Source organism: Halichoerus grypus, chromosome 6 (genome assembly GCF_964656455.1).
Source record: "Halichoerus grypus chromosome 6, mHalGry1.hap1.1, whole genome shotgun sequence".
NCBI lineage: Eukaryota > Metazoa > Chordata > Mammalia > Carnivora > Phocidae > Halichoerus > Halichoerus grypus.
Genome location: NC_135717.1, coordinates 4328195 through 4398241, shown reverse-complemented (window position 1 = coordinate 4398241; position 70047 = coordinate 4328195). Strand labels below are relative to the sequence as shown.

The 70047-nt window shown below is 47.0% G+C and overlaps 4 protein-coding genes across 7 annotated transcripts in view; 2 read left to right on the top strand and 2 right to left on the bottom strand.

Annotated features, from left to right (window-relative positions):
* ZNF12 (zinc finger protein 12) overlaps positions 1–4976 on the bottom strand; it is a 15346-nt gene extending 10370 nt beyond the window's left edge. The window contains exons 1-2 of one of the 2 annotated variants that reach the window (XM_036103019.2): positions 4502–4976; positions 3628–3692 (exon numbers count right to left, since the gene is read on the bottom strand). In XM_036103019.2, the coding sequence (XP_035958912.1) occupies positions 3628–3642 (15 nt within the window). In that variant the 5' untranslated portion in view covers positions 3643–3692; positions 4502–4976. The remainder of the gene's footprint in view (positions 1–3627; positions 3693–4501) is intronic. The other variant, XM_078074296.1, reaches the window with a different exon arrangement.
* A 2860-nt stretch (positions 4977–7836) lies between these two features.
* LOC118542637 (speedy protein E4-like) lies at positions 7837–14535 on the bottom strand. Its single transcript, XM_036103034.2, has 7 exons — positions 14427–14535; positions 13733–13930; positions 13024–13082; positions 12425–12510; positions 10472–10640; positions 10195–10299; positions 7837–8647 (listed from the first exon to the last, which is right to left on the bottom strand). The coding sequence occupies exons 1-6, from the start codon at positions 14533–14535 to the stop codon at positions 10240–10242; spliced, it is 681 nt and encodes a 226-aa protein (XP_035958927.1). The 3' UTR covers positions 7837–8647; positions 10195–10239.
* Positions 14536–22808: 8273 nt separating this feature from the next.
* On the top strand, positions 22809–48465 carry RBAK (RB associated KRAB zinc finger). Of its 3 annotated transcripts, none has more exons than XM_036103016.2 (5): positions 22809–23241; positions 24189–24247; positions 36930–37056; positions 37351–37446; positions 42899–48465. In XM_036103016.2, exons 1-5 carry the CDS (start codon positions 22851–22853, stop codon positions 44815–44817), a joined length of 2592 nt encoding a protein of 863 aa, XP_035958909.2. In that variant the 5' UTR covers positions 22809–22850; the 3' UTR covers positions 44818–48465. The 3 variants fall into 3 exon arrangements, with proteins under 3 accessions (XP_035958909.2, XP_035958911.1, XP_077930421.1); XM_036103018.2 differs by having other exon boundaries at positions 23103–23365; XM_078074295.1 differs by lacking the exons at positions 22809–23241; positions 24189–24247 and adding an exon at positions 25665–25824.
* A 20081-nt stretch (positions 48466–68546) lies between these two features.
* LOC118542617 (olfactory receptor 10AC1-like) lies at positions 68547–69526 on the top strand. The gene has a single exon (XM_036102993.2). The coding sequence runs from the start codon at positions 68549–68551 to the stop codon at positions 69524–69526; it is 978 nt and encodes a 325-aa protein (XP_035958886.2). The 5' UTR covers positions 68547–68548.
* The last annotated feature ends 521 nt before the right edge of the window (positions 69527–70047 follow it).

Below are 70047 nucleotides of genomic sequence, written 5' to 3'. Positions count from 1 at the left end.
AAATGTTCCAAACTGATTTTCTCTTTCCTGATGGGTCTGAGTAGTTTGCCCGAGTTCACGTTCACATGCAAAGGGAGAAGGAGAAAACCATATTGTTCCTTCTCTGGCTTTAAACAAGCAGCTTTACAAGCATTTGAAACTCGAAGAAAATAGGTTTCAGAAAACCTGGTTAACAAATTAAGAAATCAGCCAAAACTGCAGCTATTTAGGGATCTCAGGTGAGTTTCAAAAGGGAACAACCCTCAATGTCTTAAAAGAACACTCTACAATTAATATTCCAGAGACAGCTTCGTTGTCAGGAGCTCCGAGCTGGCTACACATTTCCACACAAGCCAGACCTTCGGACGTGCGAGCGAGAAGACTCTGTGAGCACCGTATCTGCCCCACCGTCAGAAGGCTTCCGAGGCAGACAGCGCTGCTCTCTCCCCTGCCGTGGCATCATCAGTAAAAGCTGAGAGAGGAAGCGAGGCCCTCGGAGGACTGCAGACAAAGACCCACGTGCAAAGGGACAAGCCACCTCCGTGTGTCCCAGACACACACCGCCGGGACCCGAAGCCCACAGTCCACGGGCCCCCCCGAGCCAGAGTCCTCCCGAACATCCAGGAAAAAGGACATGCTCAGACACCCGGGGCCTCCAGAGCCGGGAAGTCAGCACACCACGACGTGGCCCACCCAGGGAGAGCGGCCGCGGCCGTCCTCCAGAGCCAGCAGGGGAAAGCAGAGCCACAGAGACGAGAGGGAAGCCCGAGAGCGCGAACTCTGCCCCACTCGCCACCACCGATGGTCCGTGGGCCGGGCTGCGGCTCCAGCGCTGGCTGAGGACTCCTACCCACACAGTCGTGCTCGTGCGGACAGTATTCGACTCGTCAAAATGAAAACATTAAAGAATGAAACAGCAGGGACATCTGTGTGGCCCAGTCGTTAAGCGTCTGCCTTCGGGTCCTGGGATCGAGCCCCGCGTCGGGCTCCCTGCTCGGCGGGAAGCCTGCTTCTCCCTCTCCCGCTCCCCCTGCTTGTGTTCCCTCTCTTTCTCTGTCAAATAAATAAATAAAATCTTTAAAAAAAAAAAAAAAAAAGAAATGGTAATGCTGGAAAATAAAGTAAAAATATAAAGAAGCTTGGAAGAAATGTTTACTGGGGTGATCCAAACAGGAAAAATGTTAAGACTATTTAGTAAGTCAATAAGAAAAGCAAAACAAAACAGTATCGTGACAGAAAAAGCCTGGCAGTGGGCATGAGTGGGCATTTCACACAAAAACCGAAACAGGCCCGTGTGAAAAAGCTACAGGCCGTATGGATTTCCTTGAACAACGCGGGGGTTAGGGAAACTGACCCCCATAGTTTAAAGTCCGCTACAACTTTGGACTCCCCCCCCCACCAAATCAATGACTAACAGTGTCCTGTTGACCAGAAGCCTTACCAATAACATAAAGAGTCGATTGATACATATTCTGTATGTTACGTCTAGCATAAATCGTATTCTTACAATACAATAAGCTGGAGAAAAAAAACATTAAGAATATACCTTTACGGTGCCAGGCTGTATTTATTGAAAAAAATTCACGTATAAGTGAACCCAAAGAGTTCAGGCCCATGTTGTTCATGGACCTTCCGGAAAGGGCAAAACTATACACACAGTGCAAAGACGGGCAGTTGTCAGGGACGGGGGGAGGGAGGAAGAGGGGGTGCCCAGGGAACTTTTAGGGCACCAACCGTGTTCCGTATGATACTGTCATGGTGGACACATGCCGCTCTACGGATGCCAGGGCCTGAGCCACACAGTGTGTGACCTCTAACATCAACCACGGGCTTCAGATAATAAGCTGTCACTACCCACCCATACACCGAAACAATGTGCCACACTAACGTAAGACGTTCACAACAGGGCAACACCGGGAACTGAGACCCGGGGGGGGGGGGGGTTTGACGGCAGCTCTGTACTGACTCCTCAGTTTTCCTATAAACTTACACTGCTCTCAAAAATAAGTCTACGCGTTAAAAAAAAAAACAAAAAACAAGAAACAGCTTTCAAACATGTGAAAATACACTTAACCTCACTTGTGATTAAGAACAAATCCAAGCCCACCAACGCAGTATGGGGCCTAGGATCAGCTGGAACACCCCAGGCCATATTCCTTCCTGTGTCTCACTAACAAGCTGGGGTCCCTTGACTCCCCCCACACCCCAGGATTTCCTGTCACTCAAAGACCCTCTGAAGCGCTTTCCACATGGCGGCAAAATGATGTGATTCACATTACCAAAAGCAAGAGAGCAAGGGATGGAAAAAGGAAGCATTTTTGGAGAAATGCTCAATGTGGAAAATACGCTTGAGCCCGTGGAGGAAAGATGGAGCACAGAAAGGAAGTTTCTGTAATGGTCCACGGATGAAAGAATGAGCTAATTTAATGGGAGCAGGAAGGGGACGAAGAGGAAGGGATAGAAGCCACTTAGAACACAACAACAGGAACACGCAAATGTGGTAACACAGGAGAAAGAGAGGAGAATGAATCCCATTGTTTGGGACAGAGTGACAGGCTGGACAGCGGAACAGAGAGATGACGGGGACGAGAGCAGAAGGCATAGGAGCGGGGCTGCAAATAATTACTTTCGGATCTACTGGGCCTATTAAGCTGAGGTGTCCTTTGGACATCCTCCCCAGAAGCGCATGCAGGTGGCCGGCCAGCGGCATCTGGTCCGCGTGGGAGAACCGACAGAGCGGGTGGTTCAGAACACGGGAGGGGGAGATCCGCCGGGTGTAAAAGTCCCGAGCCGGGGTGGAAGAAACAACACATGAACAGGGCAGAGGAAGCAGTCAGGAAGAGACAGGAGAGACTCGTCACTGACACCAACAGAGCCGATTCTGCAGATGGGAATGGTGGCAAGCGGCCCAAGGCAAGGAGGGGCTCCCAGGTTAACCTTTACCGGGTCAGGTTCCAGGAAGGGGCAGGGGACCACAGGCCGTGGGATACAACGTGAGTGGGAAATCAGCAGTCTCTGCCAGAGGCGTCACTGCCCAGTCTGAGATGCAACCCAGACAATGAGAGAGAACTATCTATCCAGACTTAGTAGAGGCTGGGAAGGCCATTCCTCCAGAGCTTCCTCGTCCCCCCCCCCCCCCCCGCTCGATCAGTAAAAACAATGCATTTATGGGACGACGTTCTAATTACCAGAGGAATTCTAGGCATGGGTGCTCCCTGGACAGTGTACCCTGCTCACAGGAGGCACAAGTTAAGGCACCAACGGCCACGGTTTAGGGACGGCCACTCAGGAAGCCTGTTCACCGTTACAGCGATAGGGCCAAAGAAATCGCAAGATGCGCGAGAAAACAAAACTGTTTCGGCAGGTCAGTGTAAGTCAAGTACTGAACGGTATTTGTCATTTGTTTGCAACGAACGTCAAGCCCCTGAGCAGCGCCTGTCCTGTGGTTTTACGGGCTCTGAAGGGTCGTGCTGTCGACACAAATGAACGTGACGGGGTGCCCGCTGCCACGCTGGTGCTCCACGCTTTGTCCACCCACTTCTCTCTCCTGTTTCCACCTCCCCATCCCCACTTTAAAGTGTGAATTACTCATCTCCTAAGGTATACTATAAAAGCAAGTGGGGAATAAACACATACAGAAACACTCACCACAGATTTACTCATTTTCTGCCGCTCTTGGAAAAACAGGGAGGACAGTGAAAGTGGAGGCTGACCTGGGGAAGAAAAGAGAAGCAATGAAACTATGTGCGATCTGGACTGCCGAGGAAGTACTCTCCTGGAAAGTTCCATGAAAGAAACTGACACTGTCCCTTTAAATCTTCAGAATTAACTAGAAGGAGGAGGGAGCACCCACCTGTCTGTCTTTAACTCCCACCTGACTGATGTTGCTCGGTAGTTAACGAACCTGAATCCTATTGAAATAATCCTCTATCATTAAATATAAAACAAAGTGTTACACTCCTCTATTTTCTTACTACCCCTTTTAACTACTTAAGATCAGAACAGGATGCTCTGAGTAAACGTATGTGCTCAGACATGCTCTCTTCAAATTACTTGTTCAAACTTAAATGTGCCGCTCAAAACGAGCTTTTGTTAAGAAACTCACTTTGACTTAAACGTAACAGAGCGGACAGAACACCGGCCCAGGAGCTGAGTCCTGTGAGCAAGCTCACCCACAGACCCCGTCACCTGGACAAGCCACCTCCCTTCTCAGGCCCAATGTCCTGTCAACCCAGGCAGCAGCACCTGGCCCTGGCACACTGGTCCGGCGCTACACCGTGGGATGCCCCAGGGCACAACCCAGCGGGGTCAGCAGACACTCCGCGCTTACAGACGCGGCGGGAAGCTGGACAGGGAACCCGGGGGAGGAAGGCGTGTCGGGTGTGGGGGGCGGCGCGGGCCCCCTGCGCCCCCGGGAATCCTGGGTCCCACGAGTCCCGGGGAGCGCCCATCCCTCCCCGTCCAGCCGCTCGCGCCCTCTCGCCGCCGAGCCGCCCGGAAGATCCACAAGCGCACGACCTACCCCGTCGGGACCCGCCGAGCTGCCCCAAGGCTACCGAACGCTCCGGGACGGGGGCTGCTCCTCCTCCGCCTCCCGGGGCCGCCGTTCCCGGGGAGCCGGTTCTGGGCCTACGCGACAAACTCACTTCGGGCCGACGACCCTCTCGGGGCCCGAACTGGCCGCCCGGGGCCTCGCCGTCCCGCAGGCGCAGACGGGCCGTGCCCGGGCCTCGCCGCCCTGAGCCGCCGCCGTCCGCCCGGCCCCTCCGGCCCAGCCCGCGGGCTCCGGGGCTCGCGCTCGGGGGTCCCCGCTCGAGCCCCCGCCCGGCCCGCGCGGACTCGCGCTCGCACAGCCCCGCGCCCGCTGGGTGCCGGCCCGGCCGGACGGCTTGTAACCCCGCAGGTCCCGGGACCCTCGCCCGCCGGAGGCCGAAGCCTGGGAACCACGGCGAGCGGTGACCTGAGCTCGGACAGGAAGCGAGAGCGGCGCGGCGGCACTGAGCGTGCGCGAACACGCACACAGGCCGAGCTGCACATGCGCAGGACGGCGGCGGCGGTGCGCCTGCTGGAGCCCACCCGGGGAGCCCGACAAATACTGGGACTCTGTTTCCCGTGAGTCCAAGCGCCCACATGTTAGGGGACGTCTCGAAAAATCCATACTTCAAAAAGAAAAAGAAAAAGACAATCCCACCTTATGTAGGATGGGAGTAGCTGTAGAGGGTGTGTGGCTGCCTGTTGAGGGAGAAGCTGAGGGAATGGGAGTAGCTGTGGAGACAGGTGCCCTTGAATTGCCTGCGGGACTCTTCCTGTGTCACTCCTACAATTTCTTTTTAGTTTTCTCACTGTTTCCTCTTCACAAAGCAGCTCCCCCTTGTTTGTCACTCGGTCTTAAGTCACCCCAGACCCCCGCGGCAGTTCCGTCTGCCAGTCACCATAGTCCAGACATCCCACTTGTCTTCTGAAGTCCTGTAGAATCAGCTTTTCCTCCTCACACGAAATTCTGGATGCCCAGTGCGGTGCCATTGTTTCATCTCCCCCATCGGATCCACTCTATGTAAGTTGTTATCACATCACACCCTTGATCCCTGTCACTCCCCTACTTTTCCAACTCCAGGCATTGGAGTTCTTCCGTCACTTGTTTCTCCAGGAAAGTCCGCTGCTCCTCCGTTGTGTGCCTAAACTTCTGCTGCTGCTGCCTCCTGACCTCCACTCAGCGGCCACATGTAGCCCTGTTGCTCTTTGCTTCCAGAAGCTTGGCTGCTCTGACTCTTCTATATTCTTCTTTTGTTCCTGACATTCCCTCCTCAGGGAGTCACACATCCTTCTGCCATCAGCTCACATTTCCAAAGCAGCTCCCTAGATTCCTTCTCAGCCTCCAGTGGCCTCCAGCCGCTCCCACTTTCTCAGCTGGTCCATCTCTTTGTCCTCCAAGTCTCTTAAGCTTCACCCCCTTCTCAGCAGCCTTGGCTTCCCCTTCTCTTCAACTGGATCAGTCTTGATCTCAGTTTCTCTAGGTATCTGGGCTGATACCACAATGTTCTGCTCCAATGGTCCCAAACACTCCCAGTTCTCACCCTGTCATCAGTCACCTGACCATCTGCTTTCTTGCCTGTTTGTTATTGCTTTATTGTTTGCATCCATCATCCTGTGTCTTGTGTCTTTTCATTCAGGTCTTTCCTCATTTGAGCTGTTTCTTAATCTGCCTTTACCTGCCATCCTGCAGAGACCTAGAGCTTCTTAAATATACATTTTAATTCCTAGGTGTCTCATAAGTTATATCTGTTTCCAAGCCATCAGACTGTTTCTCCTCTTTGTTTCCATGTCTGCAGAATCTGGTCTCTCTGCTGCTCTCAGTCCATCAACCATGTCCCACTTCTGAATGCCATCCCTCTCCTAGAGCTGCTGTAGTTAGATGCTGATGTTCCTGTGGCTCTTCTGACCTTGGTGGTTTCACTTTCTGAAATTGCTCCATGTTTATCAGTTCATCTCATTTATCAGAACTGCACCCCCATCCCAACACACACACACACACACACACACACACACACACACACATGCACACACACTTTTCCTTTGGCTTCTCTTTACTCAGTTGCTCATTGTCATTAGCTGCTCCTATATAGAGAGCTGTGGTCATCTCCTAAATGTCTCACATCTCCTAAGCTAGTCCAAATCCCCATGAGCACCCCGTTATTTCAATCCTTATTTGTTCAACTTCTCCAATATCTCCTGTGATAGATCTGTCCCAAAACGTTTACCTTCCTGACCACCTGAGTTATGCAAGACTCCCGACCATAGCCAATGTGTTGTATAAATAATTTGTCAGGTCCTTCTCCCTGGTTCCCGGGAGAGAGTCTCTAAATCTTTGGAATTTCCTGAGTGATAGGAGTGTTTGTTACTCATGGTGGGCCCCTTGGACCAAACCTGAGTTTGTGCTGATGAGGTGAGTCAGAATAGGGGCCAGCCATACCAGGAATACCAACAGGGTTGGGGCTATCAACCACTTGATATCAGCCCAATCTCTGGGGGAAGGAAGGGAGCTGGAGTTTGAGTTCAATATATGGCCAATGATTGAATTGATCACACTTGCATTATGAAAGCCCAATAAAAACTCTGGTCACCAAGCTCAGGTGAGCTTCCTGACTGGTGATATGCATCTATGTGCCAGGAGGTTGATGCATCCTGAGGACACTGAAGCTTGGTATTTGGGACAGTCCCAGTATTCTCTGGTGCTACCATCTCCCAAGATGGTTTCCTCCAATATTCAGGATTCATGTAATTAGCTCTTTCTTCTCCACGCCTATCTTATTTGACAGCTTTAGCTCCTCCTATATTACTGTGTTTCTCAGAAAGTTCTCCAAAACCTTCATTTCTTTTCAGTTGTTCTATTTCATCCCACACTCTAGATTTTCCTTCTACCACAGAAAACTGGAATTGGAGATTGTGAAAAGGACTCCTACTATAATTAAAATAATGAACACTGTGTGCTCCCTTGCACCTGTGGGTCTGCTTGCCATGGACCATCGCCTGGAATGCATAATCTTGCTGAGTCACCTTGCCTTCATTGTGAATTTCAGATTATTATCTAGGTCCCCAGAGCACTATCTTCCTTCTTCCCCCTTTTCTCCCTCAATATCTTCTCCCTGTTTCCTGCTTTGAGACACAAGCTCAGGATCCACCTTGTCTTCTATTTTTTTTTCTACATGAAAAATAACTCAGAATTATTTTTCAAAGTTAAGAAGTGTAGCTGAATGATCACAACCCCATTAAGCAACAGTATCACTTGACAGTGAATAGGTAACACAGATTGGGATGACCACAAACAGCATGAAGATAAGAAGACTTTTATCTTTATTATGTTTCCCCAAGAGACACATTGCAGTGTCCTCTTTAATAACCTAAAATAACATAAAATAACATACAAACATGTCATCAAGGCAAGTTAAAAAATTACAACTGATTCTCATAATTTAATAACGAAGACTAAATGTCAAATGAACATTTACAGTTATAAGAACTTGAGGGAACCACCCATCTGGTTGTAAGTGTAATTGATATATTATCGTAAATATAATAAAAACACAAAAACTTACCCTGAATATGTAAACAAAATTTTATCTACAGCTGTAATCTCATCGCAAAACTTTGTAGGAACAGCATGTTTTGAAAACTATGACTATTTCAGAACTATTTAAAATAAATACATAAATATAAAATATAAAAATAAATATAATAATTCTAAGGGCAACTTTTTCAAAATATACCAATGAAAATTCATGGCATATATTAGACTATTACAATCCTTTGTCTCTAATTTTATATTTTTGAAGTAATTTCCTCCTCATCTGTATCCCAATGCGTAAAAAATGGGACCTCCAACTTCTACCTCAGGGGAGATTCGAATTAAACAATCTGAAATATTTGGTGGTGCCCCAGGAAGGGATGGAACCTGAAAAAAAAACCTGGTTTCTTATTGTTCCTCTGTGGACTCCTACACGTACTCCCAGCTCCTAGGAATACATGCTAATTCCATTCAGCTCATTCTAGAAGGTCCTGGGTTCTTCTAGATCATCTGCACAAGAGACTCCTCTCTTCCTTCCTCATGTCTGTCGTTAGTGTCTGGATTGACTTCCTCCTGAAAACCTGCGTCTCCCCTGGGCTCAGGGATCTACAATTGAGAGGAAGAGAGGAAGTCAGATCGCAAAGGAGGCAGCTCTCCAGATATAAAGATTATTCACATTCTTGGTCAATTCTGATCAGAGTTTAGACTAATTGATAAATCCAGTTTTATCTCTAATCCTTCATTCTAAACCCCAATTCATTTTCAGTTATGACTTTTGGACTTTGGTGACCCTGACTCCAAAAATTTCTTAATGTGCCTAAGGTCAGGCCCAGTTATCTGCTCGATAGCCAGGACTCTAGGGGATTCTGCTCAGGGAGTAAAACAAACTTGAGAGAATGTTGCTTTAGACTTGACACTCACCTTGGTCCTTTTGTGCTACTTAAAGTCTGAACTAATAACCATATATGGCAAACATCACTAACACATCAGCACCACGAACCGTAAGACCAGATAATCCCCCTACATCCTAGATCTAACCCTAGATCCTAATGTTTAACCGTAACACCTAGTCCTAAACTTAGTCGGTGCTACATAGTCTGAATGTTTGTTATCTCCCCCCTCAAATTCGTACATTGAGATCCTAACCCACAAGGTGATGGTGCTAGGAGATGGGGCCTTTCGGATGATTGGGTCAGGGGTGGGGCCCTCATGAATGGGAGTAGTGCTCTGATAAAAGAGACCCCGGTGACCTAGCTCAGAACCCACCCAGTCTGCAACCCAGAAAAGGGTCTGGCACCCTGCTCTCCGACTTCCAGCCTCTAAACCGTGAGAAATCAATGTCTGTTGTTCATAAGCCACGTAGTCTGTGGTGCTTTGTTGTAGGAGCCGAATGGACTGAGAGACCTAGTTCACACTATTTAAACCAAATCTTTACTTAATCCTCTGCCCAAATCTGTAACTCCATGTGTCGATCACAATAAGCCATGCGGAAACTAGTACTTCTTAAGCTTCACTCATTCTGACAAAGTTCCTTGACCATGAAGCTGAGGGGAAAGGTGTAATGGAACAAGATGGGAGACTGGTCCAGAAGCAGGCAGGGGACGTGAAGGACGCACAGGTGGTCTGGCCATAAGCAATGTGCTTGCAAGCAAATCTGGATGAATACATAGTCATAATTTATCTTTTATTATTGGATAGGTAGACTGGCCCATCAAATATCCTACTGTTAGACATTTACGTTGTTGTAAATAAATCCCTATAGTTAATATCTCCGAGGGATGAAAGAGAAAGTCAAAACACAATCTAGGGAAAAAATTGGAAACCTAGCCACTTTTCACAGAAAATCAACATTTCATCAAAGCTATCATTTGGGCCCAATTGCTTTCGATGGAATTGTTTCAGCCAAGCCCGTGCCTCCGTCACGAACTGGATTTCCTGAGGTCTGGCCCCCACACGTCTCCCCTCTGTGTGGTTGTCAGCTCGTGGCTGGGACCTGAGTCAGCGTCTGGCTGTTCAGCCGCTCTGTTTCCCGGTGTGTGGAAAGCTGATGTGTGGGGCGGGGGATATGAGCGTGGGTCCAGCAACTGGATTCCACAGAGTCCCTCAGTACACAAGAAATCCTTGTGCCTGGACCCGTGAGGACACAGACCTACCTTCCCTCAGGCCGATGACCTCAGGCCTCCCTGGTCCCGGGAGCTCTAGGGCACAAGGGTGCAATCTCGCCCCCATACCCACAGCTCTGGATCAAAAGCCTGGATCTGGAAGACAAGCGGCCCCATGAGAAGACAACCTCCAGATGCCCGCCCCCCCCCTCCGGCTCCCTCCCACTGTCCAGGCTCTAATTCTTTCTTGTCCCGAATCCCATGTCCCTCCATGTTCCCCTCTCTCTCCCATTGGGCCCCCCGCCCCAAATCCCCCCAGCGCACCCACCTCTTCACACTCTTCCTGGGACACCCTGGCCTTCCAGCCCATGGATCGGATGAATTGGAATCGCAATTTGTGGAACAAGGGATGCTGGGAGCGGTTCTTCCCATAGAGGAATGAAAAGATGGCCTGTTTGGGGGCCTGGTTATCCTCTTCCATGTCATTGGCCAGGTAGCTGGAGAGAGACATCAGGTTGCTGGTCAGGAGCAGGACAGGAAGGATGACCCCTCCCCGCAACCTGAGCTCAGCTTCCCAGAAAAGACACAGGCTGCTCATTACCCTGTGTCACAGAGTGCCAGCCAGTCATCAAGAAGGCACGGCGGGGCGGAGACTTCTCCCATCTTGAGGATGAAGATAGAACTCACCAGGAAGCCTGCGGACATATCCTGCCCTGTTTTCCCATCCCCACACCTGCCCCCTTCACTTCAGCTTGTCTGTGCACACACCTGTCTCCCCAGGGAGCAGGACAAGTACAGCTCCTGTGGGCGGGAGCTGACTGCTCTATTTCTGTAATCACAGCTTTCCTACCAAATGACTAATATAGGACTGGGCTCACGTGGGTGCATTAATTCAACACGCACTTCTTGAATCTCTCTTCCAATCGCCTCATGGTCTCTGGCACATAAGGTGCACTTTATACGTTTTTGTTGAATGAATAAATGAATGCTTTTTCTCATGGTCAAGTGCAATACTGATTACCTCCTAGACCCAACATAACTTAAATTTGCAAAATGGAAGGAATTATGCTGAGTGTCTTTGAGAGCGTGGTCATATTTTGACAAGACCTGCCTTCAATAGGCATCCAGCCTAATGGGATTGGGGAAGGGGGCAGAGGGGTGGAGAGGTGGGTGGATTAAGAAATAACTATAGTGCAAAATATCCATGAGACTAGGATTTTAACGGAAGTGCTACTAGGGTGCAGAGAAGTCAGGGAGGTTGGTGGAGGGGGGCATCTGAAGATTTGGGAGTTGGAATCAACCTTGAGGACAGGTCATTTTCTTCAGGTATATCTGCAAAATCACCTAGACAGAAAAAGCAGTATAGGAATGGAGGGAAGGGTGCTTGGAAGGATGAAATACCAAGAGGGTGAACAAGTTGGACGGAGATGAGAGGTTTGGAGCCAAGCTGGGAACCCTGGCTTGAATGAGAGTGCCACTAGCCGGCGAGATTGTTACAGAGGGTGAAACAGGAGACTGGAGCTTTGGACAGACTTCAGGCATCTCGCGCCCACTGGCTTGGGGACGGACTTGTCAGAAACGCCAGTGGAAGCATTCACAACAGATCTGTGCTATGTCTTGAGGGCCTGAATTGAGGCATTTGTGCTGGGAATGCAGAGGAGGGAGACAATCACGCTTGGTCTGGCCATGGGAAGGAGACAGGCGGAGGACAAGAACTGGTTGCTTGTCGAGCCTATTTGCTTGGGGCAGGGCGGTGTCCGTTATTTCCTTCCCTCTTCTTAGGAGGGTTTTATGTTTTCTTCGGTCAGCCTCTTAGCTGATGTTAGGGTTGTTTGTATTTACAAAGAACAGTATATTAAAAAAACACACACACAACACTATAATCCTATTGTTTTTATACACAGGGTAAACAATTTCTTAAAAAACAGGTTTAAGGGGCGCCTGGGTGGCTCAGACGGTTAAGCGTCTGCCTTCGGCTCAGGTCATGATCCCAGGGTCCTGGGATCGAGCCCCGAATCGGGCTCCCTGCTCCGTGGGAGGCCTGCTTCTCCCTCTCCCACTCCCCCTCCTTGTGTCCCTTCTCTCGCTGTGTCTCTGTCAAATAAATAAATAAAATCTTTTTAAAAAAATAAATAAAAATTAAAAATTTAAAAAAAGGTTTAAAAAAGAGTTACAGACAGGTTGGAAAAAAAAAAAAGTAGATGAAAGGTCAGAGTCCCACTTCTCCCCTCTGTCCTCCCAGGGTATTGGAAACTGCTGATGGATGAAGCAAAATACTCACAGTGCTATGAAGAAATGAATTCGCTGGTGCTGCCAGGAGAATAGACCAGCACGGCTAAAGTAAGCTATGACCATAGACAGGAGATACTGGCGGAAAGAGGAGAAAAGGTGTCAGAGAGAGGTCACATGCTGGGAGAGGAAGACCAGTGGGGTAAGGGCACGGGAGGCTGGAGCAGGTGCTGCTGCTTGGACGTGCTGGGTGAACTTGCTTACTTGGTGGCAGAAGGTTGGTTGCAAACCAAAGAAGTCAAGGGAAAGAGCTTTTGGTGCCCGCTGTCCCCCCACCCCCAAGGATAGCAAGTTGTGCTGGTTTGAGGGCTTGTCTTTAGGACAGCTGGCTTCTGGAGGGTCCTTGATAAGCTGGAGCCAAGGGGAGCCCCCCCCAACCCCGGCCAAGAGCTGAGAGGAGAAGGGACTCAAGGTGGCAATAGCCAGAGGGGCACACCTGGGACTCAGGTCCCAGAGGATCTGCAAGAAACCACGAGGTCCCCGAGGGGAAGTGTTGGCAGGCATGAGGTTGGCGACAGGGTTTAGGAGGCATCCCCCTGCCCCAGGACAGGTGTTGGAGCAAGAATACATCTTAGTGGAGAACCACGGTACCTTGTCAGATACTCTCAGATTTTTGTCCCAGGCCAGAAATCTTTTAATGACAGGATCCTCTGTGAAAAGAGAGCATGTGTCTCGTTGGCAAGTGGAATGGGGTTACTGTGGGAGCATTCCAGAGCAAAGAGGAGCACGATGCCTCCCCTGGGGAAGTTTCAGGATGAGGCCAAGGGTGAGGCTGATGGGCAGAGGGGAGTGAAGACCATTCACTGGCCAAGAAAAGTTGGCGGCTCCCCTTGTGGGGTGGCTGAGAGAGAGGTAGGTGTCAGCCGCGCCCCTGCAGGATTAGATGTAAACAGTGATGCTGTCTCATCATGCATGGATGTGCCACTGCAGAGACCATAAAGTCGTTCACTGTCATTTTCTTATCCCACAGTGACATCAGGGTACAAAGATGGCCTGTCATCCCCCCGACACACACACACAGCCAAAGGCATTTAGATTCAAAAAGCCAGTAAAAGCTAAGACGTCTCAGGAGTGCAACTAAAACCAAGCTTTCTTATCCCAAGTACACACCTTTCTCCAAGTCTTGCCTAATCCTCTGTCATTTTTAAGTGTCCCCAATGAGGGATCAATATGGAGCCCTCCAAGGATGGAGACCTCACCAACCTGCAGAGAATTCTTTTCCACTGGAAAAGCATAAACATTGGAAGTTTTTTTGTGTTTTAAGAGAAAAAAGAACAGGGTTGGAGGGTGCTCTTCCTACCGAGCAGCCTGTTGAAGACCTCGTGGTGCTCAGGGAGCACTGAAGACACCTGCTGTCTCTTCAACTTCATCTTGAGTCCACACAGTGTCTCCACGACCCAGATGTCCTCAGCCCCGGAGGCTGTCTCCTCATCTGACTCGTCCCTTCTCCTTTTCCTTCCGGGGGACTGAGGCAGGGGGTAGGGGTCTACCCAGGGGGCTGAGTGAAGAAACCAGGCTACGGTATAAAGCTTCTTTGGAATTCAGCCACGCCTCCTCCCCTAAAAAAAACCCAAACCTCCCCTTCATTCTCTCCAGCCTCACTGATGATTGGCATCTCCCAAACCATCTTTCCATCTTTCTCCTTTGTTGATATGCATCTGACCCCATTCATCTTTGCCACTGTTTCACCACCCCCATCCTCAAAACTTCTTCATTGTAGATAACTTCTCCCATGGGAATAATGGGATAATTTCCTCTCTTCCTTTATCTCATCTTTGGATCTCATCTCCTAACCCTCCTTCCTTGCTTCCTGGGTTTTCCTTCCATGGGGATAGTCTTGTCCCCAGCTCCTGTACTCTCCTTCTCCAATCCCTGGCTTTCTCAATCTCTCCTGTCACACACACACCCTACTCAGACACTTCTTCCTGACTTCTGTACACATTCCTCCTTACTAGTCAAGCCTCTCAAGTCCCTTCCCCCTCCTGCTTCCTCACCTGATGGTCCCGGGCTTTCTTCATCCACCACCGCCTCCAAGGGGTACCCTGAGGAGCTAGGCTGGGGGCTCTGGTCCTCAGACTGGGAACACAGTTGACAACTGGCCATGATTTCTCCCAAGCTCTTTCTGTCCTTCCAGAAAACTTAGACCCTGTTCTGCTCAAACTTCTCTTCTGGATTCTGGCTGAACACAAGCCCGTTATCCCTTCTCCAGGCTGGGGCAAATCCAGGAGTGGAGAAAAGCTCTGTGAAGATGCTGTTGTCCACCTTCACTGCCAAGCACCACGAAGTCTGGTCCTTCCAATCAGGAAGGTCAGAAGCCTCTGATGTCATGGGTCATTCTAGCCTGGCAACCAGTTTGAAGGGAAACACACATAACTGCCAGACCATGTCTGCTTCTGGAGCTCAGGGTAAAGGCTGTCTCCTGCCACCGACCCAGCCTTGGACCATTCTCCAAAACCATCCTCGAGGGGTCTGGATCACTCTACTCCTCTCCAGCAGATGCCCGGCTCTCTCCATCCTTCTATTCCTATTTCAGGGCACAGTCTGGCGGGAGAGGGAGGAAAGAGACAAGGAAATTTGGGATGAGCAGAAAGGTAAGGCCTTACAAGAGCGAAATAAGTATGTAAAGAAGGTCCCAGGTACATGGACTTGTTGGGTTTAAAAGTTAGTTTAAATTGCTTGATTTGGCAGAGTTCTTCCACTTGATGTTTTATTGACGCTGTGTTGGGATTCCGTGCTAGGGGAGCACTCATGCTCTACTCTCAGGCATCTCTGAGCCCGAGAGACATTTTGGGAACCTAAACTCATAGAAAACTGTACATGTGCTCCCACACACTTCAGACAGTGTCTACAATTTCAGAAGTCCCCAGATCACCCAAAACCTGCCTCTTGATTGCAATTAATCAGCTCTAGTCTGCATATAAACTTTGAGTGTGGGGCGCCTGGGTGGCTCAGTTGGTTAAGCAACTGCCTTCGGCTCAGGTCATGATCCCGGAGTCCTGGGATCGAGTCCCACATCGGGCTCCCGGCTCAGCGGGGAGCCTGCTTCTCCCTCTGACCCTATCCCCTCTCATGCTGTTTCTCTCTGTCAAATAAATAAATAAACAAACAAAATCTTTAAAAAAAAAAAAAAACTTTGAGTGTGTAACACTCTTGACCCAGAAATTTTACCACTTGTGTATCCTATGAGTAAAATGTCACATACACAAAAAGGCGAAATGGAAAAATCTCCAATTCAAGGCAGAATCTGTTTTTTTGAGAAGGTAGGAAGCATGTGGGACCACAGATGCCGTAACAAAATAGCTAGCTGACTTCCGAACCTCCTACCTCCTACCTCTGCTTTTCACCTGGGCATCTGAATCTTGTTCACTCTTTCTTTCTTTTTGTGTTAAAATATCATAACATAAAATTTACCATTTTAACCATTTTTAAGGGTATAATTCGGTGGCATTAAGCACATTTGGGTTGTTGTACCACCATCAGCACCATCCTTCTCCAGAACCTTTTCATCTTCCCTAAAACTGAAACTCTGCACCCATTGAAGAATAACTCCCTGTTCTCCACTTCCCCAGCCCCTGTCAACCACCATTCTATTTTCTGTCTCTATGGATTTAGCTACTCCAGGTACCTCCTATCAGTGGAATCATGCAGTACTTGTCCATATGTTTCCGATTTATTTCATTCAACAAAATGTCTTCAAGGCTCATCCATGTTATAGTGTGTGTCAGAATTCCTTCCCTTTTAAGGATGAATAATATCCATTGTGTGTGTGTGTGTGTATTTTTGCATGTTCCTCTCATAATAATATAACAACAATATAATATATAGATACATACGTACCATTTTTAGTTTATCCATCCATCTGTTGATGGATACGTGGGTTGTGTCCACATTTTGGCTAAGTCTTGCTTTCGATCCATTGTTTGAACTTTGATGAGAAGAACATCTGTTATTCGGGATGTGCCTAAAGTTTTATTTTGTATTTTGATCACTTACGTGTTTCTAAGTAGCCCAATCCAAGCATCAATAAAGTCAAATCAGTTCACCCAGAAAACAATATGGAGGTTTCTCAAAAGATTAAAAAAAAAGAACACAACAGAACAGAAGTACCATATGATCCAGCAATTCCACAGCTGGGTATATATCTAAAGGAAATGAAAACAGGATATTAAAGAGATATCTGCCCTCCTGTGTTCATTGCAGCATTGCTCACAATAGCCAAGATATGAAAACAACCCAAGTGTCCATCAACAGATGCATGGATAAAGAAGATATGAGGTACATATATAGAGATCTGTAGATATATATCTCATATATAGGTGAGAAAGAAGGAAATCCTGCCATTTGTGACATGGATGGACCTTGAGGGCTTTATGCTGGGTGAAATAAGCCAGACTGAGAAAGACAAATACTGTGTGGTACCGTTTATATGTGAAATCTTAAAAAACAGCAAAAAAAGTCAAACTCATAGAAACAGAAGGTAAAGAAGAGGTTGCCAGGGGCTGGGAAGGTGGAGGAACTAGGGAGAGGCTGGTAAAAAGGTGAAAACTTTTCAGGGATAAGATGAATGAGGTCTGAAGATCTCCTATCAAACACGGTAACTGCAGCTGATAACACTGTATTGTATCATTGAAATTTGCCAAGAGTAGAACTGAAATGTTCTCGCCCCCAAAAAAGGTCAGTATGTGAGGTCATGGATGTGTTAATTAGCTAGATGGTTAGAATTCCTTCACTGTGCCTACATATATCAAATCGCCATGATGTACACTTTAAACATCTTACCGTTTTATATGTCAGTTACGTCTCAATAAAGCTGAAATTTTTAAAAAGTAGTTGATCCAAGGTGCAGGGACTGACTGTTTCCTTTGTTTGCAATCACCAACTTTCACACTTGGACGAGGTCTCAGAGAGCATGCAGATGGCCTTGGGGTTCCTGCACAGCGTCCTTGGGCCCAGGCCCTCCTGGGGGTCCCCACCGATGGAAAAGGCACTGCCGTGTGAAGGACATGTGACTCGTGGCTGGAGAAGTTCAATCTCTAGGAAGCCAATTTGCACTCAGATTCCATTCCTGATGCTTTCAGCCAGCATAGCTGGTCGGGTCCTCCCATAACAAAACAGAAGTCCACTCTTCCTCCCAGGGAGGCTTCCCGATACCAGAAGGTGGATATTCTGTCCCCATTAAAATTCTCGTCTTTGCTGTGAAAGTGTGGATTACTTTGAAGAGGGGGGCTCTTCAAGATGGTTTGCATCGTCCTTTCTCCCCTGCCACCTTGTCCAGACGCACTGCAGTTAGGCAGGGCCCATCTCAAGATACCTTGGTACATTGCCCAAAAATGGACTAAACAGCTCAGATGGAGAAAAGCAAACTACCACCTCTCCTCTGTTTCTTCCAGTGGCTGTAGCTACATTGTACAAATATCAGTAGTGTGAAAACAGAAGTGCTTTGCAAATGCAAAATGGGGATCACATGGAGAAAGTAATTGAAATCCAGATACCTGGATCCAGCCTCAGTGGTTCTAGATCAACAGAGCTGAGGTGGGGGCCAATTTAACTTTCTTATGGATGCACATTCAGATTTGGAAATCTCTCTGTGGGACATGTCACCCGGGTAGGGCAATGAGGTCCTAAAGAAAGCAAAGCCACTATTGGATGAAGTAGACTATGACCAAGCCTCGAGTGGACCTTCAGAACCAGCTCCAATCCTCTGGCCAGCTTGCCGGGGACAACCCCTGCAGCAGCCTCGGCACTGATTTGGATACGTATCCCAAGTGTATGTGTCTGCACTGGTGTAAAAACTGCCCTCTCTACTCGTAAGTCACGGCTCACCAGGGGCTGCTCACCCTGGCCTGTCATTCCCTAGTGAAGAATGGTCTCTGTATTCCCTTCTGTGACCCATAAGACCTAGAGACACCCTAGGAAGGCGACAGGGAGCACTAACCCACAGAAGAGAATTCTGCGATGGGCAGATGGGAAGAGGTTCTGGATACTGATCTCTAAGAGCTGGTGTCTGAAGCTAAGCATTACAGGCCAGTGTTGGTCTTTGACTTTTATACTCCCCTCCACCATGGCTGACATACTCTTGGTGGGTCCTAAAATCAGGTGAGTTTTGTAGTCTGTTATAATTGCCCCTTTTCAGTGTTATAAAATGTTGTCTACATGCCAATATGCGCATGTATGTTTGCAAATCTTCTTCTGACATAAAGATTCATCCTTTATAAGACATTTTCAGGAGGATTGTCTCATTTTCTCTGCTGAGTGGAGAAAGCAGGTTCTGGGATTCGTTTTTTAGAAACAAGGGATGTGAAGCCCAAAAGACTGAAGACCCCAGGATTCACCTCGGCTGCTCTGATTCAAGTCCTATATCCTATTCACTGTGTCCCCTTCTCTATCTGCCCAGACTCCTGATGATAGACAATCTGGAGGACATAAACCAGTAGTTACTATATGCCTGTATAAAAGATGGCGGGAGGGGCGCCTGGGTGGCTCAGTCGTTAAGCGTCTGCCTTCGGCTCAGGTCATGATCCCAGGGTCCTGGGATCGAGCCCCGCATCGGGCTCCCTGCTCAGCGGGAAGCCTGCTTCTCCCTCTCCCGCTCCCCCTGCTTGTGTTCCCTCTCTATGTCTCTCTCTGTCAAATAAATAAAATCTTTAAAAAATAAAAATAAAAATAAATAAAAGATGGCGGGGTGGGGGGAGGAGAATGGGAAAGTAGTGTTTTTGTTACAAACCAGCATGTGCCCTTGGGCAAATCCTCCCGCCTTCTGAGCACCCATCTCTTCACCTATAAAATAAAATATTTAGAAAAAAATAAAAAATAAAAATAAATAAAATATTTAGATAAGATGATCTGTAAGGGCTCTGCCCATGTTAACATAACCAAGGCAGTGAGAAAGCAAATTGGACATGACCAGGTACACAAATGCTATGGGTTGAATTGAGTGCCCCCTCCCACTCCCACCCCCCCATTCATATATTGAAGTCCTAACCCCTGGTGCCTCAGAATGTGATTTTATTTGGTGGTGGAGTCTTAACAGAGGAAATCAAGGTAAAATCAGGCCCTTAGGGTGGGCCCTCATCCAAGATGGGTGGTGTCCTTATATAAAGGGAAAATTGGGGGGTGCCTGGGGGGCGCAGTTCTTTGAGCATCCGACTCTTGATTTCAGTCCAGGTGGTAATCTCAGGGTCATTTGATCGAGTCACGAGTTGGGCTCCGCACTCAGCGGGGAGTCTGCTTCTCTCTCTCCCTCTCCCTCTGCCCCTCCCCTTGCTCATGTGCGCTCTCTCTCTCTCTCTAAAATAAATACATCACTCTTTACCAAAAAAAGGGGGGGGATTTGGACACAGAGACACCCAGGTAGAGGGAAGAGAGTGTGATGACACATGGAGAGAAGACTGTCATCTACAAGCCAAGGAGAGAGGATGGGACAGATCCCCACAGCACTCAGAGGGAACCAGCCCGGCCCACACCTGGATCTCTGACTCCCAGCCTCGGGAACTGCGAGACAGTGCATCTGAACTGCGAGACAATGCATCTCTGTTGTTAAAGCCGCCTGGGTTGTCTTACTTTGTTACAGCTTCCCGTAATCCCATCCAACCAGTGTTTTGAATAAGAGGGAATTTAGATCTGACGGTCACTTTCCCGACACTTCTGCTGCCCCTTCCATTAAAGCAAGACGTGTGAGGAGGCTTCAAAGAAGAACCAGTTCTTTTCATACAGATTAGAAACTTGGGCTTTCTTAGCCTCTGGCATTTCCTGGTCACGGTGAATGTGCTAGTTTTGGGAAGAAATGGTTGAAAGACTTTAAGAGAAGAATGATTTACAAATCTTGAAGATGGATGCCAGTTATCTTAATAAAATTGATGCATTAAAGAGAAAAAATAAATAGGAGCAAATGCAGGTAACTTAGAAAATTAAAGGCGGGAAAGGCTTCAAGTACAGTGTCAAGACAGATGACAAGTATGAACAGAAAGTGAACAATCTGAACACAAAAAAATAATGTCCATATGGCAGAAAATAAAGGTAAAACATTAAGTTTAAAAGGTCAATGACAAATTGGGGAAAATATTTGTATTTGATACAAATACAAATACAAAAAGAGAAAGCTTTATATTTTAAACACTAATAAATGTGTAGAGATCTTAATGAAGCCACATTAAAAGGTGCAGATCTGCTGCTTCTGGCCCAGACAGAATCACAGGGTTCAGATTTGCCCTCCCCGCTTAAAGAAGTTTCTAGAAGGGGGAAATATATGAATATGAAATGACAGGTTTTAACCATTTGGAGAGAAGGGTGAGTTCCAAGAGTGTCCCAGAGAGTTATCCAGGCCAAGGTATAGGGCAGGGGTCCTGGGGGGGGGGGGCGGGCAGCGTTTCTCTGAGATGCAGGGACAGAGTTGGGTGTTATGGGGCAAAGGGGTACGATAGCCAGAATTCACAGCCAGAATAGAGAGAGAGGCAGGAGGGCGTCCCAGTCTTCAGCTGAGCGGGTCAGTGCCGGTGGGGGAGGCAAGGGCTGGAGGCCAGGACCCAGAGGAGAGGGGCTCTGCCTGTCTTCACCAAGGTGCTCAGCACAGCTTCCATCCTTTACCTGCTGAAAATGGAAAAGAACACAGAAGAAACGTGCCTGGAGGTCTTCCAGGCTCAGACCCAGGGGAGGTATGGTCACCTCACTCGAATTCCAGCATTCCATCGGTGAGAATTCCATCGGTGAGAATTTGGGCACGGGCCACACTTACTAGCAGAAAGAGCTGGGCAAGACTTCACAGCTTCCAGAGAAGCACGTCTTTTGTGCAGGATTAGTTGATGTAGCCGCTCAGCTAGGGAAATCAGGAACAGGTTATGTGCCCATTCATTTGCATAAATCAGTACTTACTATTACCTTTGAAAAGAGCGTTACCTGGAGAGAACTTCCTCTGTTGATTTCATATGTATCTAAATCTCTTTAGAAGCTAAGTAACTGTCTTGCCAGCATTACAACCGGGGAAGGTTGTTCATAAGGGCCTGGGAACCATCTCTTTGAAATGTAAACCTCAAGGAAGGTAGTGTCTCTCTGTCAGCAGGTGAGTTAAGGATGGGGTCTAGGCACCTAGCTCTGAGCTGTAACTACCTGCTTGTCAGAGAGAGGTTAAGAAGTTTTCTTTTTCCTTTGGACAGAAACAACTAGCACGGATGGGCACCCAGATTACCAGGTGAGGATGAACTATGAAAAAACATATAGCAAATGGTGCTGGCAAGTCCTGTTCACGTGAAACAGGTGTGCTCTTTAGCCTGCGAACGTCTATGTAATGGATTGTATCTGCTGAGCTGCATGAAAAGACAAGGTTCATTTTTCTCCTTGCAATCTTGTTAGTGGTTTGCCTGTGATGTGCAACACAGTCTGGTTCAATGGTTATTTAACAACAGAACAGGGGCACCTGGGTGGCTCAGTCAGTTAAGTGGTGAACTCTTGTTGTCAGCTCAGGTCCTGATCTCAGTCTTGTGGGATCGAGCCCTGCATGGGGCTCCACGCTCATTGGGGAGTCAGCTTGGGATTCACTCTCTCCGTCTCCCTCTGCCCCTCCCCCTGCTCTCTCTGTTTCTCTCTCTAAAATAAATCTTTTTTTAAAAAACAACAGAACAGTTGTCCTTATTTCTATATTCGTGGAGAGGATTTCTTGGATGGCAGGAGATTTTACTTTTAATCCCCACCACCTGCCAGGGGTTAAGAAGCAATTGGCCAAGAACAGGATTATATAATCTCACACACACACAAATACTGATAAATCATCGTCCTTATGGTCCCGTCTTTGAAAAATGACATTTTAACCTAACACACACATAATTCTCTTTGATGGCAAGATCTCAGGTAGCTGGGTTTGGTGGTATTTTTGTTTCTATTTTGGGTTTGTATGTGATTTCTGATTGTTCTACGGTATTTAAGCATTCGTTGTGTAATCTGGACAAGCTACATTTTCTATTTCCCTCCCCTTCCTTGGAGAAACCATGTGCCCATGGATGACAATATCTAATGTCATGGCTGGGTATTAATTGTATCCCAGTGTTTTAGTGAAACTTCTAATATTTCAGTGACGTGCACACGATACACCCTTTCCTTGTCCTCTCCTGCTCGTGGGGAATCTCAGTGCCAACCCGATAGATCTCAGGGCAAGCAAAGGACCAGGGATCCAGGACGCAAACACAGCCCTCTACTCCAGGTGACACCTTTCCTTGATCCCTAACAGGAGCGAAGACAAATGGGTAATTGGGCCCTAGGTCCAGGCGGTTGATGCTCAGCACAGCGCCTCTTAACCACCAGATGGGGTGGAGACTTTCGAGACGTCCCCTAACATGTGGGCGCTTGGACTCACGGGAAACAGAGGTCGGGGTATTTGTCGGGCTCCCCGGGTGGGCTCCGACAGGCGCACCGCCGCCCCTGTCCTGCGCATGTGCAGCTCGGCCTGTGTGCGTGTTCGCGCACGCGCAGTGCCGCCGCGCTGCTCTCGCTTCCTGTCCAAGCCCAGGTCGCCGCTCGCCGTGGTTCCCAGGCTTCGGCCTCCGGCGGGCGAGGGTCCCGGGACCTGCGGGGTTACAAGCCGTCCGGCCGGGCCGGCACCCAGCGGGCGCGGGGCTGTGCGAGCGCGAGTCCGCGCGGGCCGGGCGGGGGCTCGAGCGGGGACCCCCGAGCGCGAGCCCCGGAGCCCGCGGGCTGGGCCGGAGGGGCCGGGCGGACGGCGGCGGCTCAGGGCGGCGAGGCCCGGGCACGGCCCGTCTGCGCCTGCGGGACGGCGAGGCCCCGGGCGGCCAGTTCGGGCCCCGAGAGGGTCGTCGGCCCGAAGTGAGTTTGTCGCGTAGGCCCAGAACCGGCTCCCCGGGAACGGCGGCCCCGGGAGGCGGAGGAGGAGCAGCCCCCGTCCCGGAGCGTTCGGTAGCCTTGGGGCAGCTCGGCGGGTCCCGACGGGGTAGGTCGTGCGCTTGTGGATCTTCCGGGCGGCTCGGCGGCGAGAGGGCGCGAGCGGCTGGACGGGGAGGGATGGGCGCTCCCCGGGACTCGTGGGACCCAGGATTCCCGGGGGCGCAGGGGGCCCGCGCCGCCCCCCACACCCGACACGCCTTCCTCCCCCGGGTTCCCTGTCCAGCTTCCCGCCGCGTCTGTAAGCGCGGAGTGTCTGCTGACCCCGCTGGGTTGTGCCCTGGGGCATCCCACGGTGTAGCGCCGGACCAGTGTGCCAGGGCCAGGTGCTGCTGCCTGGGTTGACAGGACATTGGGCCTGAGAAGGGAGGTGGCTTGTCCAGGTGACGGGGTCTGTGGGTGGGCTTGCTCACAGGACTCAGCTCCTGGGCCGGTGTTCTGTCCGCTCTGTTACAGTTTTCTTAGTAAAAGATTCTTATGTGCAGCGATAACGCAGTAAAGTGATACTATTTAAAAACAGAAGTATGCTTTGATGCACATTAATCATTTTAGAGAAGTAGTATTCTCTGTTCCTGTGGATACTTGATTTTAAGCAGTTTGAAGAGTCAGTAAGAAAATATGTAAACAGTGTAAGAAGTTTTTTTTCCAACATTAATGGAGGCAAGCTGTTTGAAAAATGAGTCGATGTTTATGTTAGCCAATGAGAGTAACCCATCTAATCACCTCCTGATATGTGGGAGTGACAACAGTTCTACTCTGTTTCTCCTTTCTCACATTTTTAGCCCCTTCTGAGTGTTCACAGGATATGAGCTTTCTTTGGTGGTTATTATGCCGGATGCTTCTGACTTCTATTATTTCTTCTGCTTCCCTAGGTCCACTGTTAACAGTCTGTATGCTTTTCCAAGAGCAGCAGAAAATGAATGAATCACAGGTGAGTTTTCCTATCTCTGTATATGTTCCCTTGCTTTGTTTTGTAATGCATTTCAGGAGGTTTATATGGATCCAGATTTTAAAATGGAAATGTGGAAATAAAAGACATTATCACGTAAAGTACCATTATTAAGGGGTCAGATCAGCACCCAGAGTCTTTTTTCGAGTTCGTGTGTGCAGACAGTAGGTCACCTCAGGGCTGTGGGGATAGAGCTACACATACGACTGATGTTCCTGACAGTCGCAGAAAAGGAGAGTACGGCCCATTACGTGGTTTGTGGTTTTTTTTTTTTTTAAGATTTTATTTATTTATTTGACAGACAGACACAGCGAGAGAGGGAACACAAGCAAGGGGAGTGGGAGAGGGAGAAGCAGGCTTCCCACGGAGCAGGGAGCCCGATGCGGGGCTCGATCCCAGGACCCTGGGACCATGACCTGAGCCGAAGGCAGACGTTTAACGACTGAGCCACCCAGGCGCCCCCATTATGTGATTTGAATTGACTGTTTTGTTACCTGTGGGTTTTCAAGATTTCCTAGGACTTGAGAAAATGTCTTTGTTGAAATTGATGTTATCATGGGTAGCTTTCCTAATAAGTCATTGCAACATATGGCTTATACTTGTTGCTTATCTAAGCCAAGGGCCTGCTGCGTATAGTTTTTCCAGGCAGCAAAATACCCTGATCCAAGGAGACATTTTCATTGTTACTGTTTGATCCAGGGATAAAAGCTGAGTCGGAGGGAATGGCCTGCTCATCCTTCAGATGCTTCTGTTACTGTTCATTTGGGCTGTGCAGTAAATAATACAGCAAGGTATTCTTTAGTAAATACGTCCTCACTCCCATTCCTGTTTCAGTTCTCAGCATCTTGGTTTTATCCTCACCCTTCTCCCGAATGTGTTGGCAAAGATTAACAGTGACCTAATTATGGTCAAATCCATTGGACATCTTCCAGCCCTTACCTCACGGGACCACGCATCTGACTGAATACCTTTTTTTCTTAATATGTAATATCTGCTGTTCAAAGTTTCACCATTTTCTGAATGTTTTGGGGTTCTTCTCAGGGTACACGTAGAGACCATACTTCGTGGGGCGGGGAGGCGATGGGGGCTGATAAGTCTTTTAAATCTTTTACTAGTAGTTCCTCTGGTATGTCTCTTGTGTTACTATGTAACTTACGTTTGAAGAAATTGGGTTTATCCTCTGTTTCCCGCAGTCTGGATTGTGTTTACCACATTGCCATCATTTTAACTTTATAACACTTTTTTTTATTAATTCCCTAGTTGCCTTATAAGATTGGTAGTTAGCTCTGCAAGTTTACCCATTTCTGTTCAGTTCTTTTGGGAAGACTTTGTTGCCCATGATACTTGTCTGCTTTCTCCTAGAGGCCCGTATCCTCTTCCTGTCTTTGTTTTTGTGATTTAGCATCCATTGGTTGATGTTCGTTGCCAAGATTCCTGGATTCTTTAGAGGAGACAAGATGGTGCTGTGCTGCTTTGCCATTTCTTCCTCATTCACTGGTTGGAATACTTTTCTAAAGAAAAACATCTCTTTAATTGGTTTTGTGGTTCATACAGAAAAGGTAATTTTCACAATATTGAGTAGGCTCCTGAGCAACCGAGATTTTTGTTTGTTTCATTTTGTTATCATTATGAGCTTACGGGTTTACACGTGTTTTAAGTATTTCAGTACATCGAAGTTGTTACTCTCTTTGATGCCTAGGTGGTTCTGTCTTTGACCAGAGAAATCCCTTCAGATTGGTTTCTGAGTCCTTTTGAAACATCAACTATATATATGTATTTTAAAGATTTTATTTATTTGAGAGAGAGTGCGCGTGCACTTGTGCCAGAGAGAGGTCATGAGCAGGGGGAGGGGCAGAGGGAGAAGCAGGCTCCCTGCCGAGCAAGGAGCCTGACATGGGGCTCTATCCCAGGACCCTGGGATCATGACCTGAGCCGAAGGCAGGCGCTTAACTGACTGAGCCACCCAGGCGCCCAAGATATTTTCTTTTTTAAAAGATTTCATTTATTTGAGAGAGCAAGACAGTACGAGTGGGATGGGGGGAGGGAAGAACAGAGGGGAGGGAGAAGTAAGCTTCCCGCTGAGCAGGGAACCCAATGCGGGGCTCGATCTCAGGACCTTGGGATCATGACCTGAGCCAAGACGTTTAACCCACTGAGTCACCCAGACGCCCCTGAAATATCCCCTGTATATTTGATAACGTTCATTTTTATTCAGCGTTTTATTTTGGAAAAACTTCATACTTACACAACAGTTGCAAGGATCATAGAGGACTCCGAGGTTCCTTTTGCCCAGATACTCCAGTTTTTGACATCTCCCCACATTTGCTTTATTATCTTTCTGTGTATATACATATTTCTTACCTAAATCATTTGAGAGTGGATGTCATCTGTCCTGTCCCTTTTCAGATTGTACCTCCTAAGATCAAGGGTATTCTCTACTGAATTCAGGAAATGGAATATTAATATTTTTATCTAATCTACAACTTCTCTTCTGATTTTACCAGTTTTCCCAGTAATTTTCTTTATAGTAATTTTTAATTTCTGGTAGACGATCCAGGTCAGGATTGTGAATTGCATTTAGCTTTGATGCTTTTCAAATTTGTTTACGACAGTAGTTTCTTTTTTTAAGATTTTATTTATTTGACAGAGAGAGAGGGAACACAAGCAGGGGGAGTGGGAGAGGGAGAAGCAGGCTTCCCACTGAGTAGGGAGCCCGATGCGGGGCTCGATCCCAGGACCCTGAGATCATGACCTGATCCGAAGGCAGTCACTTAACCGACTAAGCCACCCAGGCGCCCCACGACAGTAGTTTCTTAATGGCATTATAATATTTGAAGAATACAGGACAGTTATTTATTTATTTTTTTTTAAAGATTTTATTTATTTATTTGACAGAGAAAGACACAGTGAGAGAGGGAACATAAGCAGGGGGAGTGGGAGAGGGAGAAGCAGGCTTCCCGCTGAGCAGGGAGCCCGATGGCGGGGCTCGATCCCAGAACCCTGAGATCATGACCTGACCCGAAGGCAGACGCTTAACGACTGAGCCACCCAGGCGCCCCTACAGGACAGTTATTTTTATAGAATTCTTTGAAGTTAGGTTTCTCTCATGTATCTTCATGATTAGATTTAGATTGTGAATTTTCTGCAGGAATACTCCATGAAATCACTCCTTTTAAATGTATGGCCCAGAATAGGGTCTCTCTTGGGAAGTTCCACATGTGGGTTTTTTTTTTTAAGATATATTTATTTATTTATTTATTAGAAAGTGCGTGGGGACGGGGCGCCTGGGTGGCTCAGTTGGTTAAGCGACTGCCTTCAGCTCAGGTCATGATCCTGGAGTCCCTGGATCGAGTCCCGCATCGGGCTCCCTGCTCGGCAGGGAGTCTGCTTCTCCCTCTGACCCTCCCCCCTCTCATGTGCTCTCTCTCTCATTCTCTCTGTCAAATAAATAAATAAAATCTTAAAAAAAAAAAAAAAGAAAGTGCGTGGGGTGGAAAGGGGCAGAGGGAGAGAGAGAATCCCAAGCCGACTCTGCCGAGTGCAGAGCCCAATGCAGGACCTGGTTGGCCCCGATCCCAGGACCCTGAGATCATGACCTGAGCTGAAACCAAGAGTCAGACCCCCAACCAGCTGAGCCACCCAGGTGCCCCCTGGGTGAAATAGTTGTATTTTCAGAAATAAGAAAATAACATAGTTATCATTTCTAGTACTCTTCATTTGTTGATGTAGATACAGATTTTTATCTGCTGTCATTTTCCTTCTGCCTGAAGGACTTCCTTCAACACTTCTAGTTGTTTGTTTTTTTCTTTTTCAAATTTTTATTTAAATTTTAGTTAGTGAACATGTGCTTGAAAAGATTGCCTGTTCTGCTGTTGGTGGGAGAAGTTCAATAAAGGTCGATCCCATTAAGTTAGTAGTGTTGTTCAAGTGAACGGATTCCTTGCTGATTTCCTGCCTCCTTGTCCTCTTTTGTCCTGAGAGAAGGAAGTTGAAATCTTCTCCTGCAACTGTGGTTTGTCTATCGCAATTCTATCGGGTTTTGCTTCATGTATTTTATTAGGTACGTAAACATTTAAATTGTTATGTCCTCTGGATTAAGTAACCACTTTGCCATTGTGAGGGGGGGCTTCTTTACCCCTGGTAATACTCGGTGCTGTGACGTGGACTTTTTTCTGATATTCATGCAGCCACTCCAGCTTTCTTTTGAGTAGTGTTGGCATCTGATTCCATCCTTTTACTTTTAACCTGTTTCCGTCTTTATACTTCAAGCGCATATAGTTGGATCTTGCTTTTTTTTTTAATCCAATCTGACAGTTTCTGCTTATTAATTGGGTTGCTTGGACCATTTACACGTAATACGATTAGTGATATAACCGATTAGGTCGTAGTCTGGTTTTGTTTTCTCTTTGTACATCAGCTTAGTTTCTTTTTTCTTCTTTTGTCTTCCTTCCTTTTGATTGTGTGTCTTTTATGATTCCATTTTACATCTCTTGTGGGCTTGTTAGCTCTAACACTGTTGTTATTTGTGATTGCTTTGGGGTTTATAGTATGCAGCTTTAATTTATCACAGCTTATCTTCAGGTAATGTACCGTTCATTGCTGAGAATGTAGGGAGCTTGTCACTTGCATTTCTCCCCTCTGGGTCATTATGCCGTTGTGTCATTTTACTTTTACAGGTAGAATCAATCCCACAAGACATAATGATTTTTAAGTAAATAGTTATTTTTTCAGGAATAAGAAAATAACATAGTTATCATGTCTGGTACTCTTCATTTCTTGATGTAGATACAGATTTTTATCTGCTGTCATTTTCCTTCTGCCTGAAGGACTTCCTTCAACACTTCTAGTTGTTTGTTTTTTTCTTCTTCAAATTATTATTTAAATTTTAGTTAGTGAACATACAATGCAATATTGGTTTCAGGACTAGAATTCAGTGATTCATCACTTACATAGGACACCTGGTGCTCATCACAACAAGTGCCCTCCCTTAATGCCCATCCCCCATCCACCTCCCTCCATCACCCCTCTGTGTATTCTCTGTCCTTAAGGAGTCTCTTATGGTTTGATTCCCCCCCTCTTTTTTTTTTCCTTCCCATATGTTCATTTGTTTTGTTTCTTAAATTCCATGTATGAGTGAAATCATATGGTATTTGTCTTTCTCTGACTGACTTATTTCACTTAGCATAATCCCCTGTAGTTCCATCCACATCATTGCAGATGGTAAGCTTTCATTCTTTTGATGGCTGAGTAGTACTCCATTGTATACAAACCACATCTTCTTTATCCATCAGTCGGTGGACATTTGGGCTCTCTCCACAGTTTGGCTATGGTAGATGATGCTGCTGCAGACATCAGGGTGCCATAAACCTCAAAGATTCTCCTTTGAATCTGTATTTTGTATCCTTTGGGTAAATACCTAATAGTGTCATTGCTGTATTGTAGGGTATTTCTGTTTTTAACCTTCTGAGGAACCTCCATACCGCTCTGCAGAGTGGCTGCACCAGCTTGCATTCCCACCAACAGTGTAGGAGGGTTCCCCTTTCTCCACATCCTCGCCAACATTTGTTGTTTCTTGTGTTGTTGATTTTAGCCATTCTGACAGGTGTGAGGTGGTATCTCATTGTAGTTTTGATTTGTGTTTCCCTTGTGATGAGTGATGTTGAGCATCTTTTCATGTCGGCCATTTGTAGGTCTTTGGGAAAGTGTCTATTCATGTCTTCTGCACATTTTTTAACGGGATCATTTGTTTTTTGGGTGTTGAGTTTGATAAGTTCTTTATAGATTTTGGAACACTTCTAGTTGCTGAAGAATCTTTCAGCTCTTGTATGTCAGAAAACAGCTTTATTTTGCCTTGGCTTTTATTTCAGGGGAGCTTTGCTGGGTTTTCTCCTCCCGTACTTCAGACATGTTCCCCTACTGTCTTCTCGCTTCCATTGTTTCCAGGAGAAATGTGATGTCATCCTTACCTTCGTTCCTCTGTATGTACTGTGGTTTTTGTTTTTTGGGTTTTTTTCTAGCTGCTTTTAAACTTTTCTCTTTATCCCTGGTTTTGAGTGATTTGATTATGCTATGTCTTGGTATTGTTTTCTTCATGTCTCTATGCTTGCGGATCATTGAACTTCTTGGATCTGTGTGTTTGATTTTCATCAACTTTGAGAAATTTTTGACCACATTTCTTCAGATATTCCTCCCGCCTCCCTCCATCCATCCTTCAGCGATTCCTGTGTGTTATGCTGCTTGAAGTTGTCCCACAACTCACTGACACACCTTGTTCTCTTTAAATTCCTTTTTCTCTGTGCATTTCATTTTATATAAGCTTCTATTGCTATGCTTCATGTTCACTGATCTTTTTTTCAGTGCTGTGTTAATCTAGTCTGGTGTAACTTCCATCTCAGACACTGTAGTCTTTATCTGTAGAAGTTCAATTTGAGTCTTTTTTTATGTCTTCCCTGTTCCTACTCAGATGTTTTGAACATAAGGAATACGGTAATAAGCTATTTTAATGTTCAGTACCACTTGTAACATCTGGGTCCATTCTAGGCCTATTTCAGTAGATCCATGATTTTCTGTATGGTTTGTCCTTTCCTGCATGTTTCCCGTTTGTCAACCCTCCCTGCTCCAGGGCCAGAAACTCTCAGGGCAGTAAACACAGGCCTCCCCATGTTGATTTCCTGTCTGTAATTCCTGTCCTTCATTGCTTCAAGATCCGTGTCTTGAAAACCACCGCTTTGTATATTCTGTTATTCGGTGTCCCCAGAAACCTTTCCCCACATCCGGGTTATAGGGAAATTCACCCATTTTTTTTTTCTGTGTGGTTTAGTATTTTATATTTAGATCACCGATCCAGTTGGACTTTTTTCTTTTATGGTGTAAGGTATGGATGCAGTTTCGTCTTTGCCCAAAGGACTGTAGTTGCTCCAACACTGTGTATTAAAATCAGTGGGTTGGGGTGCCTGGGTGGCTCAGTTGGTTGGGCGACTGCCTTCGGCTCAGGTCATGATCCTGGAGTCCTGGGATCGAGTCCTGCATCGGGCTCCCTGCTCAGCAGGGAGTCTGCTTCTCCCTCTGACCCTCCCCGCTCTCATGTGCTCTCTCTCTCTCTCTCTCATTCTCTCTCTCAATAAATAAAATCTTTAAAAAAATAAAAAAATAAAAAAAATAAAATCAGTGCGTTGTTACACTGTCTTGTAATATCACAGGTCCTCATGGTTTGTCATGTGATCACACAAGTCTGTTTCTAGACTTACTGCTCCATTCCACTGACCCACCTCCATCCGTATGCCAACGCTAAACCCTTTTAATCATAATGGGTGTGTTCTAAATCTGGTAGAGGTTAGGCCCTTTAAAGAGCTGCTTTTTTGGAGATTTTCCTAGTTCTTGATCCCCCCCCCCCCCATATGAACTTTAGTGCCAGCTCACATAGTTCCAGGAAAAAAGCTTTTTGGTAATTTTGTTGGGATCACATATCTGTAAAGTAATTGAGGGTAGAGTGATTTACATCTCTGTGTTACTGAATTGACCCATCCAGGGAAAAGGAGCATCATTTCATTTGTTCAAGTGTGCTTCTGCGCCTTTCAGGAGTGTTTTTAAAGTTTTCCTAGTATAGATTTTGTATGTTTCTTATTAACAATCTTATCTTTTCTTTTACTCCATAAACTGTGTGTATACTTGAATTAAATCTTCTTAGTCTGTTAATGTAACAAGGGCTGTTAGTTTTTTTCTAAGTGATTTTTTTCTTTCCTTCTTTCTTTCCTTCCTTCCTTCCTTCTTCCCTCCCCTCCCCTCCCCTCCCCTTCCCCTTCCCCTCCCTTTCCCTCCCTTCCCCTCCCTTCCCCACCCCTCCCCTCCCCACCCAACATGGGGCTCAAAGTCACAACCCCAAGATTAAGAGTTGCACACTCTCCAACTGAGCCAGCCAGGCTCCCTGGGGGCTACTGCTTTATATGTGCTGATTTTCTATAACAGTATTCCTTTATTGAGTTGGTTTTGTTGTTGATTCTCTGAGTTTTCTGGGTGTAGTATATCACTTGGAAATAGAAATAGTTTTATTCTTTCTCTGTTGATTAGTATGCCTTCTGTTTTCTCCAACTGGAGATAATGAGCATTTTGCCTTGTTCCTTATCTTACTGGGAACGCATCTAGTGTTTGTCCATTAAGTAAAACCCTGACTTTAGAGCTGAGAGGACGGTATAAAAGCTGTGCATGTGCGTCTCCGTCTGTATAAACTTAAAAAGCACACGTGTGCTTGTGTGTGTATCCCACGTACTATGTATTAGGGTGTGAGTGTGTGTGTGTATACACATATCTGTGCTAGTGAAGTATCCATTCCTATTTTCTTGAGGGTTTTTTTTAATCACGTATGTATTTTGAATATAGTCAGAGGCTTTTTCAGCATCTTTGTGGGATAAAAGTCTTTTCTTAGCCATACTAGAATAGCGTGTTGATGGATTTCCAAAGATTAAATGAGCCTGTGTTCTTGGAATAAGTGCCACTTAGATATTATATATTTTCGTTCTGGCGTTGGATTCTGTTTGCTAACATCTCATTTTGCGTCTGTGTTGATACAAGCGGTAGTGGTGTGTGATTTTGTCTGTCTTACTGATTGCTTGGTCAGTCTTCTGACCCCGCCACTCCTTGCCTTGTGGACTAACTGAACCCAGAAGGTTCTCCACTCTCCGTGGCAGTTCATCAGCTCACTTGTCCTGCGATGTCCTGCTCGGGCTTCTCCGTCAGCTCAACTCCTGCAGTCTTGGGGAATGTCGGCTGCGGCACCTACATGGGGGTAGAAAACCCTGTGTTGATACATCTTTTGTCAGCAGCAGGATGATGGGACACATTTGCCGCGCACTTTTCTTCTGAAACAGGAGTTGAGTATTGGCAGTCCCTAGCACCGCTGCTTGCGACAGCATTGGAGACCCCCTTGCTGCTCTTCAGGGGGGCTTCTGTATCCCCGTGTTCCTCTGTGGCGGCCCTCTCACTCGCTTTCAGTGGAGGATATCTTGAACGTTTTGAGGAAAGTGATCCCTTTGATAATAAATTGTCCTGCTTTCCTGAAAGAATCTAATGTCTGTAGGCTGAAATGTTAGCTTGGCTTGGTGTACAGTTCTGGGGTTCTGGGTTCGAAATACTTTTTCTTTCACAAGCCGTGGGCAGTTGTCCAAGGGTTTTTCTCAGGTGAGAAGTAGAATGGCAGGGGCGCCTGGGTGGCTCAGTTGTTAAGTGTCTGCCTTCGGCTCAGGTCATGATCCCAGGGTCCTGGGATCGAGCCTCGCATCGGGCTCCCCGCTCTGCGGGAAGCCTGCTTCTCCCTCTCCGCCCCCCGCCACCCCCCCCGCTTGTGTTCCCTCTCTCGCTGTGTCTCTCTCTGTCAAATAAATAAATAAAATCTTAAAAAAAAAAAAAAAAAAAGAAGTAGAATGGCAGTTTCCAGGGTAACTGGTGTGTTTTTTCCCCACCTTCTAGGAGTTTTTTTTTTTCCCTTAATTTTTCGGTTTGGGGCATTTTATCAGGAAATCTCTAGATCTGTATTTCCCCCCAAAACTTCTTGTTTGCAAATTGGATGGCCCCTTGTGACATGAAGGCTTACGTGATCCTTCAGCTCAGGTATCATTTTCCATTCTGCCTTTGATTCTTTGTGTTCGTCCTTCTTGTTTTCTCTTTCTGAAAATGTTGAGTCTGTCGGACCTGGCTTTTGTATCTCAAGCTTTATTTCAGCATTTCAATTTCTTGTTATCTGAGACATTTCCTAAATTGTATATTCTGTGTCCCATTTGTTATTTAAGCCTCTTACTTGGGGGTTTTAAAAAAATTCAACAATTTGGTCTTTAATTTCTAAGTATTCTCTGCTGGCTGTTTTTGGGAGAATGTTCTCATTTTATGGAAACAGTATCCTTAATTTATTGAAAAATACAAATCAGTAGAAAAAATGTAAGTGTCCTTTACGAAATTGATTTTATCATTGTTGAGCTGCTCATCTTGATGCTTATCTTTTATTTACACTGTTTTCCTCAATCAGCTGATGAGTCTTGATTTTTTTATTTCAGTTTTTGGGAGAAAAATTACTAATAGTTAATGTGGATATACTCAACTAATGACGCCGTTTCACTCTTTTCTTTATGGAGGGGATGAGTGCAGAGCCCTAGAAGTTAGTGGATTAGGGAAATGTGTTTAGGTTGACATCACTTCAGTTTTTCTTCCATTTTTTTTATTGTGATAAAGTACATATAACATGAAATTTATTGTTTTAACCATTTTAAAACGTACAAGTCACTGGCATTAAGCACATTCACATTGCTGTGCAACCACCACCACCGTCCATCTTGAGAACACTTCTCATCTTGTAAAACTGAAGCTCTGTCCCCAGTAAATAGTAACATCCCACGTCCCCCCTCCCCTGGCAACGATTGTACTTTCTGTCGCTTTGATTGTGACTATTCTAAGTACCTCACCTAAGTGGAATCGTCCAGCATTTGTCTTTTTGGTGGTGTGTTTCACTGAGCATCATGTCTTCAGAGTTCATCCATGATGGAGCAGGTGCCAGAATGTCCTTCTTTTGAAGGCTGAATATTACTCCGTTGTACATATAGACCACATTTTGCTTGTTTTTTCATGTGTCGATGGACACTTGGGTTACTTCTGCATTTTCACTATTATGAATAATGCTGCAATGAGCATGGGTGTATAAATACCTCTCTGAGACCCTGCTTTCAGTTCTTTTAAGTATATACCCAAAAGTGGAATTGCTTGATCATATGGTAAATTAATAACAAATTTATTTTTAATTTTTAAGGCACTCTCATGCCTGCAGTGGCTGCCCCAGTTTGCATTCCAGCGACAGCGCACGAGGGTTCTCATTTCTCTGACATGTGTTATTTGCTGGCTTTTTGGTAGTAGCCATGCTAAGGGACAGGAGGTGGTAACTCATTGTGGCTTTGATTTGCATTTCCGTAGTGATTAGTGATGTTGAGCATCTTCCCATGTGCTCCTTGGACACTTATGTGTCTTCTTTGAGAAATGTCCATTCCAGTCCTTTTCCCATTTTGAATCATGTTGGTTTCTGTTGTTGGGTTTTAGGAGTTTGCTGTGAATTCTGGGTATGAGTTCTTTACCAGAGACATGGTTGGCAGATGTTCTTCCCATTCTGTAGGCTGCCTTTTTCTCCTGTGGATAGTGTCTTCTTACACACGGAATCTGTAGGCACCACTCCCATTTTGAACTGGCTGCGAGTTGGCAGACAAGATTGTCTCTCGAGTCGCTTTTCCCTCAGTGTGGTTCTCTGAGAGCTGCCTTCAGGGAGATCACCCACGTCCAGCACGGATAGAGTGGACGTGTGTCCTGGTTTGCCCAAGACCCTCTTGGAGCGCACCCGTATTCCCTCCGATTTAACATTTATCCCAGACAGAAGCTGTCTGTGTCGCAGTGAATGTGTGACCCCCCCCGACCTGTGGAGGCCTGAAGCGTGTGGTACTCTGCCACGTGTGTGGCCACGGTGCCCACAACCGGAGAGGTCTTACCGTCCGCCGCTCATCCCACTGCTCTGTGGACCGAAAACCGGGAACCGCTTGGGCTGCTCACGCGCTCCTGTGGCTCATTGCTCCTCACCTCCACTGCTGACTGGGGCCCTGCGCCCTCCCGATGGGCCTGGGGATCCTCCAGGGCTCTGGCACAGTCCACAGTCCACTCTTGCTGGGGCCCTGCGTGCGCCCTGTGTGGAGCTGTGCAGTCTGCGGCTTCGGTTCTCCTCTTCTCGGCTCTGTGTGTCAGGAGTCTCCTCAGAGAAATTCCTGCTCAGGGAACAGCCTCTGTGTTCCAGGGCTCTGTTCTTTTATTTCTTTGAATTGGACTTTTAGGGGGTTTTATTTTGTTTTTGAGGCAGGAAAGTAACTGTGTACATTGAGTTTACCCTCCTGAATTAGAATCCGCTCCTACCATCAGAGAGCTGAGCAGGGGTCTCTCTGCCCTGTTCTTCCCACCCCCCTTTTCAGTGTCAATGCTGCCTCTGTTTCTGCCCATTGGTACTTCATGCTTCTGCCTCTTCTTTCCGCCTTACTCCTCTGGCATCCTGGCTGCATCTGTGAAACCTAACCTGGCAGCATAAAATTCAGTTTGTTAAACCACTCTCCGTGCGGCACTCTGACCTCTCGGGCGTTCGTTGGTGCAAGTTATTGCTGCAGGAGTGAGGTGTTTGAGGTGTGGTATTTGGCCCAAAACTTGGAGGAAGTTGAACCCTTAGTCACGCAGGTCGCTACAGATGAAACAGCTGAACAGGAAGACGGAGACCAGGGACCGAGTGCTGCGTGCGCCCCCGTGACGAGGTGGGGCGGGAGGCTGAGGGTTAAAATGCGTCTTTATTTCCGTGGTGTTTTCCTCCCAGGCTGGAAGCTTTCTGAGAGCAGGAGTGGTGTCTTACTCATCTTACGTCCCCCAAAACTCAGTTCAGTTGCAAAACGGGAGCTCACTTGGTTTTCTGGTTTCGGGGCTTGGTTTTTTAGGGGGCATGTGAAAGAACCCGAAGGCAGTGTGTTTCCACTCTGATTTCGTTCCGTAATCTGTAACACACAGTCAGGTTTTCAGCGTTCACAGTTAACTTTATCAGTGAGCTGGGTAAGCTCCCATGCCCGCATGCCTCCTCCATGTGACCAGTTCTGATCTGGTGCCGTTCCAGGGGCCAGTGTCATTCAGGGACGTGGCCGTGGACTTCACCCAGGAGGAGTGGCAGCAGCTGGAGCCCGATGAGAAGACCACGTATCGGGATGTGATGCTGGAGAACTACAGCCATCTCGTCTCTGTGGGTGAGGAGAGCTTGCTGTGTGGGTCCATGCCCCCGGGGGCCGGGGTTGGGGTGGAGGGACTGCCAATTTAATGATTTTTCCTCAAGTTTGAAGAAATAAGTGATAGGACCATTTAACTCCCTTTGGGCACCAGGTTGGGTATTCGTATGCTGGCATCTCTGTCGAAACCTTCTGATTTCGCGAAGGTGCAAAACTGGCCACGTTTTATCCTGCAGCCTCTGAGGCAGCATCTTGGACTCAGAGATCTGAGAGCCGAGCAGCCGGTCCAAGTCTGCCTCCGTTTCTCACTCACAGGGTATGACAGCACCAAACCGAAAGTGATTCTCAAGTTGGAGCAGGGAGAGGAGCCATGGATAGCCGAAGGTGATCTGCCGTGTCAGAGTCATCCTGGTAAGTTAGGAGCACAGTAGGGTTTTGGACATGGTCGCCCCTGCTTTGAGGGACTGAGGGCCGCCCTCAGCCTCCAGCGCCCCGGCCACGCCTCCCAGGCCGCAGGCAGCTTGCTCCCCTAGCACCGCGTGCAGGCTGCTTTTTTGATTTTACATTTGATTTACACTTGTGGGCATTTTCCACGCTAGCCAGTGCTGAGGATCCAGTCACTTCCTCCTCGGGTGTTCTCAGTAACTCACCCACTCCCAGTAGCACAGAATTCCTTTCTTTGCAGGCATTCAGAAGTCTCAGAGAAAAATGAACTTGAGACTTTCCCGTTCATTCTTTTTGTCTTCCATTTTCCTTCCTTCCTTGCCATGAAGTGCCTTGGGCTGGTTTCCTGCCTGTTTCACTCCCTCCTTTGTGCACTCAGACACCAAAATCTGCCCCCTCCCTGAGCCGGTGAGGCCAGCCTCTGCCTCACGTAGGTGCACCAGCGCTCCGTTTGGCACCGATGAGCACAGGCCCTAAGTCAGTCCTCACGTGAGGTTGTTGAAAACTGACCCCTGTGCTTCGGAGCCCAAATATAACTGAAAGACAGCTTGGGATAAAGAGCAACAAGAGCTTCATTGCTTTGCCGGGCAAAGGAGGCTGCAGAGGGCTGTGGCATTCACAGACTGCAAGGAAGGGGGCTTTATATAAGGGAGAGGATCTGGCCGATTTGACAGGAATTGTGTATATGCTCCCAGCCTTGTTAGTTATTTTCAGGGTGGTGCCAGGTTCCTGAGACCACAGGCAGGTTTGCAGAAGAGAGGAAAAAGGTTACTGTAATATCGAACTTAGGGGCGCCTGGGTGGCTCAGTTGTTAAGTGTCTGCCTTAGGCTCAGGTCATGATCCCAGGGTGCTGGGATCGAGCCCCAAATCGGGCTCCCTGCTCAGCGGGAAGCCTGCTTCTCCCTCTGCCTGCCACTCCCCCTGCTCGTGTTCTCTCTCTCGCTGTCTGTCTCTCTGTCAAATAAATAAAATCTTTAAAAAAAATCTAAAATAAAATAAAATCGAGCTTCGCGGGGTGCCTGGATGGCTCAGTCGGTTGAGCAGCTGCCTTGGGCTCAGGTTATGATCCCAGAGTCCTGGGATTGAGCCCTGCATCGGGCTCCCTGCTCAGCAGGGAGCCTGCTTCTCCTCTGCTGCTCCCCCTACTTGTGCTCTCTCTCTGTCTCTGTCAAATAAAACTTTTTAAAAAAATAAATAAAAATAAGTAAAATCGAGCTTCGCTGAAGCATTCATGCAGCCGTCTTGATTTTTCTTCGACTTCGAGCTTTAAGCGGTGTGAGTGTGCTGGTGCAGCGCGAGTCGGGCCTTCCTCTTTTCCCCAGCGCTCCTTCTCTGTCTGCCCACGCCTGCAGCCACCGTAGATGTGCAGGAAGCGTTTACTCAGAAGTGAAGTTGGCCTCCCAGGACCTGTTTGCCATTCTTTTTTTTAAAAGTTCTTAGCTTGGGCGCCTGGGTGGCTCAGTCAGTTATGCATCTGCCTTTGGCTCGGGTCATGATCCCGGGGTTCCCTGCTCAGTGGGGAGTCTGCTTCTCCCTCCGTCCCTTCCCCCTGCTTAGGCGCTCATGTTCTCTTACAAAAATAAATAAAATCTTTTTTTTTTTTAAAGTTCTTAGTTTATTAATCCTCATGAAAAATCTGCACAATCACCACAGATAAAGTCGCTGCAGAATCTTTACTCCTGTTGTCCAGTCTCTGGCTCCCTGTTGGCCGGCACCAGCCCTGGCTCCTGGCGTCCCCCTGACTTTCTTCATTCTGCTCTTGACATTCCTCTCACTCTTTCCTGGAGGTCTTTTTCTTCTCGTACAGGCCATGTCTTACAAGTCTGTATTTGGGTTTATTTTTCTTTGCATTATGCAAGGAATCCTAAATCATGCCAAAGCCAGTTGTCTTGCCACCACCAAAATGGGTTCTGAATCCAAATACGAAGATGACACCTGGTGTGGTCTTGTACATTGTGCTAGTTGTTCCCCAATTACTGCAGCCTTCCTGGGGTGAGGAACATCAGTGACCATTTGTTTCCACTGAAGTACTTACTTGCTTGTGAACTTCCTGGTCTGGATAGTTACCATGTCCTTCATGATGGCGGCTGAGCTTTGAGCAGCCAGGGAGGAAAAGAGCTTTTCCATTCTTTAGTTTTTTTCATGTCCTTTAAAAAGGTTCATCTTATCTCAACTGTGAGGCCTTTTTCTTTGTATTTATGCTGCTTGTCCCAATTGATATTTAATGCCTGTAACCTGTGGACTGTTTCACCTGACAGATGCCCGTGCTGGAGAGGTACCCCAGTCCCTTCTTCCTCAGAGTGGCTGACAGTCAACTGCAAACTTCTCCAAACCATCCTGTGCATCCTCCCCACTTCCTTTATTTATTACATCATACTGGTCTTCTCTCCCTTGGTTCCTGTTTCTTTTGTGAAATGCTTTAAAATTTTCCTGTGTATTCTTAGTTTCTTCTGCCCTCAGCGTAAAGGATACTTTCTCATACCTGGATTACAGTGAATCCTATTTGGAAGTTGCAGAGTCTGTTCATCTGAAACATCCAATTGATTTAACACTAGGCTGACAAGATGAGCCCATAACTATTTCTTCTGAAATACATTTTACATTCTCCTCTCCTCGGGTTCCTCTCACTATGGTGTGATGTTGCCCATCAAAATTCATGGCCTGTTTCCCCAGACTCTTGTTAAATTCCATTTGGTCTAGATCTCCAGACTATCCTAGCCCTTCTTCGTATGTGCCTCTTTTACCCAAATTATACGTTTTCCTTCCTTCCTTTTTAAATTGTAGTTATAAAGAGATTACAATATATACCTGAAACTAATATAACACGGCACATTAATAACTGTATTTGAATTTTAAAAATAAGTAAAAAATGGGCGCCTGGGTGGTTCAGTTGGTTAGGCGACTGCCTTTGGCTCAGGTCATGATCCTGGAGTCCCTGGATCGAGTCCCGCATCGGGCTCCCTGCTCGGCAGGGAGTCTGCTTCTCCCTCTGACCCTCCCCCCTCTCGTGTGCTTTCTCTCTCATTCTCTCTCTGTCAAATAAATAAATAAAATCTTAAAAAAAAAAATTAATTTTTAAAAAAATCTACCCCGGAAGAAATGCCAAGGCTCAAAAAACCACAAACGCATAACAAAATTTACCATTTTAACATTTTTAAGCATACAGTTCGGTGGTACTAACTATATTCACATTGTTGTGCAACAGAACCTCTAGAACTTTATCCTTAAAAGTTCACCTCTTATTTGAGCTTTCCTTAATTACTTCTTCACCACGCTTGTTTCTCCCTTCTCTTGATACCCATTCCGCAGTTACCATGAAGGTTAGGTATGATTGTATATTTGGACTTGATTCTCTTTCTCTACCTGAGTTATAATCCTCCAGAGAGGAAGGATCTTTTCATCCTGCTTTGGTGTGTAACATATAGAAGGCATTCTGTAGATTTTTCATGGACTGAGGACCTAGGGAAGAAAGACCTTTATTATCTATATCCGTTGAGACCTAATTTATCCTCAACTATGATTCAATAAAACAGGGTTAGGATGGAACCTGAAAGCACCCCATTTGATCAGATTAGGAACTACTTTAGTTTCCAATCACAGATTTCAGGAAAACTAGGAAACGTTGCCATACTATCCGCAGGCACACGGTTTAAAAGTTAGGAAAGGAAAACATAGTTGCATGGACTAGTTCAGGTTGAGCTTTCACACAGAGTACTGACTTTCAAGTACATGTTATTTATAACTTTGTGTTAAAGCTGTTTTAAAAATTAAAGGAAGAAGAGCTTTAAATAGCTGGGAAGAAACATTTAAAGCTTCCCCTGAAGTATGGATAGGTGTGGAGTGTAGCCACCGCTGGAAGCCACCTTGGTGAACGAGAGCGTGAGCATAGGCTGGTGATTGGGAGTAAGTGGGCATGGCCTGCCTTCCTGGAGCAGAAGGTATTTTTGGAAGATTAGTGAAATGCTAGTTTGAATACATTTGTGAATCCAAGTAATGAAAAATCTTACTGGTGAATGATAACTTCTCTTTGTTTTTTTGTTTTGTTTTGTTTTTTCTGTTGGTATTCGGGGCTTGGAGGCCCAGGGAGGGTGTAGATTTCTGAGCACAGAACTGTTGGTGTCGCACTGATTGTGGATGAGAGCAGCTAACAAGAGCTCAGAGGCTCCAAAAGTCTGTAAAAGGCGTAGAAATAAAAAGTTAATACTACAGGGGCAGCTCTAGAAATCTGACATTTAAGGTTTTATACTAAAACTAAACGAAACCTGTACTATAACTTGCTTGTTTTCAGGACTTGGTTAGTGTTATGTCAGGGACATGACTGGTTTTATGAAATTTAAGTCAGTAAATTGAAAGAAAATCGATGGACATGTGTTTCGTATCATGTACTGTTCTGAGCGATTTACATGCACCAAGTTGGTCCTTTCCCAGTGATTTGGGCACATTTCAGCCATGCGAAGCTGCATCACAGTTAAGTAACTTGCTCAAGACTCGGCCAGTAGTGTGGTAGAGGTGGCTTTGAATCGAGGTAGCCTCATCTGTGCACTTTTAGCCGCCATGCTCTGTTGTGCAAAATGCAGTTACAGTTAAGTAAGACTGTCGGGACACTTCAGAGAGACGATGTTCGAGGCTCGGTCTCTTGCCATCTGGTCCCATCTTACATTTCTTTTGGATATTTATGTGCCTGGAACTCTCCTCCCTCCAGGTGAATGTGAACCAGGGCTGGGGAGTTGGAGCCCTGGTGGTAGGACTGTTTCTAAAGATGAGGAGATTGGAATTTTTAGAATGCTTATTTGGATTTATGTGCAGAATAGAAAGGCAAAGGTTTTAGAAGGGTCTGGGCTAGTGAGGATGTCATCGTGGTAATCTTTGTGTGAAGCAGTATCTTACAGTTTAATATAAATTGTGACCTCTTACTCCCAGCGTAATCCGTACTTGAATGTTTTCCTTGAATATTCATGTAGCAATTGCTCTTGTTCTCCCACTGGACCGATGTGCTCAAGAGCCCTCCTGTTTCTGCCTTAATCTAGTGCTCTTTCAGTGATGGTGCCCTCTGCTCATCATTTCTTGGGTTTATTTCACCTTTTCTACCAAAGTTTTGAACATATTTGGGAAGTAACAAAGGTACTTATATTTGGTGTGAATTTACTCTCCCTTCTCTCTCTAGTGCTGAGTCCTGTCCCACTCTTATCCCTTCCCTGTGCCTACTCCACCCCACTCCCGTGTGTGTGTGTGTGTGTGTGTGTGTCTTATGTGACACATCAAGGGGAGAGGAAGACTAGACCCTTGTGATGACGTTTATTTGTGGAGACTGGCTATAAAGCCAGAGTCACTTCCTCCGTAGGGCACCTGAGTACCACTCCCGTTTGATACCTGGTGTGTTCAGATTCACAAGGTTTGTTTAATTTTATTCCTTTTTAGAAATAGTCTGGAAAGTTGATGACTGGATAGAGAGAATCCCAGGAAAAGAAGATGAACGTTCAAGGCAAGCTATTCCTATCGACAGCAAAACCCCGATTGAAGAGAGAGAGAATGCATTTGATAAAACATGTAATGTGGAAACAAGCCTTGTTCCTTCAAACATAACATCTCATACTTGTGTCTCATGTGGAAAGAATTTAGAGTCTACTTCAGAATTAATTATTAGTGATGGAAGCTATGCAAGAAGGAAACCTGATGAGTGTAGTGAATGCGGGAAGATGTACCACAGAGGGAAACCCTATGAATGTAATCAAAATGGGGAAGGCTATTCTCAAAATGAAGAGAGTATTCTTCAGAAAATTAATATTTTGGAGAAACCCTTTGAATATAATGAATGCATGGAAGCCTTAGACAATGAAGCTGTTTTCCTTGCTCATAAGAGAGCTTATATGGGGGAAAAGCCCTACGAGTGGAATGACTCTGGGTCAGACTTCATCCAGATGTCAAATTTTAATGTATACCAGAGGTCACAGATGGAATTGAAGCCCTTTGAATGCAGCGAATGTGGAAAATCCTTCTGTAAAAAGTCAAAGTTAATCATACATCAGAGGGCCCACACGGGAGAGAAACCTTATGAATGTAATGTATGTGGGAAATCCTTCAGCCAAAAGGGGACCCTCACCGTCCATCGGAGATCACACTTAGAGGAGAAGCCCTATAAATGTACTGAGTGTGGGAAAACTTTCTGTCAGAAGTTACATCTCACCCAACACCTGAGAACTCATTCAGGTGAGAAGCCCTATGAATGTAATGAGTGTGGCAAAACCTTCTGCCAAAAGACCCATCTCACCCTACACCAGAGGAATCATTCAGGAGAGAGACCCTATCCCTGTAACGAATGTGGGAAATCCTTCTCCCGCAAGTCTGCCCTCAGTGACCACCAGAGAACGCATACAGGAGAGAAACTTTACAAATGTAATGAATGTGGGAAATCCTACTACCGAAAATCTACCCTTATTACACATCAGAGGACCCACACGGGAGAGAAACCCTATCAGTGCAGTGAGTGTGGGAAGTTCTTCTCTCGGGTGTCGTACCTCACTATACATTATAGAAGTCACTTAGAAGAGAAACCCTATGAATGTAATGAGTGTGGGAAAACCTTCAATTTAAATTCAGCCTTCATTAGACATCGGAAAGTACACACAGATGAGAAGCCCCACGAATGTAGTGAATGTGGAAAGCTCTCTCAGTTCTCATATCTCACTGACCATCCTACAGCTCCTTTAGGAGACAAACCCTATGAATGTAATGAATGTGGGAAAATCTTCCTTGACAGTTCAGCCTTCAGTGGGCACCAGTCGCTTTCAAAAGGGGAGAAATCCTATGAATGTAACATCTGTGGAAAATTGTTCTCCGAGTTGTCATACTACACTATACATTACAGAAGTCACTCTGAAGAGAAACCCTATGGATGTAGTGAATGTGGGAAAACCTTCTCCCATAATTCATCCCTCTTTAGACATCAAAGAGTGCATACAGGAGAGAAGCCCTATGAGTGTTACGAATGCGGGAAGTTCTTCTCTCAGAAGTCCTATCTCACCATCCACCACCGGATCCATTCGGGAGAGAAGCCCTATGAATGTAGTAAATGTGGGAAAGTCTTCTCTCGGATGTCAAACCTCACTGTACACTATAGAAGCCATTCGGGAGAGAAGCCCTACGAATGTAACGAGTGTGGGAAAGTCTTCTCTCAGAAGTCATACCTCACAGTACACTATAGGACTCACTCGGGAGAGAAACCCTACGAATGTAACGAGTGTGGGAAAAAATTCCACCACAGGTCAGCCTTCAATAGCCATCAGAGGATTCACAGGAGGGGGAATGTGAGTGTACTGGATGTGGAGACTCTCCTGTGAAGTCAGAACGCTCTGAGTATGACGAAATCTAATAGGGAGACAGACGTCACTGAGAGCTCGTGTTTCTGAATGGGGAAAACCATTTAGGCATTAGATTCATCTCTACCTGATTTCTCACAGAGAAGGATCCCTAGGAATGCAAGAAGCAGCAAAGCCTTCAGCGCGATCCTGCAACCCATTGGGCACGAGATAATTTATACAGGAGTGAAACTTGATGAATATTTAATATTTATTTTGGAATTCAGATTGTATTTACATATCAGGGAATCATACCAAGACGAGATCTGTCAGAGTGATGAATGTGGGAAAACATATTGTCTTGGAAATTGTTATACTAAAAGCCATATTTCTGATGTAAATTCCAATGTTTATAGGAAAGCTATCAGAAGCTATCAGCTCTGAATAAACCATTGTATAAAATGAAGTTTTGGAATCAGGAGTTTATAATGAGGGCAGGAACATTAAACATATATGGCAGTTTTTATCATGTTTTTAAAATGCAGTCTAATAGTAATTCTATGCAAATTTGGATTTGAATTATTTGGGAAAAGGCAGTATTCTGAGTATTAAGGTGGCAGAATGTACTAACACAGGATATTGGTTGTTGGCGAGACGTTTGCTAGGTACCAGATAGTTAAATACGTACTTCTCTATTTGTTGGGAAGCATCGACAGATGGGTTTTGGCGAATGTCCCGTCAGTAAAGGCTAAGCTGGTGGTTTTTGTAGAGTTTTCAACTACACTTGAACAGAAAAGATTTTAAGACACTGTTTTCATAAACTATGCATAGATGATTTGGAGTTAAGTCTGTGTCAGTAAAAGGGCATCCGCACAGTTCATCTGTAAACAACACACAGCTCTCATGCCACTCTGCTTGTCTAATCCATAGGTTTGAGTGCGCGGTGTGCCAATATTACGTAATTCAGAAACTTCATCTCCTTTTATTTGACGTGAATACTATGTCACATTATTTTGTGCACTGCTCCTCATTCCCAGTATTGTGGAACAAATACAAGTTTCTGGCAGTTTTAGTTGATTAACTCAGTGTCCTTTCTCCCCTTATTCCTTGCTGGAAGAGTTTGTTCACCATTTCCTCACATGACACAGAGGGTGAATCCCGATTCGTCTAAACCAATCATAATTCCATTCTGATTGCCAGTAACCTGTTTATAGTGGTCACACGACCCAGTTCATTGGGCCAAGGAATGTAAGGGTCATTTAATAATCAAAAATTAATCACTGGACTACATGGAAACAATCTAGGACGCAGAAAAGTCACGTGTAAAGTCAGCATCCATTAATGTTCTTCATAAGCTATGGATTTGAAAGGAACTTCCCTACTTGCATGAAAAGTATCTAAAACTACAACCGCCAGCCTACCTAATACTGAAATACTGAAAGTTTTCTCCAGGATGCAAAAAAGGAAAAAAAAAAAAAAAAAAAAGGCTGTATGCTGTCACTAATTGTATTCAGTATTCTGCAAGAGGATATAGCCAGGAGAATAAGGGAAGAAAAACAAAGAGCATAAGCATTAGAAGTAAAACTTTTATTTGCAGTTGACATGGTTTTGTACATTGAAAGTTCTGAAGAATGCACAGATAATTGAAATTAATGACTAAGTTTAGCAAGGTCCCTGCATATAAGCTCATTGTGCAAAAATAGTTTTTTAATATACCCAGCAGTGAACGTAAAAAATGAAAAACTTAAAAGCAATACCACTTAAAATAGCATCAAAAATCCTCAAGTGCCTGGAGGGAAAATTACTTAACACCTATTTTCAAGAACTGTATCTAGAAAAAAAAACTACAAAACTTGAGAGGACCATATCTAGTTCATGGATTCCAGGACAGTTTTAAAAAGATCTCAGTTTCCCCCAAATAATTTCATATATTCAATGCAATCTTAAAAGTCCTAGTAAGTTATTTAATTGAAATTAAGCTAACTCTAAAATTCAAATGAAAATTCAGAAGACCAATAATAGTCAAGGCTATCTTCCGGAATAGAGTGAAAGAATTTATATTACCAGGTACCAAGGAAGACCTGTCATAAAGCCATAGAAATTATTATAATTGTGTGGTATTGGTGCAGAGAGAAACAAATTGACCATTCGGACAGAATAAAGACTCCAGAAACACCCATATATAATACAGTCACTTGGTTTTTGATGAAGATGATAATGCAGTGTAATGGGGAAGAGGATATTCTTTCTAATAAATGTCAGTAATTTTAATAGAAAATAGAGAAGTGGGTTGAGATGGATTACAGATCTAAATATGAAATGTAAAATAATAAAGCTTTGAGAAAAATTTAGCAGACTGTATGCAACCTTATAGTAAGAAAATTTTTCTTAAGACCCCCAAATCACTAAACTATAAAATAAAGCCAGTTAATTTGGATATATTAACTTTTTGAAACTTATGTTTATCAAAAGGATCCCATTAAGAAAGCAAATAGGCAAGAAACAGGGAGAAAATACTTAAAACTTACATATATGACAGCAGACTTGAGTGTAGAGGAGGGAGTGGTGATGGTTTTTGGAAGGGGCCAGTTAGTAAATACTTGGGGCTTTGTGGGCTAGACAGTCTCTGTGAACATGTCTGTGTCTCAATAAAACTTTATTCACAAACGCAGGCAACAGTCTGGATTTGGCCCTTCCAGCCCTGGATCTAAAATTGAAAAAGAATGCTTATAAATCAACAAGAAAAAAATAGAAAATGGGCAAGAGATTGGGACATCCACTTAAAAGAGAATATCCAGATGGCCACTAAACACAAAAAGGTATGTTATTTTTATTAGTAATCAGGGAAATGCAAAATTAAAACACCACCCACCCACTGAGATGGTTAAAATGAAAAGCATAAGAAAGAATCAAGTTTTGGCAAGGAGGTAAACAGCAGGAAGCCTACCCTGCTCGAGGTATTGCCAACTAGTGTGACCATTTTGGAAAGCTGGCTCTTTGAACATGCGTATACCCTTTTAACCCAAACGTAGCAGATAGGTGCGTTTATGTCAACCAAAGGACATGCTAGAATATTCATGGCATAAAACTGCTAAAACCAGAATTCTCTGAAGGCATGCATACGGTAGAATGAATGAACCTAAGGGGTATGTTTCACTGCAGAAGACTGTAGAGTGTTGAGAACGAGTGAACCGTAATTGTTTGCAATAGGAGCTCGGTTTCACAGAGCTGAATGCTGGAAGCCAGACACAGAGGCACAAACCCTGCATGACCATCTGTGTAAAGCAGAAGGACATAAAAACTTGTCTGTGCATTTAGGTATCAGGCTAGTGGCTAGCCTTGGGACAAGGCTGAAAAAGGTATTTATCTGGTGCTGGTAATACTGTTTCTAAATCTGGGTGCTGAATATCTGAGTGTTCTGTGCACTTAAGATATGTGTCTTTCTCTGCATGTATATTGTTTTAAAATCCTGCATCATTTTGTGCAGGAAAGATTCTTTAGAGTAGTTTTAATGGCAACTACAGAGATTTCCTACACTGTGACCTTAAAGCTTAATAAAAAGTATATTTTAGGTAAAATATTTGAAAAGGTGACAGGGCCATTACGTATTTTGTCATCCTACCCTTTTGCATATATAAGTGGATCTGAACCACCTCTTCCAATAAAGAACTAACGTGTGTAAACATTTCATATTTTCTCAAATGATTTTTCACATTCTGAATTGGGGGTGCATCTTCTACATTACCGTTCTCGAGATGACCTTGCTGGGAGGTAAATCCATATAACGGTGACTTTGATTTGATGGGAAGTTGTACTTAGAAGGTTTCTACTCGGTTGTGAGCACAGATGTGTGAATGTGAAAGCTCTGTGTCATAAAAAGTAAGAGTGCTTGGCGGGTGGGGAGGGAAGAGGGCTGGCTGAGCTCAGCGGCCCAGCAAGAAGGAGTTACGCCATGGGATGGAGCAGACTGTGTGCACTTGACTTGATTCCCTTCCTCATACTAGGCAAAGCTTGAAGTGTAAACAGATTAACACCTGGCTGAAGGAGCAGTAATCCAGGAGCTGGGGCTTGATGCTTTGCTCCCCCACCCCAGCTGCCTGTTTGTTCCCTCAGTCCACTGGGCTTAACCACGAGGCATGTGGTCAAGCTCCCCTTCCATCCCAGCCAGAGCCTGCCTCTTTCATCATGGGGTTACAGTATTCCCCAAATTAAAGGCCACAAAGAAAAACAGCAAATATATAACCTCCCCACCCCCCGACTTGCCACCGTGGTAATCATGACAAAAAAGTTCCCTTTCACATTTAGGAAATCAGATTGCTGTAGTGCCTGTCGAATTGGGGAACTGGTTGGATTGTTGATTTGTGAGCAGAGTACGGAGTGAAAATAATGTCCAAAAATCCTCCAAGGGAAGACAGGACCATGGTCTCTCTATGGAGGAACATGTGGCCTCTGGGGATGGTGAAGAAACAGGTGCAAATATGGCATCTGCTAAGCACAGCTCCCAAACCCTATTCGTTTCTCCACACAATCAGCTGACCTGACGACAGTGGAACAGGAAAGCAAGTGCGTAGCTCAGGACCACCAGACAACCCTCAAGCCTGGCAGGACTGGGGAGTAGATGGAACACACAAGCGGGTGTTCTGCCCTCCCCCTGCCATACTCCCCAAACCTAAGCTATTGCAGCAACAGAAGAAAATTGGCATATTTTAGTGGTTAAAACCAAGGAAGGGGGAATCCTCTTGCAGCATGGTGGTCTGGTGGGTGGACAAACAGGAAATGCACAACAGCTTTGTCAGCTTTGGGGCACACGGGTTCTCCAGAAACCCTCACTGGGAAACAGGAGTGTGAGTGGCTTTTCCTGCGGGCAAGGTTCCAGGAACTCCCGGGAGAAAAGGAGCTCCGGCAAAATCTGAGACTTCAGCCACTAAAAGGAACAGGCTGAACCGCCTCCGCTAAATGAACGTCCTCAAAGAAACAGTGTATTGCTAACGTGAGGTAGGAATAAGTAAAACGGTGAAGTGTTGAGTATGAACAATAAAGATTCAAGAGTTCAGATGAGCCGGTGGCTGATGAGCTGGGAGATAACTGTGTGGCAAAGAGTGTTTGCAGAAGGCCTCAGCGAGAATAAAGAAAATGTGCGGGGAAAGGGGTACAAGTGAGGTTTCTGCAAGATAACAGGAATCTCCGAAGTGGGGGAGACTGCAGCAGTGAAGAGGAGGAACTACTTGAGGGGGATACTTAATTTCATATATTTGGAAAAAACCAAGATGACCTCAAAAGACCATCCAGTGCTCCAAAAGGAAAGATATGGAAATAGCCATACCTCGTCAAAGTGAAATGTAAGGATACTCAAGATAAAATTTTGCAAGTTTCTATAGTCACTCAAAAGAATAATTTCTCATCTTCCATTGTTGGCCATTGTGAAGTAACAGGAACCAGATTTACGCTTCTGACTAAACTGAAAACTTGGACAAAATAAGGTCATGGCTTTGGGACAGTGGGCACAGGACAGTGATCTCCCTGGGTGCCCAGCGTGCCGCTTGGACAGACCTTCTGGACCACAGTGCGGGAAAGGGCACCCCAAGTCGCTGGGCGGTCTTCAAGAGTGGAACAGAGCAGGGGCACCTGGGTGGCTCAGTTGGTTGGGCGACTGCCTTCGGCTCAGGTCGTGATCCTGGAGTTTCTGGATCGAGTCCCGCATCGGGCTTCCTGCTCGGCAGGGAGTCTGCTTCTTCCTCTGACCCTCTTCCCTCTCGTGCTCTCATTCTCTCTCAAATAAATAAATAAAATCTTTAAAAAAAAAAAAAGTGGAACAGAGCAGAGCCCCCAAACACCAGGGGTCTCTAGGGCCTTGCTCTTCAAGTAGAGACGTGGCTCTGGCCTGGGGCGTGGCCTGCTGTGGTCGAGGCGTGGTCAGGGGGCAGAGGCTTGTCTTGACTCTAGGGGTGTGGCTAAAGGATGTGGGCGTGGTCATACCGGGGGAGTGGCCCTAGTAGGACGGTCGGTTGGTGCGTAACAATGGGGGGGTGTGGCTGTCCTGGGCGCGTGATCTTTATGTGAGAGTTGGGTGTAACAATGAGTGGGGCGTGGTGATGCCCTGGGGGCGTGGTCAGGAGTGGGGCGTGGCTCCGGCTGCAGAAGGCGTCCGAAGCTCCAGGAACAGCTCGGGCGAAAACCGTGTGGATCTAATAGCCCTAGGGGAGCGGAAGGCCAGTGACCGGGCTGTGGGCGGACACGAGGGCAGTGAGAAGACAGGCAGGACTGCGGGCAGGTGAGCAGTGATTGAGGCTTGGGCTTGAGGGCCGGGCTTCGGGGGCAGTGGGCCTAGCACCCGGAAGGGGGAGGGGACAGAAGGGGGCGGAGAGGGGGTTGGCGGAGTGGGAGGCGGAGCCTGGACGGAGGGCAGGGCCTCTGACCACCCGGTCCTCGCCGCCTTGCCCCAGCCCTACGTGCCCGGCCATGTGGCGCCCGTTGGTCCTGCTGCTGCTGCTGCTCCCCGTCGTCCCCATTCCCAGCGCCACTGCCGTTCCCATCCCGGATGCCAGAAGCCAGGACAGCCTGCAGAGCCTTCTCCAAGGTTCCAACCGTCTCTCGTTGGGGTTTGGGGCGAGGAAGAAGACAGAGAAGAGGGGCGGAGCAGACAGCAAGAGAAGTCAGAGGGACACAGAGAAAGGGAGAGACAGAGATAAAGGGAGGGAGCCTGAGGGAATCAGATACAACACGGCAGACGAAGGTCTGGCATAAGGAGAATGTGGGACGGAATAGACAAGGGACCGAGATTTAAAAAAAACAGGGAACAAAATGGGGATGGGGGTGGACTGGTTTGACCCTCCCGGTCAAAGGGTGGACAGGGAAGGGGGCGGAGGGACAAGGGGCTTAGGCTGGAGCGGACTTGCTATGGGACACGGACAGCTTCCCCTCTGCCCCATGGACTTAAGTGCCTCCCCAGGAACTGCCACCACACAGAGGAGCAGGGATCCTGGCTGGGGAGCAGCCCCCTTTCCAGCTAGCACCAGAGAGCCCCTTCGGGAGTCCAACCTGTTCTCCTTCACCAGGTACTCCAGCTGGAAGAGAAAGAGGGCCGTGGGCGATCACAAATCAAGTTCCTCACTCTGGCTGTTCTCCAGGGTTATGAGCCCCAAAGCCCCAGAGGCTGGCCTGCGGCTCTGTGAGCAGCCTCCACGGCTACAGGCCGTCTGCCCCAGGCTTCTTAAAGGGGGCCTGCCCCGAAGGGAGACCTGGGGCCTCTCTCAGTTCAAACAGCCCACCCCCACAACCCACTTGAGGCTCAGCAGCAGCTGTCGGGGCTGGGGGTGGGCACCAGAGCACTGGCAGGGGACGGACATGTACCTTACCAGACCCCATCCCCAGCTCCATTTAGAAATAAAGTCCTTTCTTACAGTCAGCTGTGCTGTTTCCTTTCAGGGCCGGTCCCCAATGCTTGGCCAACTAAAAATACTTTCTTCTACTTAATTTACAAGCTCCTGTAGCAGCAGGATGATGCATGATGCTTACCAGAGAGTGTGGCTCGAATTTAGTTCTCAAAAATACTTTGTCAACAAGAATAGACACAGTTGAGTCCCCTGTGTGCTGTCTGGAGGGACCCCTTCCCTGACACTCCAGCCCCAAAATCCCACTTCAGTGTTGCCTAAAGGGGTGATCACATTGGACTGTTGAAAAATACTGGAGTCCTATTGTCCTAAAGCTGAAATTGAAGGTAACAACACACGTTGATGGGTTGGTGAAAAGAAATGGATCATTCAAAGTGGGGGACCTCTACCTCTGTTCAGAGGTGAAGAAGCACTATTTGTTCAGTTAAGTTTTGAGCTTAAAGGGATGACATATTCCTCTTTGGTTCTGTGTTCTGGTGGCTGTGGGTGTGTCTGGGCCCTATGGCAGCATGGGCACGGCCAGCTGTACTCCAGCCTGTGAGGATCCTGGCTGTTGTCTGGATAGGTCCCTGCTTGATCCGAGTCAGGTGGATGTGGGGGCACCAAGAAAGGGGGCAGGGGGCCGAGCTTGAGGCCAGAAAGGTCAGGACCGTGCTGATACAGTGGGCCTGGTCTAAGGCCAGATGGGTGGGCCAGATGGCAATTATAAACTGGGCTCAAGGGCGCCTGGGTGGCTCAGTCGGTTAAGGATTTGACTTTCCGTCTCAGCTCAGGTCTTGATCTCAGGGTCGTGAATTCAAGCCCCACGTTGGGCTCCACACTGGACATGGAGCCTATTTAAAAAAAAAAAAAAGACGAAACAAAAAACTGGGCTGAGGCAGGGCTCAGGGTGCAAAGCCGGTGGAAGAGCAACTACACCAGGGACCCAAGTGAGCACACCTGATGGAGATATCAGCCAGCAAGAAATGGCACCCTACTAGTGCAGGGGGAGCCTGCAGGATGGTTGCCGTGCCCTGTTTTCAAGCCACAGTGTGTGACTCAGGTTGCTCTTAGGCTTGTGTCTGGGACCCCCGGCCGATGGAACCATCCAATCAAATGGCAGCTTCTTCTGCTAACAAATTCCTATCCAGTGTCAGCAGGACCTGATATTGGGACCCTCTATATCCTTGGGGCCTGTGCCTCAAATCTCCAGACAGGTGCATCCAGCTGCTGGTTCAATCTGTGAACTAGGGTTTTGCTCATACTCTTCCACTGCCTGGAATGCCATCTCTGTTCTCCTCCCCTCATCCACTAGGATGGAAAAGCGTGAGACATCATCACAGAGCCCATAGAAGATATTATGAACATTCTATGCCAGTAAATTTGAAAATCTGGATAAAACAGACAACTTTTTAGAAAACACAACTTACTGAAACTGACACAAGAAATGGAATCTACAGTTTAAAATCTTCCCATCAAAAAGTCTACAGACTCTGCTCACCTCAGTAGCAAATCCTTCTTAACACTTTAGAAAAATATTAATGGCAATCTTTTTATTTTTCCCAACTTTTTTTTAAAAGATTTTATTTATTTATTTGAGAGAAACAGCATGAGAGGGGAGAGGGTCAGAGAGAGAAGCAGGCTCCCCACTGAGGTGGGAGCCTGATGTGGGACTCGATCCCAGGACTCCAGGATCATGACCTGAGCCGAAGGCAGTCGCTTAACCAACTGAGCCATCCAGGTGCCCCTATTAATGGCAATCTTATATAAATGCTCCAGAGAATAGAAAATGTGTGTTAGGAAACCAGAATAGCCTTGTTGCAAAACCTGAAAAGTAAATTTTGAGAAAGGAACAATTTCAGTTCAGTATCTCTCAAAAACACAAGTGCAAAGATCCTAAGGTATTAGAATGAATCACCGTCCTAAGACAAGTGTGGGAATGGTGACTTAATTAGGTAGAAGAGCTCAGCCATGAGTTTCTGGCCAAGAGCTGTGTGCGCTTGCGCGTGTGTGCACGCTTTCAAGAGGAGGGGGAAGCAGGGGTCTCCATTTCCCCAGCTGTAAAATGAGAACAGCAGTAGCACCTCCCACAAAAGGGGACTCTATCCTCTTAGGCTGCCACTTTTGGTCAGGAGTGTGGAGCTTGGGCCTGTGAAAAGGTGTTCGAAACAACTCTTTGTCATCTATGGCTTGGCATCTATTGATCACAGGACCGAACTACCGGCTAATGTTTTTTACATCTCCTCTGTGGTCTGGCTCTCGAAGGCACACAGAGATCATGCTGCAAACCATCTGTTCACATACCTTGTCCAGTCAAAAACATCTCCTAGTTTCTCCCTACCACACTGGGAATGAAGGCTTGGTCCCACTTCCTCTCTCCCTCTCGCCCCTGTTCCTGCACGTATTGAGGCTTCGTGTGGTCAGCTCTGCTTGGCACGATGTGCCTCTGTTTTGGGGGAGCTCCCCACCCTCATCCTTTCAGCAAATGCCCTCCTGCCCTCGCCTGGGAGGATGGTGCTCCCTCTCTAATCCGATGGAATCTCTCCAACACGAGGGGTTCCACCAGGAAAACATGAAATTTTTTGAAATTCCAATTTATAGGGACAAGTGCCAAATTTCCTTTCCAGAAAGTTACACTCTCCCACCAACTATGTGTGAGAAAGCCTGTTTCCTCTCATCTTTGTCAGCTCTGGATTCAGAAACTTTAAACATTTTTTAGCCAATATTTTTGCAAAAGCAAAATATTGCACTTCAATTTTTTTTTCCATTTATTGAATCAAGAGTAAACCTGAGGGGACAGGCATAATGGAAGAATAAGGACCTCTGAAAATCTTCTGTTCCATAAAAGCAACAAAACATTGATGAAAACAATGGTCATAATCAACTTTTCCAGAACTCTGGAAATTGACCAAAGACTCACAACAATTTGGGGAGACTTTATTCAAGAAAAATGGGTGAATATAAGAACAGTGAACTTTGGGGTATTTAAATTTGCCCTATTTCCATCCCCCTCTCCCCAGCTCTGGGGTCTCCTTGAAAACTAGCAGCCTCTGAAACACAGCAGTGGTGAAAAGCATCAACCTAGCAGCCATTGAAGGGACCAAATGGGCTGAAGCTCCATCCCCAGGGCATTGTCAAGACTTAGCCTGTATGGCAGCTCCCCAGGAAAGCCTCATCTGTAGGAACTGTCTTTATTTTCCCTGATTACGAGCACACTGTGGGAGTGAAGACCTATCCCTGGAGCATTTGTCAAAACCAATTAGTGGCCTTTTAATCACATTGTAGCTCTCTGGGGTGATGCTACCAGTTGAGGCAAACAAGAGGCTGGCCAAGAACTTAAAAGGAAAATCTGGGGAGGGGCGCCTGGGTGGCTCAGTTGTTAAGCGTCTGCCTTCGGCTCAGGTCATGATCCCAGAGTCCTGGGATCGAGCCCCACGTCGGGCTCCCTGCTCAGCGGGAAGCCTGCTTCTCCCTCTCCCACTCCCCCTGCTTGTGTTCCCTCTCTCGCTGTGTCTCTCTCTGTCAAATAAATAAATTCTTTAAAAAAAAAAAAAAAAAAAAGGAAAATTTGAGGGAAGAGAAGCTCTGACTTACTGCCCCTTGCCTAGGAGGCCATGCACATGCCCAGGAAGTACCATGGACAGTGTTAGTCTCACATCTGCTTGGCCTTGAGACTCTGAGCAAGCAGGAAATAAAGGCTAGGGCAGAGTTGTTGATTGCTGGGGCAGTGAGGGTGGCCCCAACACGCAAGGGGCCCCTTGACAAAGCCTGGGAGACTTACAGGTTTAAGGCATGTCTGGAAAGCTCTGTCCAACCATTGCCTGAAAACTAGGATAACTGAGCAAACAAAGGCTTCACACAACAAAGAATACAGACTTTACAAAATTAGTCAAAGAAAATCACCAAATAAACAGCACAGCAACAAAGAGCAAAAACTCTGAGGAGGGGGAAGGGAATCCCATCGCCACACTGTTATTTAAAATAGCCAGTTTTATGTAAAAAAGAGAGATACATACAAAGAAACAGAAAAGTGTGGCCTATACACATAAAATAAAAAAGCAGTCAATAAATACTGGCCCTGAGAAATCCCAGATGTTGGACTTAGTAGACAAAGATTTCAAATAAGCTATTATAAATATGTTCAAGTAAATTATAAAATCTGTGTTGATGGGTTTATAAGATATATTTTGTGTGATGATAATAGCACATACAAATGTGGGGGGAGAAAATACAGGTATATTGGAGGAGTGTTTTTGTATACTATTAAAGTTAGGTTGGTATTAATCCAAGCTAGATTGTTTTAAATTAACATGTTAAATCAGGGGATGCCTGGGTGACTCAGTCAGTTAAGCATCTGCCTCGGCTTAGGTCCTGGGATCGAGTCCTGTGTCGGGCTCCCTGCTCAGCGGGGAGTCTGCTTCTCCCTCTCCCTCTGCTCCTGCTGCTTGTGCTCTCTCTCTCTGACAAATAAATAAAATCTAAAAGAAAAAATAAGAGGTTAAATCAGAAGACAAGGAATAACAAGTATTGGTGAGGATGTAGAGGAAAAGGAACCCTCATGTACTATTGGTGGGAATGCAAATTGGTGCAGGCACTGTGGAAAAGAGTATGAAGATTCCTCAAAAACTTAAAAACAAATATCATATGATCCAGTAATTCCACTACTAAGTATTTACCCAAAGAATATGAAAACACTAATTCGAAAAGATATATGCACACTTCTGTTTATTGCAGCATTATTTACAGTAACCAAGATACAGACACCCAAGTGTCCATCTACAGATGAATGAATAAAGAAGATGAAATCTTCGTTGATCTTGAATCTGGCAACATGGATGGACCTAGAGGGTATAATGCTAAGTGAAATAAGTCAGAGGAAGACAAATACCATATGATTTCACTCATATGTGGAATTTAAGAAACAAAAATGAACAAGCAAAGAAAAAAGACAAATAAAACCAGACTCTAATACAGAAAACAAACTGGTTGTTGCCAGAGGGGAAGTGGGTAGGAGGGTGGGTGAAATAGATAAAGGGAATTAAGAGTACATTTATCTTGGGGCACCTGGGTGGCTCAGTCCATTAAGTGTCTGCCTTTGGCTCAGGTCATGATCCCAGGGTCCTGGGATCCAGCCCCACATCAGGCTCCCTGCTCAGCGGGGAGTCTGCTTCTTCCTCTCCCTCTGCCCCTCCCCGCTGCTTGTGCTCTCTCTCTCTCCCTCTCTCTCTCAAAATAAATAAATAAAATCTTTTAAAAAAGAAGGTAAGCCCCCAAAATATGTAGGCAGACCCTTAACCAACTGAGCCACCTTGGTGCCCCAAGATTATCACTTTAGATTGAAAGACAAGATTGCTTGAAAGGATGAGAAAAGATGTACCATGCAAACAATAATAAAAGATAAGTGGAGTGACTAGACCGATAGCAGACAAAATAGGCTTTGTGACAAAAAATTGTTACTAGAGATAAAGAAGAATATTTAATAATGATAAAAGGATTGATCCATCAGGAATGCTACAATTATGAACATATATACACCTAACAACAGAGCCCCGAAATATCTGGAGAAAAACTGGTCAAGGAAGAAATCAAAAAGGAAATAAGTATTTTGAATCAAATGAAAAAAAATTTAAAAAACAATGTATAACATTTTGTGGGACGTGGTTAAAACAGTGTTTAAAGGGGATTAGCAATAAATGTCTACGTTGGGAAAGAACAAAGGTCTAAAGCTAATGATGGCAACTTCCTCCTTATCATACTAGAAAAAGCAGTCCAGATTCACCAAAAGGAAGAAGAAATGAAATACTACCTGAGGAGAAATCAATCAAATAGAAAATATAACAGAGAAAAAAAAAAGTGGAGAAAGTTGATGAAATTAAAACTTGATCCTTTGAGAAGATCAATAAAAATAGCCTAGCCAGATTAGTTAGGAAAAAAGAGAGAAGCACAATTGATCCCTGTCCACAGATCCTATGGATACTTAAATATGTGACCAATTTTATGCCAATTGATCCAGCAATTCACATACACTGGACAAATTACTCAAAAGACACAAGTTCACTTGAGCGTGTTTATCATTCATTAAATAGGGAGGTTCCTTTCTTTCTCTGGTTTGCTGAGAATTTTTATCAGAGATAAATGCAGGTTTTAGTCAAATGCTTTTCCTGCATCTATTGAGATGAGCATGTGGCTCTGTTTCTCCACATTTTACCTGATTTTGGTAATTTGTTTCTTCTTTTTTTTCCTGATCAGTCTTTCTGGAGATTTATCAATCTTCTTGCTCTTCTCAAAAAATAAAATTGTAATTTTATTCATCTCTGTTTTAATTTTCCCATGTTGGGGATTTTTGCTCTGATCTTTATTTTATTCCTTTCTTGTGCTTACTTTGTATTTAATTCACTATTCCTTTTCCAGTTTCTTAAGGTGGAAGCTGAGTTTGATTTCAGATCTTTTTTTCTAACATAGGAACTTGGCACTATAATTATCTCTTTAACCCAGCAGTTGGCAAACCCATGGCCCATTCAACAAATGCAGCCCACCACATGGTTTTGTACAACCTCTGACTTAAGAATGCCTTTATGTTTTTAAATGGTTGAGAAAAATCAAAGGAAAAATAATATTTCGTGACACATGAAAATTCTGCCAAGTTCAAATTTCAGTGTCCATAAATAAAGTGCTAGAACGTAACCAGGATCGCTCACTCCCATGTGGCTGCATCGGGAGTACAATGGCGGACTCAAGCAGGTGCAACAAAGATCAGTTGCAACAGACACGGTGTATATCCATTTTGTAAAAGAGGAAAAGTGACTTCAAACACTGTACTTTTAAGACCTGGTGGAGTGAAGATTATTTTGTTATTGACTTAGATGGCAAAGCATTGTGTTGGCCGTAGCAAAACACAGCTATGCTCGAGAGTACAGTAGTCATTGACCTTACCAGGCTAGACACTCGTCATCCTCTTCCCAGCTCACAGGAGAGCAACAATCAGAGACATTAGAAAGCTTGAAAGAGATGATCTCATCACATCAGAATTTCTTCACAAAAATAGTAATGAGGTTTGGGGCGCCTGGGTGTCTCAGTCAGATAAGCATCCAACTCTTGATTTCCGCTCAGGTCATGATCTCAGAGTCCTGGGATCGAGCCCCATGTCGGGCTCCAAGCTCAGTGGGGAGTCTGCTTCAGGATTCTCTCTCTCCCTCTCCCTCTGTCCCTCCTCCTGATCTCTCTCTCTCTCAAATAAATAAATCTTTTTTTTTTAATGAGGCTGAAATGAAACTGAGTATTTCTGAGTGGCCCATTTATTAGCCAAGCAAGAAAAGCCACCTACCTAATGGGTTAATTAAATCGTGACAGAGACAGCTGGAAAAAAAAATGTGTAAGAGAAGATAAACATATTCTGAGATGTTTGGCCTTTTGGTGAGAAGAGTCAAGGACATTGAGAGCAACATCAGTAGTCAATTTCAAAACAAGGCAAGTGACTTTGAGTGGTTTACCTTGTCTCTCAGTGAGTTGACAGTAGTTACTGATACCTCGCAGGTTGTTCATTTTTTGAGACGCCAATGCCAAGCTTGAAGTGACTGAAGAATTAGCCTCAACAGATACCAAACAACTACAGGTGAGAATATTTTCAAAGATCAAGTTCAAAAGAGCAAATGAGGCTCACAGTTGACGCTACTGATCAATAACACATGATAGGTTGAAATAGCTTTCAAAAAGTACCTGCTAATAAAGAAGGCAATTAATAACCACAGACTCTAAATACCTTCTATTTTCACAAGCTTTGTGCATTCATGAAACGAGGTCTCCTTCTGCTCTACAGATATTTTCGCCAACATCAATGGCCACGCATCGTGGAAGATTCACTGCTTGATGAATTCTTTCAGCTTTTGTACATTCAGAAATGTTTAAATGTCTCCTTTCTTGAAAGATACTTTCACTGGGTACAGACTTTTTTTCCTTTTTAGTCCTTTAAAGCTGTTCCTCCACTGTCTTCAGGCTTGCTGACAGGAAGTTGGCAATCACTCCTACATCTATTCCTCTGTGTAGAATGTGTCTTTTTTATTTAGATTTTTTTATGTTTTCTTTTTGTACCTGATTTTAAGCTGTTTCATTATTTTCCTCATGTTTCTTGTGCTCAGAGTTTGCGGAGCTTCTTGGATATATGGATTTGGTTTTCATTTGGGATTTTGGGGATCATTATTTCTTCAAATATTTTTCTCCATCCTCCTCTACTTTTCTCCTTTTCACATTCCAATTACACATTTATTACATTGCTTGACTTTGTCCCACAACTTGCTGATTCTTTTTTTTTTTCCTATCTGTATTTAATTTTGGATTGTTTCCATTGCGATGTCTTCAAGTTCACCAATCTCTCCTGCATTGTCTCCACATGGTGTATGTTTCATTTGGACCAAGCTGTTCTCTTCTCTAGAAGTTTGACTGTCCCCCCTTTAAAATACTCCCCATCTCTCCTTGGCATGACCAATATTTCTTCTAGCTTCCAGAACATATGGAATGCAGTTGTGATAACCCTCCCAGCGTCCTTGTCTACTAAATCTGTCATCTCTGTCATTTCTGGATTGGTTATGATTGATTTTTCACTTCATTATGGGTCATGTTTTCTTGCTTATATGCATTCCAGATAATTTTTTTATTTTTTATTTTTTAAAATTTTTTAAAGATTTTATTTATTTATTTGACAGAGAGAGACACAGCGAGAGAGGGAACACAAGCAGGGGGAGTGGGAGAGGGAGAAGCAGGCTTCCCACAGAGCAGGGAGCCTGATGTGGGGCTCGATCCCAGGACCCCGGGATCATGACCCAAGCCGAAGGCAGACGCTTGACGACTGAGCCACCCAGGCGCCCCTCCAGATAATTTTTTTAAATCACAGATCACATGTTACAGAAAGATAGTTTGTTATTCTCCATAGTTAATCTCTCAGGGTTTCCTGGTGAATCTACAAGTGAAATCATTTTCTTTGATACCATTCATCAGCCTGGGTAAAGACAGATTATTCTGACCCCCTTGCTGGTTCATAGCTAATCAGTGCCCCCCTCAAAATGTTCAAACAAGATTTACTGTTCCCAGACTATCTGCAGTGTTAATTCCTTTCCCTCTTTTTAAAATTTAAATCCCCCACCCCTCCCCCCCTTTTTTTTGCTTATTTAGGACTCAGTCCATGGTTTTGATCTCTACTGTACACCAGTAAACAGCATGCTGATGGTTAACTATGTGTCTTTACATTTTTCTTTGACACCAGACACAGAAGAATATGTATTTTAGGGTTTGAAAACAAGGAAAACCATATAAGGTGCTAAAAAAATGTATTATTTTCCCTTAGGGAAGAGGGAAGACAACAGTGGGGCAGGGAGTGAGGAGGGTCTCTGGAATTCTGGCAATGTTCTGTCTCTTCACTTTGTGAAAATTCAATTGTACCATTATTCTGTGTAGTTTTCTGTAAGTCTGTCGTATAACAATTATAATGCTTATTTTTTAAATGATGACTAACATCTGGTAAAAATAACATTGGATTCCTACCCCACATCTTACGGGGTAAATTGCATATCGATTAAGCACTTAATTGTTAAAAAAGAATCAAACCACAAATGTTTGAGGAGAAAATGTGGAGAAATAATTTTTATTTTAAGAGTGTTTCAAGCATGATGTGCAACCCAGAAGCTTACAAAAGAAAATATTGATGAATCTGACTACATTGAAATAAAACAATTCTCCGTGGCAAAACTCGCCATAAACAACATCAGAAGACACATAGTGAGCCAGGAAAAAGAGTTACAATTCCCACTACAGGCAGTTGAATTCCTTTAATATGTATATTAAAAATGGCTTATAATCAATAGAAGCTAAGAGCCACAGGCAAATAGAAAAAATGGGGAAGAAAAAGAATATGAACGAACAGTGCAAAAAATAGAAATGTCTTTTAAAATAGGAAAAGAAGGTCAACTTCACTCACAGAGAAGTACAAATTAAAATTATGCTGAGACACCGCATTTCTACCAAATCGAGGACAATCTGACAGCACCGTGTTGGTGAAGATGTGGAGGACGAGCAGGTGTTTTAATTTATTCCAGACTGGAGCACTGAGTGCTAGAATAAAGATGCAAAGTAACATGTGAATAACTAACAAAATAACTAAGACAATTTAAAATGCACAACCCCGGGGTGCCTGGGTGACTCAGTTAAGCATCTGCCTTTGGCTCAGGTCATGATCCCAGGGTTCTGGGATCGAGCCCCACATTGGGCTCCCTGCTGAGCTGGGAACCTGCTTCTCCCTCTCCCTCTGCACCTCCCCCGGCTCGTGCTCCCTCCCTCTCTCTCAAATAAATAAAAAATCTTAAAAAAAAGAAAATAAAATGCACAAACCCATTGACCCTAATTACACACATGCCAAATACCATGTAGGTAAGGAAGGATATTTATTTCAGTATTGGTTGTAATGGCCAAAGATCAGAAATCATCTAAATGCCCTTCAACAGGGACTTGTCCAGTAAGTGATGGCATCTAGCAGCACCTGGGTGGCTCAGTCAGTTAAGTGTCTGACTCTAGGTTTTGGCTTGGGTCATGATCTCAGGGTCCTGGGATCGAGCCCTGTGTCGGACTCCGCACTCCGCAGAGAGTCTGCTTGAAGATTCTCTCTCTCCCTCTCCCTCTGTCCTCCCGTCCTGCCCCACTCGAGCTCTCTCTCTAAAATAAATAAATAAATCTTTTTTTTAAGTAGCAAATAACACACACATGTGCATGCTATCCCGCGTATACTTAGAATATCTCTGTAAGGAGAAATGGATCTGCTAAAGGCTGTTGCCTCTGGGTGGGTTTAGAGGCAGGGTTCTTGGGTCAGACTATTCTTTTACACCCTTTGAATTTTGAATCAGATATTTCTTTTTTTTTTTAAAGATTTTATTTATTTATTTGACAGAGAGAGACACAGCGAGAGAGGGAACACAAGCAGGGGGAGTGGGAGAGGGAGAAACAGGCTTCCCGCCGAGCAGGGAGCCAAATGCGGGCTGGATCCGAGGACCCCGGGACCATGACCTGAGCCGAAGGCAGACGCTCAACAACTGAGCCACCCAGGCGCCCCGATATTTCATATTTTAAAATGTAAACAAAATTAATGCCTAAAATAGTTAAGAAGACTATGTAGCAAATGGAAAACAGGTGTCATTCAATGTTAAATGGGAACAGCAGGATACCGAATCGTCTGTCTCGCAGTGCTGTGGTCGTCTCTGCAATTGGGCAGTGAGAACTCGAGAAGTCTGTGTTGTTGCGTTTTGTTGCTCAGCACTTTGGGGTATTTTCCAGTGATGGTGGTGGTGGTGGAGAAGGTGCCTACCCCCATCTCCTCCACCAATCACCCCATTCTGAGATCCAGGCTGCTGACCACCCCTTAGTTCAAACTTTGGGGAAATGTGGAGTGAGCAGGCATGTTCCCCATCCCAGTTTACCTCCGGCTCCTGCCAGTCCCTCCATCACTGCAGGAAGGTGGTGGCCTCCGTCCCCTTGGCCCAGAAGTTTCCAACTCTCCCAGGACACCCCAGTTCAGATTTCCCAAGTTGTCCTCCCCGCTCATCCCTCAGCCCCCAGCCTTCTGAGACCGCCGTGCTCCTCAAGCTCCGCAGCTCGGGGCCAAGATCACTAACAAGACCCTGGGGCTTTAGATGAAGCCAGACCCTTAAGTGGGCCCTGGGAAACCTATTAAGTCACTCTTTGCTTATGGTGAGCGTCCCTGGGAACAGAGGTGGAGATCACGGGAGAAGAGGGGGAACGATGTGGTGCAGCCGGGCTGCCCCCCATTTTCTACCAAGTCCTTCTATAGTCCGCTGCTACTTTGTGATTTGTATCCACAGAGGAACTGCTATTTGATCTGGGCTGTGAAGAGTGAGTAGCTTTCCAGGTGGGGAAGGACGCTCTGATGTGGAGAAGGTGTGTGCTGTCAGGGAGAGGTGGGAGACTGGTGGCACGTGTGGTGCGGACTGCTGCTTGGCTTGTGGGGAGGGCATGGCCAGGAGATGGGGGGACCGACAAGGCCCACGGGGTCTGTGTAGCGATGGCCAGAATTTGCCCTTCCACCCAGGATTCAGGTCACCCACTCAGCCCAGACTGGATCTCTCCCCTCGCAGGCGTCACTGGGGGACGCATATTCCCCCGTCCAGGATAGCAGGGTGAGCAAGGCACCCGGCAGCCAAGATGCTGAGGATTTAATTCAGGCTGCCATTTAGGGTCTGGTGGCCCCAAGTCTGGCTTGAATGAATGAGTTTTCAGATTTTGGTCTTTTTTCTCCAAGGATGCCACAGAAGATCGGGTGTGGGTGCCAAGGACTTAGTGCAAAGCCCCTGCTGGAATTCACCAGCTTTATTTTTTTTTTTTTTTTAAGATTTTATTTATTTGACAGAGAGAGACAGCGAGAGAGGGAACACAAGCAGGGGGAGCGGGAGAGGGAGAAGCAGGCTTCCCGCTGAGCAGGAAGCCCGATGCGGGGCTCGATCCCAGGACCCTGGGACCACGACCTGAGCCGAAGGCAGACGCTTCATCGACTGAGCCACCCAGGCACTCCAGGAATTCACCAGCTTTAAACCCATGTTTTTAGTAGAGAGGAAATCCCTCAAAGAGGGGAATCTCAGGTCCAGAAGCCTGAGGGACATAGGAGACTGTCCTCGGCTGTCTGTCTCTCTGTCTCTTGTCTGTCTCTCCGTCTCTGTTTCTCTGTCTCTGTCCCCCTCTTCCTTCCTGTCTTTCTCTTTCTCTTTCTCCCTCTCTGTCTCTCTCTGGGTCTCTGTTAGCCCAGAGCCTGATGAACCCCCTGGGGCGGGATGCTCTGCCAAAGGCCGCGGGTCTTCCCTCCCGCTCTGCCTGCCGCTGCCCTCAGCAGTTCCCTCTACCTGTCCCGCGTCGTGTGCCTCGTTCCGTTTCTGCACCTCAATCTGCTTCCTTCTCTCTCCTCCGGCCCCCTTTCCGTTTCCCCCTCGCCTGGGTGGGGAAGGACCCACAGACAAGGCAGACAGAAGAGCACGGACTTTGAAATCAGACCGACCTGGGGACCTCTAGCTCAGGGGAGAAGCTGTGTGACTCCCCCAAGTGTCAGCTCCCGCATCTGTAAATTAACAGGCACAGTGACGTGCCTGCCTCACAGAGGACTCACAAAGATCCAATAATGCCGCGCATGGGGCGCGTTTAGAGCTCGCTGTCGGGGCTGGGCGCGTGGCAGTGACTGTCACAGGGGCGTCGTCGCTGTGGTTCGGCTCCCCCCCCCCGCCCCCCGCGCCCCTCGGCGTTTGGAGGGAATACGGGGCTGTTGCCAACAAAGGGAAGTTGGAGGCGATATCCGTGTCCCCGGGGCAACTTTCCAGGAGGCCTTGGCGGAAGAGCTGCGGGGAGGCTTTGGAGAAGAGGAAGCGAGGCCGGGCACTTGCAGGCTTCAGGGTCCTGGCCTCAGGGCAGAGAGGCCAGGTGACACTGGTCGCCGCCTGCCTCCGCCTCCCCGGTCCCCGCACGTCCCTCTCCTCTCTGCCACTCGCTGTCCGATGTCTCCAGAGATCTTCAGCCAGGGCGGAATGTCACCCACATGCGGGGAGCGGGAAGCACAGCACAGGACGGGACTGAGCGTGTGCTGCTACCTCGGCGATCCGTTCCCTACGGTTCCTGCATGTAGGCAGGGCTGTGCCAGGCGCTTTCCGGGCTTGCTGCCGGCCCGTCACCACGACCGAGGAGGCTGCTGGTGCCTCAAGAGATTCACACTCGGAGCTGTCTCTGCTGGTCGGTGGAACAGCTGAGACAGAACAGGTGTACGTGAACCCCAAGGCCCTGTTTGTGCCACTGGGCCATTCTGGCTCCAAGAGACACAAAGGATGGGCTTCTGCTGGGGAGAGAACTATGACATTACATCCCGGGGCCCCCCCGGGGCCCCCCACCGTGCCCTGCACACTGCAAAAGGACACACACACGCACACAGTGGCAAGGCTGGAAAGAGCTGTTTTGATAGGTACACTGGTCTGAGGCTCTTCAAAGATCCGTAAATGGACGCCAACCGTTAGGCCTAGGTTAACGCCTCCCTTACTGATCTAGTGTTCCAGATTCACCCGATGCCCTTCAAAGTCCCTCATAGGCTCTTGCAACATCAAGATATCTTTAAAAAACGGCTTACCTTGGGCATGCGAGCATAACCACACACACACACCTTTCGGTAGAACCGTACGATATCAGAACCTGAAGCAACTCTAAAGGTCGTCTGGTCCAAGTCTCCTCTCACGGGGCAGGAACCAGACTGATCCGTGGTGGCCCGCTCGCCGTCACACAGCAGATGGGGACGGGGTTCGCGGTTCACAGGCGGTGGCCGGCGGCATGGGCTCTGTAGAAATGGCCTCGAGGCACCAGCAGCCTCCTGTGAGGAGAGGGAGCACCGGTTAAAGAGGCAGGAGCAGCTAGAGGGGGATGGGCCGTGCAAGCCGCATCAGCGCCGGCCTCAGGGCCGCCCAGTCCACCGCGTGCTTACGCGCCGAGCCCGGCAGGCAGCCGTTGGGCCTGGCAGCTGAGGCTCCTCGGGGAGCTGAGCTTACTGAGGCTTCTGAGCGGTGCAGCTCTAAGGACTGGGGTGTGTGAAGACAACGATAAGGAGAATATGCCTCTTAGTAGAGTGAATGAAGGGGCGGCAGGACCTCTGACGGCGGGGCGGCCAGCCCAACAGGACTCTGGTAGTTTGGGGGGGCACTGGCCCTGAAGATGACCGAGAGCATGGATCCCATCTCGGGATGAGACTGATGACACATGCTGAGGAGCACTTTAGGGGAGGAACCAACATAAGGTGGGGACAGCTGTCTGTCGCCAAGGGGTGAGGCCTCTCCAGGACCAGAAACTCAGGGACATCACAGGGACACAGACAGGAGGCATACCTTTGGGAGAAATGGGGATTAATCCCCTCACTTACAATAATTCAGCAAACAACAGACATGACTCAGACCTTCCATTCCGGAGCCTGAGTTTAGTGGCGTTGCCATGACAACGGTGGGATGGGAGGATGACACCTGGGAGGCAGGGGTCGTCACCCACACGTAGCGTGTGACGTCAGCCCAGCTCTTCCCTGTAGGGAATGTGGGGACTGCAGGGCGTCCCAGGAAGCCCCCTCCCCCGTGTGCAGGGACAGGTCTGCCCAGGACAGGGGAGTCACACACTCCACATGGAGCCCACGGTGCCAGCATGCAGGAGACAAAGCCAGAAGTCACACTGAAGGGGACTTCGGACATAACCCCGGGGCAAAGAAGGGAGAGTTAAGCCAAGAATTGTCAGCTGACGTTTGGAGGGTCATTCAGGTGAATGGTGCTGGAGGCAGGAGCGCCGGCTGGTGTCCGCTGTGATTGCTGGGGGGGGGAGGGGAGAGGAAACTGGAGAGGTGAGAGAACAGGGAAGCACTCCCGGAGGTGTGCGGTGCACCTGCCCAGTCGTCCTGTGGGGTGCAGGAGGGGGGCTCCTCCACAGTGACTTCTGACTCTGGAAATGGGCCCGGGGCTAGCTCCATTCACAGAAGGTCGAGGAAGTTTCCTCGAGAAATGACGCCGTAGTTCGGGACAGGTTGAATTGGAAGTGTGGGCGGGGCGTGTGGGTGGCAGTGCTGAGGGTCTTCAGCTCGGAGAAGGGAGTGGGTCTGTGGGGGGCTGGGGCTGAACGTCGCAGCTTGGGCCTCGGGCGTGTCCACCATAACACGGGGCAGGTGCGCGTCTTCCCCGGGACAGAGCCAGAGAGAATGGGCAGGCCCAGGATGACCATGGGGGTGTCCTGAGTCCAGCTGATGGGAGAGCGGGAAAACATAAATAAGACAACAGCCAGGGCAGGTGAGGACAGGAGGGCGTGTGGTCTATCCGCAGAGAGCCCCGGGATGGGTGAGTGCAGGGGGTGGGACGGGCCTCTGCGGACAGGAGACTCCGGTGCTGCTCCAGCCCCTCACCCGGGGCTTTGTCCCAGGAGCGACCATCTCCATACCCCAGAACCAGCCGCTCAGGAAAGAGCCTATCCCTTCAGAAATCTGACCCCTCAGGCCACTGTCCACTCAGGTGTCCATCCCCACCTTCCTCCCTGAAGGCTGGCCCCTCGGGTGCAGGGGCTGTGGGCTCAGAATGCTGGCCAAACCGGGGGCTGCGTGGACAGGTGTGCAGAGACACCTGGGTGCCTGGAAGAGCATGGGGCATGGAGGCCAGAGGGAGAGCAGGGGGTGGCTCCAGACATCTGAACTCCTGGGGGACACTGGGCTGGGGGCAACAAGGGGCAGAGAGCGCTGGCTTGGGGAGAAAGCCTGGGGTCTCCGGTGGAAGGGGTGTGGGGACCATCCGTGTGTTTTCTGGGAGGGATGTGTCACCGCGACCCTCCTCTCTGGCCAGTGCGCCTATCCTCCCACAGGTCCTGACATGAGCCCCTGGCCCGAGTCCAACTGGACCAGCCCGCAGGAGTTCGTGATCCTGGGGTTCTCCGGGTGGCCCCAGGGGCTGCAGCAGCTGCTTTTCGCCTTCCTCCTGCCACTCTATCTGGCCACGCTGGCTGGAAACCTGCTCATCCTGGGCCTGGCTGTCGTGGACCCCGCCCTGCACACTCCCATGTACTTCTTTCTGGGGGCACTGTCCACTGTGGAGGTGGCCTACACGCTGGTGCTGACCCCGCGCATGCTCGCCGGCTTCCTGCTGCCGCCGGGGGGCCAGGCGGTGGCCCGATCCACCTGCGCTGCCCAGATGGGCCTCTTTGTGGCGCTGGGAGGCTCCGAGTGCCTGCTGCTGGCCGCTATGGCCCTGGACCGCTACCTGGCCATCTGCCGCCCCCTCTACTACCCCCAGCTCATGACCACGGGGCTCTGCTGGTGCCTTCTCGCCTCCTGCTGTGCTGGGGGCTCTATCCTGGCCTTGGGGCTCACCACGGCCATTTTCCAGCTGCCCTTCTGCCAGGGGGGCTCAGTGAACCACGTCTTCTGTGACCTCCCGGCGGTGTTGGTGCTGGCCTGCGGGAACCACCAGCTGCAGGAGCGGGTCCTGCTGGCAGCTTGCCTGGTGCTGCTGGTGCTGCCCCTGGCCCTGATCCTGCTGTCCTACACCAGGGTGCTGGTGGTCATCCTGGGCGCTGGGGGGTCTGCCGGCCGCCGCAAGGCCTTCAACACCATGGCGTCGCACCTCACGGTGGCCGTGCTTCACTACGGCTGCGCCACGGCCATGTACGCCAGGCCCCTGAGAGGCCGCTCCCTCGAGGAGGACAAGCTGGTCTCGCTCATCTACATCAGCCTCACACCGCTGCTCTACCCCACCATCTACACGCTGCGGAATCGGGATGTGCAGCGTGCCCTGCAGCGGGCGGTCAGCGGCAGGACGGCAGGGACCGTCCCCCAGGCTGACGCCAACTAACGGTGTGAGCCAGGTGGTGTCTGTCCTGAAATCGCCCTCATTGAGGGGAACCTCACCATCCAGAGCCGTCTGGGGCCCCCCGGGACGGGCTGGACAGAAACCTGAGTACGGCGTACCAGGACTCCAAAATCGGACCTCAGCCTAGTTCTTCGGCATCTGTGGACATTTCAAGCTGAACAGTTCTCGTTGGTGGCCATGCACTGTGGGATGTTCCGCGGCCTTTGTCTCTGCCCAGTAGATGCCAGTAACACACCACCGCTCCCCCGCAGTTGAGATGACCAAAACTGTCACCCGACATGGCCAAACGTCACCTGAGGGGCAAGGTCAGCCCTGGTGGAGAACAGCTGCGCTGAACTCTGGCCACACAGTATCTGCTGAAGAGAAATGAGTCCTCCTATAGAGAAGTTTACGGCTGCGTTATTGATAACAGACAAAAACTGGAAAGGAGCCAAATGTTCATGGACATGGGCTAGACACAGATGGGGCGCCTGGGTGGCTCCGTTGGTTGGGCGTCCGACACT

Coding starts and splice junctions, on each gene's coding strand:
- RBAK (XM_036103016.2), top strand. CDS start 22,851: ATGTGCAGCTCGGCCTGTGTGCGTGTTCGCGCACGCGCAGTGCCGCCG. Junction 23,242..24,188: donor GAGAGGGTCGTCGGCCCGAA/GTGAGTTTGTCG, acceptor CTGCTTCCCTAG/GTCCACTGTTAACAGTCTGT. Junction 24,248..36,929: donor AGAAAATGAATGAATCACAG/GTGAGTTTTCCT, acceptor GTGCCGTTCCAG/GGGCCAGTGTCATTCAGGGA.
- LOC118542637 (XM_036103034.2), bottom strand. CDS start 14,535: ATGGCCAGTTGTCAACTGTGTTCCCAGTCTGAGGACCAGAGCCCCCAG. Junction 10,641..12,424: donor ATTCATTTCTTCATAGCACT/GTGAGTATTTTG, acceptor GTCTCTCTCCAG/CTACCTGGCCAATGACATGG. Junction 10,300..10,471: donor CCCAGGAAGAGTGTGAAGAG/GTGGGTGCGCTG, acceptor CTTGTCTTCCAG/ATCCAGGCTTTTGATCCAGA.
- LOC118542617 (XM_036102993.2), top strand. CDS start 68,549: ATGAGCCCCTGGCCCGAGTCCAACTGGACCAGCCCGCAGGAGTTCGTG.